General features: G+C 37.4%; 1 protein-coding gene across 3 annotated transcripts; it reads right to left on the bottom strand.

The window, feature by feature from the left end:
• Positions 1 to 13,409: 13,409 nt before the first annotated feature.
• On the bottom strand, positions 13,410 to 46,008 carry YTHDF3 (YTH N6-methyladenosine RNA binding protein F3). Of its 3 annotated transcripts, XM_080929507.1 has the most exons (6): positions 45,744 to 46,008; positions 45,311 to 45,335; positions 42,166 to 42,311; positions 39,740 to 39,825; positions 25,603 to 27,201; positions 13,410 to 16,495 (listed from the first exon to the last, which is right to left on the bottom strand). In XM_080929507.1, exons 3-6 carry the CDS (start codon positions 42,221 to 42,223, stop codon positions 16,472 to 16,474), a joined length of 1,767 nt encoding a protein of 588 aa, XP_080785633.1. In that variant the 5' UTR covers positions 42,224 to 42,311; positions 45,311 to 45,335; positions 45,744 to 46,008; the 3' UTR covers positions 13,410 to 16,471. The 3 variants fall into 3 exon arrangements, with proteins under 3 accessions (XP_080785633.1, XP_080785634.1, XP_080785635.1); XM_080929508.1 differs by lacking the exon at positions 42,166 to 42,311; XM_080929509.1 differs by lacking the exons at positions 42,166 to 42,311; positions 45,311 to 45,335.
• Between the last annotated feature and the right edge of the window lie 26,081 nt (positions 46,009 to 72,089).

Below are 72,089 nucleotides of genomic sequence, written 5' to 3'. Positions count from 1 at the left end.
CTAACAGGTAGTGAGATGACTCAGCAGGTAAAGGGCTTACTCTACAGACCTGATGTTTCATTTCTAGATCCCATGGGTGGGTTGGGGGGGGTGGCTTCTGAAAGCTGTCTTCTAACCTTCACTTGGGCAACATGACATATATGCCTATCTATAATCACATTATACACAGATACAAACACGAACACACACAGGTATTAATACAAACATACAATAACAATTATAATAAAATTTTAGTGATTAAAAAATAAGACCATATTATCTCAATATTCTCTTACCCATCTTAACAGCAGTTGAGAATGTCATCTACATGGCTTAGGACAGTGACTATGTAAAAATATTTTAACCTTGTACGTCTGGGTTTTTAAAAATGTGTGGTGCATGCACGTGTGCACATGTTTATGGATGCACTTGCCTGTGTGTGCATGTGAAGGCAAGGGGTCAATGCTGAGAATTGTTTTCTATCACTCTGACTTCTTTTCCCCCTTGGAAAACTTGGTCTCGCACTGAACTTGGAGATAACTATTTCACTTAGACTATTTAGACAGTGACTTCTAAGCACTGGGGTACAGATTTATAGCACTGTGCTGAGCTTTTAAGCAGGTTCTGAGAAATCTAATCTCAGGTCTTCATGTGTCTGCAAGAAGCACTTTTCCCCAAGACACTTCTCTAGCAGACTTCTTTAAAAGCATTTTATACATGTATCAAATCTAAGAAAAGTTTTCTTTCGCAAACAAACAAAAAGAGAATCTTTGTTGTCTTCTGAGTGGATAGATGCTAGGTTTCTAAAACAAAGATGCAATTTCTGAAATGCCTTTCTAAATCTAAGTATTTGTGACAACACTGAAGGGAAGACAAGCCAAAAACTAAAGGATATTAATTTATCAAAAACCAACCAAAAAAATCAAAGTAAAAGAATTCACTTCTGCAGCAGTTCAACAATCAATATTGAAATTAAAACTATCATCTTTCAAAGGTAATTATAATAGACAAATTTTAAATCTGTGCACATGGTGTCACCAAAGTACAATGGTTCTTTGCTGTTTCTATTAACACAAAGCATTATTTTAATAAATGTTATAATGCCAACCTAAAAAAAAAAAAAAAAAAAAAAAAAAAAAAAAAAAAAAAAAAAAAGAAGTACAAGTAACAGTGTTGTAAGGCTTAGAAAACACTAGAAGAGGCTCTTCCAGGCTACTTAGACCCCTGTAGCCATTACACTTTTCAAATTCAAATAGGAAAAGGCAACTTTGGGCTCACACATTTCTTTCTTTAGTACAGAATAGTTTATTTAGGTCATAGGTGGAGCTAAAAGGGTAGTAGAGGCAGAGAGAGAGGAGAGTAGAGAAGTAGAGGCTGGCCATGAGCACATGGAGGTGGGGGGAAGGAAATGGGGTGAGGAGGAGTGAGAAGGGGGCAAGAATGAAAGAAGAAAAAGAAGAAACACCTTTTTTTTTAAATAGGTTTTTTTAAAGATTTATTTACTTGTTTATTTATTATATCTAAGTACACTGTAGCTGTCTTCAGACACACCAAAAGAGGGCATCAGATCTCATTACAGATGGTTGTGAGCCACCATGTGGTTGCTGGGATTTGAACTCAAGACCTCTGGAAGAGCACTGGGTCATCTCTACAGCCCCAGACTCACACATTTCAATCATACATTTCAACAAGCTTCTCATTTTCTATACTCCCCATCCTCTCATAATTTCTAATGTAATTAGCACCATTTACTGCTCTGATAAAGATCCTCACTTCTTCACTTAGCCAACCACTTATCTGTAGGGCTTTTCTACCTATAACTTTGGTAGAAAATGTAATATTTACTTGGTATAATCTTAGAAAATTAAATAACATTTTTAGGGTCATGTGTTTCAAAGCTTACAAATTTTAATTCAACAACTGACTCAGGGACTTGGCTCCCAAACTATCGTACTTGTTGCAAATTCTGATCTTAAATGATTTTTCTATCCATTACAAATACAACTTCCTCTTCATAGCTGAAACATAAACATATTATTGCATTATTAAAATTATAAACAGCGCTCCACAACTATACAATGATAGACTCTCCAGAATCTCAGAAGCTCGTTGACATAGCTGCATTTGTGTACTCACAAATGCTTCTTGTTCCTCAGTGAAATCACTTCTGAGCTTTTGGGCCAAAGGAGAGCATATGTTCTACTTCCACTGTTAATTTAATGTCAAAATTAACATACCACATCCTTCAACCAAGGAAGACAGACTTATTCCAGGATATTCTTGCCAGAGTCTTCTGGGTTAGTTATATTTATGCAAAAACAAATAAAACATACATATTCTCTTGTAATATGTTGAAACTATTTAAGTGTAAATAGCACTATTTCATGGGCAAGAGCCCCCGACATCAGGAAAAGGGAAAAGTGAGTTGACCATCTTTCATCTCTCTGCTTCCTGACTACAGACACAATGTGACCAGACTCTTTAAGTTATGTAACTGTGCCTTCCCCAGGAGGAACCATGCCCTCAAACTGCAATCCAGTTCCGTTATGTACTTAACTTGCTCTTTTGTGGTACATTATCACAAAATCGAAAAAAAATAATTACTCAAATTGATAAAATATACTTGAATGCTGTCAATTGAATTGAACCAACATCCTCTGGAAAAGCAGTTAATCACTGATCATTTTTCCAGCCTCTGTATTGTTTCTTTAAATATCCATTAAAATTGTTTCAAATGTCAGATGAAATGTAAATACCAGACAGGTAAATAATGACATGTATCCATGTACATTTAGTTTAGGTAAAAAGCCTGTAACTGTGGAGGTTGTGGGTAGAAGTTAGGAAACTATTGTGGCTTGTAGTGGTTGTTACTTTAAACGGGATTTATTACATTGGTTTACCGTTGCTAAGAATCTGGTAACTGTCCAATGTATCATAAAGCTGTATGGTCTTAGCAATACAAATCTGGTATGGAAGATCTGAAGGATTGCTAACACTGGTCTTCAGTTCACATTGGAAAGCAAGCAGCAGCAGTGGAAATAACAGTGTAGCTGCTGTGATTAGCAAGGGACAAAAGCAATAAAGCAGCCCAGTGCTATTATTCAGCTAAATGGAAATGCTGTACCCCTCAAGATTGCCTTCTAAATTATTAATGCATGCCCATAGATTAGTGCTGTTCTCAGTTTTGGTCAAAGAAACACTGGACAGCAGTTACTGCAGAATCTTACAGCTCATCAAAATGCTAAAAGTAGGGGACTGCCCAACCTTAGACAGGCCATTTCGATCATTCAAAGTGCAGGGACTATCGTGAAACAGAGGCTGGAAAGAATTTTAGAGATAGATAGAAAGAGTATTGGAGGATGCTGTCATCTGGTAACCCATGTACCCACAGGTCCTATGATAACCTACATTCACAGACCCGCACAGGATTGGACCCATCATCATTCCCTCAAGAATTTAGGAGCAGTTTCTAAGCTGTTTCTCCTCTTTGGGAATTTATAGGCAGTTACTTGTTGCTAGCAAGAAGCGGCCCATGAGGGCCCAAACCTCCCTGAGAAGCTGCTGGCAATTAATTGGATATTGGGGAGGAGACATGATATTCTATGGTATAGCCATGATTATGTTGTCCATTCATGGTTTCATAAATATCCTCTCACCCATGCTCATACAAGCAACCCTAATCAAACTCATTGTTGTTCTTTGATGGTCTCCCCAAAATAAAGGACAATCTCTTTTCCCCTAATATCTTGCCCATGCAGATGAGGTCAATGAACCAAGCCCTCTGAAATCATGAGCTAAAGTAAATTATGCCTCTATATAGTAGTTCCTATCACAGTAACAGAGCCCACTCATACTTTTTGCTTTACTCTGAAATCCCCTCAGCTAGACTGTGATAAAATCTCGAGTTTGCAGCCTACCAGATATGATACTGGGAAAGAAACTTACGTTAGCTAACTTCTTAACAGAAATATTAACCCCACTCTTGTGAGGCTGTTGAGGAGAATGCAGTGTGCACATGCAGAGAAATTGCCATTTTATAAGGTACAGTTGTTGTTTTCTATTTGCCAACTTCTTGTCAAGTTTTCTGACTTTAGTCTCACTGAACACCTTTCTTTACACCTTATGCAATTCTCTCCCTGAGTTAAGTCTTCCTTAATAATTTCTTTAAGTTATTTCCTATTACTACTCACTCATCCCAAAGCCAAACCCATATTCCTTTTATTCGAGGAACAACCCACTTTAAAGAAATGTTTTCTGGTGGTCGCTAAACCACGACAAAATAGAAGAACCCAAGGAAACAATCATGCTCTATTCTCTCTCACCTTTATGCAGGTTGGGCAAATTCAACAGATATTCTGCTGGTTGGGGGAGGGGCACAGGGGTAACTTAAGCCATTGAAAGGTTTTCTTGGGTGCTGAGATGGGTCTGGCAGTCTGTATGCAGTATCATGTGAGTTCTCCAATAGGACAGCCAAATTTATATGCATTCACGTAGGTATCCCTAAACTACAAGATTGGAAGCTGACAATTTAACTCTTGGAGTCACTAGGTAAGATTGTCCCATCCACTATGTTCTTTTGCTTACACAGTCCCAAGAGGACTCAAAGGGAATATAAGCTCTATTTCTAAACATGAAGAACCAGGCATGACAAAGAAATTATGGGCATTTTTATCCATTCCAATGGTTTAATAAAAACACCACAAAAAATACCTATATTGGCATATTGACCTTGGCAGACTTTAGCCGTGGTGACTCAGAGATGTATACTGGGTTCCTCCACAAACTGTGTTTCAGATTTATTCAGACTCACTTTGACTCCATTTCCCAAAACAACTATCTTAGATATGAAGAAAATTGGACCTTTAATGTGCTCTTAGAGAGACAAGTAGGTAAAATTTAAAGCATAAGATAAGATACCAACTACTACCTTGCTGCTGATATAAAGCAAAGGGTAAGGGGTAGGGTGGGGTTAGACATCAACACCAAGCACATATCTAGCTCCTTACTGGAAGGAACTGTAGCAGCTGGCACTCAACTGTTACAACATCTGTTTCTTCCATGCATTTCACTCACCCTGTGATGGCAGCTTCTCACACTGTTGCAGAACCAGGTACGGAAGCAAGTCACAGAGAAGTGAAGTCTGCTGAGGATCTGTCTAGCTGTAGATCAAAGTACTTCTCAAGAAGCAGGAAGAACAGCCTGACTAGATCACTTTACATAAATGACAGCAATTAGATACTTGCAAGTATTATCAGGCTTGAATAAAAGCCATTTGTTGCTTCATTTATTGTTCATTCAAAAATGTGTTGAGAAGACTCTGATGTACAATAAAACATTGCTTACCATTTCAAAGCCTAAGCATGAGGAGGTAGCAGTGGGGAAACACACTATAAAGGGTGACTGTTAAAAGTGAAAGACCAAACATTGCTTGAACCAGCAGCACCACAGTGACTTCACTGCTTTCCTTCTGTAAAATAAATCCTCATGCCCCCAAGAGGCCTCATAAAAAATTAAAAATAAATAGATTTTCCTACACTAAGCCTGAATTCACTTCCCAAGACACAGTGGGAAATAACCAATCCTGGTAAGTTGTCCTCTGACTTCTGCATGTGCATCATGTTCTCATGCAACTAGACACACCTATACAAAACATAGAAATACAATTTTCAAAGTTTAAACATCTCATTTCCTGCTAGTTGGATTAAAAAACACAGTATAAATATAAACATCTAAACGGTCACTGTATATTCTTTAACTAACCAAGGGGTGTTTTATAAAAAGAGAGGAAAGAGTATATTTGGGGGAAGCACTGTAGGGTGTTGGGCCCATGCTGAGGCATCCCTTGCCGTCGGTACCAGCCACATGACTATAGTACAAAATATTCAGGACATATGGGGCGGGGGGCACAGAAAGACAGGCAGACAGAGATAGGCTAGCCATGAACATAGGGAGAGAGGAAGAGCGGGAGCAAGAGGAGAGCAAGGGCAAGAGACAGTGAGGAGTAGGTAAGCAGCACTCCCCACCCCCAGTGTCAGACACACTTGGATGTTGCTAGGTACCTTGGGGTGGAGCCTAGATGAAATGCCAGCCGTCAACAATTATAGTTTTTAGTGGTATCCATGTTAAAGGCAATGTTAAGGGGTGGAAGGATATGTACATTAGACCTATTGGAAGGTCCTTGAGTCACTGGACTGTTTCCTCATTCAGAGCTCTGTCCTATTATTTGACCCTTGCCACTGTGATTACTACCCCTTCAGAAGTACATCAATAGTATCAGCTCCTCACAATGCTGAGACAGAACAGCCTGAGCTGGGGCACTCGAGGGCAGCTTAGCTAAGATAAACTATCCCAAACAAACCAAAAACCAATTAGGAAAAACACCATATAGAAAGGCAGACATTGATAATCCAGATTTACACAATGGAATCATCTCTACAATTTGGATAAAACAATCATTACTTTTCTGTCACCAATTATGGTTATAAGAATGATGAGAATGATAATAGGATAGATGGGGAAGGCCTTGGTTTATCTTTTTGTTTTTGTAATCCCTCAATATGGCAGTATCCACTATGATAAAGCTTTTCCTAAATATTGATAATTGAGATGAGAAAGCTTAAATTGAAACACTGTATTTTGGAGATCTGGACATCCCCAGAACACAAGGAAAAACAACACAGTAGCATGTGGCTCCAATTCCACCACTTCAAATATAGCCAGATATCCTGAGCCACTTTGGCCAGCCAGCCTAGAAAGATGGGTGAGTGCCAGGCCAGTAACAGAACATGTCTCAAACGATCTGGTAGACAGCATTCAGTGCTTGAACATACCAAACAATGGCCAAGACTTCCACACACTTTAACTTCCATGGGTGCATACACATCCACACACACATATGTACACACAAACACAAAGTAAAATTTTTAAAATGCATAATTTGAAGAAAAAAAGAAAAATCCAACTGACAGAAAATGTAATCAAGTCTCAATAGCTCCCTCTGCTGTCCATTTCTGTAACTGCTTCTCTTTTCCTATTGTTTTTTGTTTGTTTGTTTTTTCTAAGACCTGAGGCTTCCACATTTTGGTATTTATTTTTTTTGAGCTTCAAATAGCCTGTGAGTTGTTTCTTGGGTGTTCAGAGCTATCTGGGGTTAGTATCCAATTATCAGTGACTGCATACTATGTCTATTCTTTTGTGACTGGGTTACCTCACTCAGGATGATATATATTCTCTAGATGCAACCTTTTTCCTAGGAATTTCATAAAGTCGTTGTTTCTAATAGCTGAGCAGTACTCCATTGTGTAAATGTACCACGATTTCTGTATCCATTCATCTACTGAAGGACATCTGGATTTTTTCCAGCTTCTGGCTATTATAACTGCTTATCTTTTTAAAACTGGATGCCAGGTTAAGATTTATAAAAAGACCCAATGCAATACCTGACAGCTTATCTGTAACTTAAAAACCTGCTTCTGCTTCATTTATTCAGCTTCTTTCCTGTATGCTAGAATACAAATAAAGAGTGATTAGGTCCCCGAAGAGAGCCTAAGCATAGATTACATTATGCTTAACTCCCAAATTTCACTTGTGTAAACAAATAAGGTCATAACAATGTTGAAAGGTCACTTGCTGTAAGGATTTGTGGGGTCTACATTTGGATATAGAGAAAAAAACAAGTAGCCAGATTATGAAAAACAAAAGTTCACAGAATATCCAGTACTATCTCAGATTGTCAAGATGTACTCTCATTTAATTCACTTGTCAATTTTTTAGTTGTTCTCTATTCTACAATACACATATGTCAACAACTGAAAAGCAGCCTTGATTATAAATGACTCTGAAGTGGGAATGAGAAAGTTTAGGCTTACAGCACCACTGTGGTCACTAGGAGAAATTAGGACTGAGGCAAATTCTGTACACAACTGAAAGGTTGTCATGTACTTAAAACCCTTGAGACAAAATTGCCAATCTAGTATCTAGTATTCCTTAACCTTGGAGTATCGGATTATAGAAAACTGTTGCCTTTGTCAAATCTAGCCCCTGATATGATTCCTGCTTAGAAATCTTTATCTATGAAATCCTAATTCAGAAAGACTTTTATTCTTTTGATCTTTGTACGACCATTTTGATTTTTATCAGAAGAAAACCAAGACTAAAATAATTTCTTTATTACCCTCACATACATTCCTCTCACTATATAAATCAGGACAAGAGGTATGCACCTGTAAGTCCCAGCTATTTTAAGAGGCAAAGCCGGAAAGATCATTTGAACTCAAGAGATCAAGGACAGTCTGGATAACATAGTAAACCATTTCAAAACATCCAAATCCAAAGTAGTTTTGCTGGTTAAATATATTGAATGTTGTCAAAATGATAGGTAATGAGATGATCAGAAGCTAAAGGAAAAACCAGCAATAAAAGCAGACTCTGCAAAAATCACTGAATGAACATGCCCAGTAAAAAGTGCACCTGACTTTGTGTAACAAGGTCAAGAAGGAATAAATGTTCCTGGTAATGGGGCCAGAGGTCCTGTGTATGATAGAGAAATGCCTTTAAGAAGAAAGGAAGAGAGAGAGGGAGGGAGGGAGGGAGGGAAAAAGGAAGGGAGGGAGGAAGAGGGGGAGGAAAGAGAGAAAAGAGAAGAAAAAAGAGAAGAGAAGAGCAGAGAAGAGAAGAGCAGAGAAGAGAAGAGCAGAGAAGAGAAGAAAAAAAGAAAAGAAAAGAAAAGAAAAGAAAAGAAAAGAAAAGAAAAGAAAAGAAAAGAAAAGAGCCATCTACAGTGAGGAGCATGGACACCAAGTACCTCACCAGTGCCAAAGGGATCAGAAAGGACACTGAGCTGTTTCACTTGTTTCTTTAACAAAAAATACTGTAACAGACTGAACACTGTAAGCAAGCTAAAACATTCTACTGTTCTCATCAATCAGTTGTAATATTTATTCTAATTTCCAGTACAATAAGTGTCAGTGCCTAACTCACATGAAAACATCCTGTAGTTTCCTCAATGAGCAGAGAAGTCTTGAAACAGAATAACTTCAGCAGAGATGCTGGATATCAACAGCCTGCTATTAAGAATATTCTTCAAATTCACATCACTATAAAATTATATAAACACTACAAATTTGACATACTGACATTACTACTAGCAAATTATATGGCAAATCAATTAAGAGCAGAGTCTAAGACAGTAACACAAATAGCAAAGTCACTCAGAAACCACCGGAAGAAAGACTGTGCTGAACTGGGCTAATATAACTGCTTAGACATGTGTGTCTTCTGAAACCTTAATCATCATAATGCTATCCAAAATAACTTTTGTAAAAACCTTTTTAATTTTGATTGCTGTTTGTTATTCTTAGTTGTCAGCTTAACTGCACCTGGAACTAATTAAAACCAAAATGACTAGGCACACCTGTTCTTAATCAAATCATTTTAAATGGGAAGACATCCTTCTAACCCAGATCAGGCAAGGTCAGAAGAGCCACCTTTAAAGTGACCCATACTTTCTGCTGACAACCTATTTAAAGGACATGAAAGAAAGCGGATGTTTGTTCTTTACCTGTTTACTCTTGTTCCCACTAGCAAGCTCATTCCTTCACTGGCTTTAAAGCCTACGTCTTCGGGATTCGAGGAGAGACCTGCAGCCTATGGACTGAACAAATACTGGGTTCTTGGCCCTCCCGTTGGTAGACAGCCATTGTTGGACTAGCCTGTCCACATCTTGTAAGCTATTCTAATAAGTTAGATAAATAAGATAGATATAGCCTGACAGATGATATAGCACTATTACATATGTATGTGTGTTAATATATAAAATATATTAATATTATGGTAAAACATTATATATATATATGCAGAGAAGGAAGCATCTATATATAAGTTCTGTTCCACTTGGGAACTCTAATTGTCTAAAACAAAGAGCAATAATCAAAATTAGCTATTTCTTCATTATTTATCCATTTGTTATTCATGACCCTAAAAATAGTACCTGGGAAACAAAAGGGCACTAAAAAAAAAAAAAAAAAAAAAAAAAAAAAACTTAGCTGAAAACTTGATGTCACATAATTCCACAACATGTATTTAACCACTAACTCCCTATTTACTTGGTCAATTGGTAGAAAGAGACAGATTTGTAATACAAATGTTCTGAGAAAGGACAGACAGAAAATGATTTAAATTCTTAAGGCCTGATATTACAGTGGCGTTAGACACCAGAAATGTTGCCAGATACATTTCTTCTCTCCAACTTTTCATATGGAAGATGTTATCAACATACCTGAAAAACGTATGGAAGGACCAGCATGTTGAACTGAGTGGCTGAAGTACTTTCCGTTTTCTTTCATTTGAAGAGGCATAAGAGCAGTCACATGCAAAAGAAGTCAACTTACTAACTACAAAGAAAAACTAAACCTGAACTTTAGTAAAATGTAATTTAGGTTAAAATTTAACAACAGACAATGTTAAAGGAAACGTGTTTGTTGAGAAATTAATTATAGTGATACATACAAACCTTAAACTGCTTAAGAATATACTTTAATTGTACTGGTTAACATGAGTTCATTATTTTCCTTTGAGTAAAGAATGCACTGAGTTGATTTCCCTAATATCTTTCCTCTGTAACCTCCAGTGTATCATCTAAGAGTTCTCAGTGAAGTGAGAACTCAAACTATTAGTTGCAAACACTAAGTGCAAATTTCTCCATTCTTACAATTTTCTCACCTATTTTACAGTTTCAAGTCCACTGACCTTTATCAGGTATATCCAAAGCCAAATTACTTTATAAACAGTTCTGTCAGACTTGTTCAATTTATATACTTACAATTTCTAGTGGCAACAAACATAATGGGAGAAAAGAGCTTTATGAAAAGCACAAATGACTTTGACATGGATAGAAAACGCTCTGAGTATCTGCAAGGGATGACACAAGGACTTCCGGATGCTCAAGTTCAGTATTAAGTCACTGCAGTATTCAAACACTTCCAACTACCTCTAGCTTCCTTTAATACCTGACACAATACAAATATTGGCAAACAGCTGCTGTCCTGTAGCTTGGGGAATAACAAAGAATATACAGGTTCTACAAATTATTCTGATTTCGAATCCATAGTTGGTCCTCAGACTCTAGAATTAAGTATATGGACAACAACTGTACAATCTCATGTCAAAGCACTTCCTGAACAACAAAAAGCAAATTAAACCAGTGAATCCAAGTAAAAGCACGCTTGTTGGAGCTAGTATGCCTAGTATTGCTATTCAAACGTTTTATAATGAAGATAACAATTTCATGTGCAAACAAATATTTTCCTTAGTGCTAGAATAAGGCAACATTTCACTGTGAGTACAGTAAATGCTTCATTCATTTAAAACTGCAGGATTCCTCAGGAATATTTGTCATATTCCAAATGACAATGTGCTTCTCAGTCCAAGCAAGCTGACATTCAGCACCACATCCTTGTCTCAGAAGACAGAGGAAAGCTTAAGTAGGTCAGCAGTAGAGTACTTGAATAGAATTTGCCAGCGTTTACATTTAACCTCAAGTACAGTAGTACACAAAAGTAACTTTGCATCTGACAAACACTATGTCAGACAGGTGCTAAGTGTAATATCAACAGTCATGTTACTGTATGCATCCTTGATATGTGACAGAAAAGAGGACTACACAAGTAGTCCTCCTCTCTAACATTTATAACCCAATAAACAAGAATCACCAGATTCCAAAAGAGGAATATTTTACATACCATCATCACCATCAAACAGAAGCCCAAAAACCCATTTCAACCAAGGAGACATGAAAGCTAGAAGTGCCCTGGTATTCTTGATGAGATCCTGACAAAGGGACATTAGGTAAATACAATATACAGTTATCGATGAAGAATCCATACGCATTAATTTCTAGATTATCAGGTGGATACAAAATAGGCAAGACGACTGGCCAGGCTCTTTCCAGATTCTCTGTAAAACTGATTAATTTCTAAGTTATCAAGAACTGTAAGAGGAGAGTAAAAGGTAGGTAAAACCTTTGGCTATTGTCTTTCCAGACTTTCTGTAAACAGTTCTAATCTGACTTATAAAGAATAAAATGATATTGTGAAATGGCAGAGGAAAAAAAAAATTGGATGTCTTCCGGACAGACATTTAATACTTCGGATACAACACAAAGAAAACCAAACTACTTTCAAAGAGAAAACATTTAACACTGCTACAATCACCACAGCCTACAGTATTAAGTATCTAAATTAACCATGTGACAAAATCTCAGAAATGAACTCTCTTAGTTGTGTCCTATTTGGTAGCAAAGAACAGAGACTGGTTCAGTTTCACCCCGTCAACTGGATGTAATTCAAGTGTCTTATTTCTACACCTCCTAGATGCAATTCTATTCTGTATCTTAAAATGTACAGAATGTTAAAGTCAAAGTTTAATATATAAAATTTTCAAATATACGTTCTTTGGAGGACCAAGTAAGATGGCAGTAATGTTTTCATGAACAGTTTTTCACTAACACATAGCTCTAATATTCCATAGATAACTAAAATTAAATGTATTCTGGTTTCCGAATAAGCTGTACTTAACATACCACCGCTATAAATAAGTATACAAGAATTGTTTATCATTTTAGCAAGAAGAAAAATTTCTACTGCTCTCCTGAGATTATGTTCTAGTAAGTACTGTATAAGTAGGAAATAAAGATTACCACCTAGAACTGTTAACTTCTAACTGTACAAATATCTTAGTTCCTAGAACAGAATCACAAAATCCAACACTAAGAAGCAAAATCAGTGAAGAGTAATCGAGTTCCAACTCTAGATGAATGATGACTGTTCTTAATTCTATGTACACTGATAAAATACAAATGTTCTCTTGGGGAGATCATAAAGAAGTGCCTGTTGCTACTGCAGCTACTGTGGGCATCTGACACAGGAGTGATTTTTGTATACACGCAACTAGTTTTGAGAACACAAAACTACATTTTTCGTTTTCTCATCTGAACAACTGCTTATAGTGAGCTAAGTTAATGACCAACATACCACTCAGAATTACCATGACCCTATCATATGATCCCATTAATTCTAAAAGATAATATAAAATTTGTTAGAAAAGCATTCCTTGGAACCAAGATAGGTTCTTAAACTGTTGGCACCACTACTTCCTCCTACTACATTAAAAAATAAAAATAAAATTAAAAAGCCTTCTCTATTTTAAGTATTAAGAACATGTAAGTAAACAGGCTGATTAGACAAAGGGATCTTATCCTCCCTGTCTTTAATTCACTTAAATTAAATGGGTGACTAAAATGAGGAACTTACATGCATTTGTCAACCAGGAAAATATTAGTAGGCAAAAGTTATTTTCTAGCAGGCAGCATACAATTGTAAAAATAGCTAAAAAGGAAAGAACACAAATTAGAGTGAACAATTTTTATTGAAACCCTCAAAGATTAAAGAGGACCAAATGATGAGTTCGGTACCATAACAAAAATTCTCACCTACTGTACCATCATTCACAGAAATGAACAAACCCAAACACGACAAAATTTAAATTCTCATGTAACCGCTACACGTGAATGTAAATGAACTAATCATTTCATCATACCCTTCCTTTAATCATAGGAAATGGGGAATTTACATGGCATAACAAAAAAAATACACAAAATTTAATGAAAACACAATTCTCTTAAAATCTCACAAACTTACTTTTAAAGGATGCAGAACGCACTTGAAATGATTGAATGGCTTAAGCTGATTGTTTTTTGTTTTGTTTTGTTTTTTTACTGCAAACTATTTCAACATCAGCTTAACTCCCACATGCATGGTACTCAAAAATAACACAGCTTTTCAATTAGAAAGATCACAGGTTAAAATGAGGAATTAAGCACTAAAAGGTTGAGGTTTTTTTTTTTTTTTTTTTTTTTTTTGTCGATTTTTTTTTTAAAGGAAGTTTCAAGTACCAATACGTATAGTGAAAGAATACTAATTTTGGTTACTTTCCCCCTTACTGTTAAATATACAAACTATAATACCATTAAAAATAAAATACCCACATAAAATAACTTTAGTAAGAATCATTCAAATGACAAATTGGAAAAACACTGAGCAAGAAATCACAGGACCAATAATGTCTTAATTTAATATTATTCAAACATTTTATTATATATATACTCTTGTAGAGCTCAGAGTCTCTCCCTTTTGGTCCCCGCAGTTAAACATTCTGTTGGTTGTACTTTAGAGACAACCTGTAACTATTTCATTTAATGGAAAATAATCTTACAATATACTGACTGACCAAGAAGGAAGAGAAAGTTGTTGCTTTGGGGAATACTTAAAGTGAGAAAAACAAATTACCACGTGGAAGCTTGTGTCCAAAGGAACGCTGCACCCATTTCACATAAGATTAGAAATTCAGGTTAAAGGCACTGGGATGTTCTCCTCACCACAAATAGACTCTCAGCTGAGATTCAGTGGCCCTGTCTGAGTCTACTGCAATCAGCCTGCTCATTGGGTATTTTGATGACATTTCTTACATAAAACCTAATGTAAATTAAACAAGACTGAATTAGTTTATAATGTAACTAGTTTTATAAAAATATCCAGAGTTGCTAATAAAGCACCAAGAAAAAGAGAACCTCAGGGGGAGGACTCAGCTCCTTCCTACAAGGTCACCCTTTTACAGTTTTCTCTAGTAGGAGCTCCAGAGTGACGTGTGTCATCTTTAAAATGTCCTACTTATACAATCTTAAGGATATAGAACATTGCTGTGCTGACTATACCCAAATGCCAACTTTCATTATAAATAGTTAAGAGACATATTATAAGATTTCATGGCTTAGTCTCAGAAAGGTAAAATAGGTGCAATTTTCCTTTAAGAAAGTTTTCATTCTGTAATATACCATTAATATTTTTGTGTTCCCTTCAGTAAACACTGGCATAACTACACTGGGACTAACAAGTAACTGTGAAGTGGCTATGGTCATCTACAAATACTGTATTTTCATTAAAAAATACAATATTTGTACATTCTAAAACATTGTATAAAAATTATATAAATCAAAGTTTCAAAAAAATATCAGTCACCAGGCTTTTGAAGTTAAGTGAGCGAAGACAAGAGCAAATGAAAATATCTCTAAACACGATGTAAACATAAATGAGCTAATGCAGATCATAAAGACATTCAAATCTACAGTATTGCTATTTTCACCCTTAACATATCATTCTACATAGCTTTCTCCTTTCAAAACAGTAATATCAGGGGCAGGACATTATTTTCATAACCTTATGCCATCAAATCAAATACAGATGCACAACACATTCAATTATACAAAATCAATTTGTTTCAAGATACAAAATTAATGTTGATATGTAATTAATGAAAAAAATAGGATGTTAAAAAGATTATCTATAAGAATACCCAGATATATACTGTATTCCCACGTATATAGATCTCATCAATAAAACATCAACACATTCACTTAGATACTGATTTAATTCATGGATCAAGGCCATATTTTCAAAGTATTTTAAAGATGCCAGTACACTGCAAAAGCTGGAGAAGAGTTGAGGAACAGTATATGCATACTAAACAAGAACTATATTTATCTAGTGAATACCTAGAGTAATAAATTTTTACTTCATGATAGCAATCAGGCTCGCAAACACCCAGAAATAGAATTTAAGGGTTTTAAATGTAGTTATAAAGGTCATAAAAAGTCTGATTAGACTGAGGTACATTTACTCAAAATGTTGAGATTCATTAAGTGGTAGAAATAAAATAATCCCTCAAACCAACGCATATTCTCAGTGTGCATATAACTGGAGAAGAGGGTGTGCATTAATTGGTGAAGTCCACCAAGCTGCATATCAATATCTGTTACATCAAGTAGTTTGAAGACAAGGGAAATGTTCTAATATATAATTTTAGATTATGTATTGTTTGGCTAAAATAGAGCATAAGGTTGCTTTGCCATATTAAAAGTTTGCTACAATAATTTTTCACATAAACATTCAGACTTGAACTCCAGGACTAAATATGGCATGATTATTTTGCTTTTAGTCTGTCAAATAGCTAAAAATTGACAATTTAAAAACTACAACAATGAAAAGATTTGAAGCAGTGAGACTCTTACATCATTGAACCACTTCTAATGGTTAACTGTTAGTACTTAACAAATTCAAAGAGTTAATGAATCCTTGCAATTCATTCAGTCTTCTGTGCCTTAGCTAGGATGCATAATTACAAAAGACAGCAGGTACTGGTAAAAGCTTCAGGACACAAAGTGCTTGATGAAGTTACAGTTCTCAAGTGTGTTTGGTGAGAGAATAAGGGCAGATGCGCTGATGAAAACCATTACAAGAGTCAATTTCGTGTTAAAGGGTTCAAAGATGTCACCTTAAGCAGAAAACAAAAAGCTTTAATAACGTCTTCTTTGACTTATTAGGCATTTCCAGAGTCTACATCATTAGTGTTGTCATTGTAATAGGACATCTCCACATGGTGGTTATTGCTTGTTTCTATTTCTTTCCTGAAAGAAAAATATAAATATTATAACAAAATACAATCACTATGTGGAGATTATAGACACATACAATGTAAATTATCTCTAGATACAACTCTTCAAATACCAGTTATTATGTCCATAGACCACAGTGAGATGATCACTACAAATCACTCAAATAAGTAACTCTAAACCCAAAGGCCTTAATTCAAGATAGTTTATATCCTTATTTTACTACATGGTGAGAACATTATGATGTTTTTGTGTTTTGTTTGAGTCCTTGCAGTAAAGTTTAGATGTGTGATATACCAAATTAAAGACTAAGATGAAGACTTAAATTGCAATAAAATAAAGGTACAATAAGTAACTAGTTCAGTATTAATTCTGGAATGACTTTGATTTAAAAAGTCTTCCACTTCAGTATATTATAACTTTCTTTTCATCTCAAGAATAAAGGGGGCTAAAACTGTCTCTCAAGAAGTTGTTAGTTATATTAGGGGGAAAAAAGGAAGAGAGGAGAGAAATTAGAGGGGCCTAAGACTATATTAGTCAGAAAGGTATGACAAGTGATCCGTTAGGATAACTTATTATTTTTAAAAATTTGGATGTTTCACTTTGCACTGTAATCAACTTTTATAGAATCACTAAATTAGATTATATAATTAGTGCCTCTCTTTATAAAGCATAACTTTCAATTAAAGGTACAAAAAAGAAGATAGCAAGAAAAACTATAAAAGAAAAAACTCATTAAGACTAAGAGATAAGAGTAAAAGATTTTAGAAAATACTAGTAAAACTAAATTATTTACATTTTTAAATATGTACATGCGTCAACATAAATGTACACTAATCCAGAAAAATAAAAACTAATAATTATTTAAATCTTGCATTACATGTTTATGGGAAATCCAAAGAACAAGGGCAAAGGAAAGTTAAAATAACAGAAACAAAACACAAAATAAATGATGTCAGACAAAATGGTCAACGGTCAGAGATGAAAGCTATTTCTACAGACAGAAGTGGCCATTTAAATGGTAAGTGGTACACTCAAGGTTTTAAAAGCAATTCTATACTAAGTCGATTTACAAGAAATAGCTAACATTCCTAATAGGAGAATGTAGCATGTTTTTCTTAGTAAAACAGATAAGCATATCAAACAAATATAAAAAGCACAGAAAACTTAAATTAGGTATATGATCACACATCAATCCAGGATGCAAGCCTCATAATGACACTTCAAAACAATCTGTGAGTCTGTGTTTGTGTATGTGTGAGAGACAGAGAGAGACAGAAAGATTGAGAGAGAGTGAATGTGGGAAGGGGGGAAGGAGTATTATGTAGATCAGAAAGAGTCTCTCCCAAAAACAGTGTAGAAAAGAAGACACTGACATCGACTTCTGGTGTCCACATGCGCACACACACACACACACACACACACACACACAAAACTAATGCATGAATTTGACAATATTGGTGGATTAAAAAACATAAGCTAACAGTAAACAATTAAAACAAACTGAACATTTAAATCCCATTTACAAAGGCATGCAAAAATATTTACAAATGAACTTAATAAGACAATGAAAACTAGAACACTCTCCTAATAGGACATAAATACTGTGTTCTCTATAAAGTAAACATATACTTAGGAGGTACTGCTAACCTTTTAGTCAATATTTACCTGATGAAAAAATGTGGCAAATACATGTTTAAGAACATCTAACATTAAAATGCAAGGCAAAGTTAGTTGACCTGAATATACTATATTATGCCTGTTAGTAGAATTCTAACGATCAACAAACAAATGTTCAAATGTATAAGAGAGTTGAGTGGAAATTTCTCTTAGTAAATTGAAAATTTCCTGCCAGGACCCAGGAAGTCGATATCAATCAGAAATTATGTTAAAGAACATTACAGTGTAAATTAGTAAAATTTGGTGGAGACATTTTCCCCCCTATAAGCATCTAGTAAATAATACTGAGTATGCATTATTATACATATTATATAGTATAATTATAACATATATTATTAAAATATAAAAATGTCAGATATTAAAAGAATTTTATTTATACTAGTAAAATGGAAAAACAGTAAAATGAAAGATTACAGTGTCATTTTAGAAAGATTGGGGCCATTGTGGATAGCCTCTCTTTATGTTGGGATCTCAGGTATGCGTCACTCCACACCATAGCTCTTGCATCCGTTAGAGGGGCTACAGCTAGACAACTGAGGACACAAGGCCGGTCTGATCTACAAAACAGGTCTGAAGCTGGTATCAGGTTCACTGCAAGCCTCAAAAGTAAACACACAAACACACACACACACACAAAATGGCTAGAATATTTCCAAAATGATACTTTAATACACCTTTATTACACTTTAGTATAGCAAAATGTAATCCTATGCTTAGATACTTAAAATTATTCAATGAAATTCTCTTAACTTGTTCTTTCTTAGTATCTAATAAACCATACCCTGTTCAACATTGTCTGCTGAAGATTTCTACAAATGTATGGACATATTTTTCAAACTTCATTCAATTTCTATACTACTACTCCCAACTCTTCCCAATTTTACCTACTGTAGACTACTTGAGCACCTGCTTCTATGTTCTATGTTCTGAACATCTCTCTTGCCACATCACCCAAAATCTGAGAAACTCACCTTGACTTTATAGTTTGAAACAAAAATGTTATTCACAAATTTATTTTACAAATATTGGTGTTTTATTTGCATGTGGTCTGCGTACCACATGGGTATCCAATAAACCCACAGAAGCTAGAAGAGGACATTGGACATCCTGTGTAGAAGATTAAAAGTAATTTCAAGTAGCTTTAGAAATGGCTCTCAGTGTTCTGTGTTAAAGAGTTTGTGCAATCAATTTCTCCCCTAAGTGTGGACCAGACCCAATGAATACTTCCTTTTAGTCAACAGAACAGGAAACAGAAATAAGGTGTGACTTCTATAAATAAGCTGCAGAAGCTTTAATCCCACCTAGATACACACTGCTTCCTTACGTTGCTACTGTCTACCTAACTGCTATCTTTTATTTGTTTAGGTTTAGTTTGGTTTCTTTCCTTTTCGTTTTTGTGTTTTTCCTTTTTTGAGACCAGGTCTTGTGTCTGCCAGACTGGCCTCAACACATTAGACAGCCAAAGACACACTGATTCTTCTTCCTTTGCCTTACTGGATGCCTCCTGAATATTGGGATTACAGGCTTATTACTATCAATCATTGTTTTATGAATTGTCTCTTGAATGCTGGCTGGCCTGGCACTCTACCAATAAAACTGCTTCTTCAGCCCAGAAGCAAGTATCTTATGGTCAGGACACAAAAAAAGGCCCTCAGTCCAGCACACCTTAAACTAAATTCTGCCAAAACTGGCATGATTCTGAAAGCAAATCTCTCACATTAAGTCTTCAGATGATAGTCTAGGATCAGCACAGATTACCACTTTGTAAGAAATTTTAAAACTAAAAATCCAGCCAACTCTGCCCTGATTTCTAAGAAAAGAACCTGCAAGATGTGTGTTAAGCCACTGAATTGTATATTAGGTACCCAGAGACAACTAATACAGTAAGTACTGTGATCCATCCGCAGCAAAATTCTGTGCATATAGTAGCATAAATTCAGAACTGCAAGGGAAAAGAAACTCCAGGCCTTTCCCCTAACTTTACCAGTATTCAATTCTGAGCTAAAATATTCCTCAGATGTAGAAGAAAAAAAAAAAGTACTACCCTAAAACCAAGAAGTTTGGTTAAGTACAAAGTCAATTTACAGGAGAAATGATTCATAAATAATTTTTTTAGGAAATATTTTCTGGGCCAGGCAATGGTCCCAGCACTTTGGAGGCAAAGACAGGTGAATCCCTTGAGTTTCAGGCCAGCTTGGTCTACAGATTGAATTCCGGGGCAACCTGGGTTACACAAAGAATCCCTGTGTTAAAGAAAGAACAAAGAAAGAAACGAATAAATAAATAAATGAAAAAAGGAAGGAAGGAAGGAAGGAAGGTAGGATAGGGGAGGGATGGAGAGGGGAGGGATGGAGAGGGGAGGGGTGGAGAGGGAGGTGGTTGAGAGGGAAAAAAATTTTAAAAAATTTTTTAAGAAGTTAGAAAATGTATAATCTTATATTTATAAAAATAAAAATATAAAGAATATAACCCCACACGAGACACAGAGGCAGAATTACAAAATCTAAGGTAACAAGCAACTTCAGTGAACCAGTGCTCAAAAAAAAAAAAAAAAACCACACAATACACTTGATCCTCAATTTGCTGAGAAAAACAATACACTTTTTAATTGAAATCCTCTTCAGTTTAGTAATATATATTCAAAATCAAAGCAGGAAGGAAATATCATCCCCATTATCAATGACTAATCTGATGAACTAGAGAGGTCATTCGTTTCCTGAAAGTTTTTTTTTATGAAGCACTAGAATGTAACACAACCACCACAAGCTGAAGGGGGTAGGTGGGGAGAGAAGAAAACAGAAGAGAGAGATATTAAGAAAAGTCACAAAATGTTAACCAAAAGATACTCTTATCACAGCAACAAAAAACAAAAATAGGCTAGCTATTAAGACTAACACCTAGGGCTGGAAAGATGGTTCAGGGGTTAAGAGCAGGAGCGCTTCTAAAAGTCCTGGGTTCAAATTCCAAGCACCTACATTGTGTCTCTCAAAACCATCTGAAATTCCAGACCCAGGGAATTTGATCCCTCTTCTGGCCACTACAGTAACTGTACAAATGTGAACAAGCATACACAAAAGCCAAACACTAGCACACAAAAAAATATAAAGGTTAAGTTAATAAATTCTAAAACTGCTGATATATTTAATTGGATTTATAAGAGTAAAATTAAAAAGGATATAAAATAGATGATTCATTCAACACTATGACAGAAAAATCTCTAAGAATTACCTAAATAGTCTATTACTATGAGAGTAACTAAAATGTATACTGGATGAATCCATTCAGATCTTCTTTATTTTCTTCTCATTTTTAAGGACTATATGAGGACTATATAAGGGACAATGCATAGAAATAATTCTTCTGGAAGCAAGTTAAGATAATAGAGATACTTGAGTAAACACTACCTACAATTCAATGCAGGGAAAAATCTCTCCTAACATTTCCATTTTAAATTCCTCTGCTATGCTGCCATTATAACTTTGTTACTACTAAAATTCTTGACTCATCAATTATATACTATAATTTCCTACTACATTTTATGACATATTTTTCAAAATTAGTGTTAAATCACAGGACTTTAAATAATAAGCCTAAGGAACTGTTCCTCAAATTACCATAAAAATTTAATAATAAACTGTTACCTTCAGAAATATAAAAATGTGTGTCCCACTGTATCTCGCTAATGATCTAGCTAAAACTGAACTTTTATAACTTACTATAAGCACCAATAGAGACATCAACAGGTAGCATTTATTATAAACACTGAACAACTAGTAAATAGAGATTAGACCAATAAAAAAGAATAATTCCAGGATATTAAAACTTGACAAAATTCTTTAAAGCAGTGGTTCTCAACCTGTGGGTCACCACCACTTTAGGTAGGGGTCACATATCAGATATCTTGCCTATCAGATGTTTGCCTTACAATTCATAACAGTAGGCCAATTATAATAGCAGAAAAATAATCTTATAGTTGGATCAGCACAAACTGCATTGAAGGATTACAGCATTAGGAAGACTGAGGCCCACTATTTTCGAACATTTACACACTTGGCAGTATTCACTAAAACCTATGTGACAGTCATTTTTCTAGACACTAAGAAATGAACATAGAGCAAACTCTCCTGTTCTCAATCACTAATACACCTGTGTCAACAAAGATTATCCACAGGTTTGTTTTTCCTCCCATATTCCTCCCTCTGCCAAGTCTTTCCCAATCAAGTGTTCATTTTGTTAGGCTTAAAGACTCCTTCTGCTCTTGAGTAGCAAACCTGTAATTGAAAATGTGTTCAGAGACCCTCTGAAGGGGGGGGAGAAGGGGGAGTAGGGTGATATTTATATTCCAATATAACCAATAGCTGCCAGGATTTATCTGCATTTCTTCAAAAGTTTTCTTTCTGTTGAAATGCTTCTTTCACCCTTTCTTTAAAAAGACAAAAACATAAAGAAGCAACAGCAAAAGCAAGAACAACAGAAACTATGAAAGCTGAGTTCTCAGAAGCCTCAATCTCACTTCTCATACCACAGAGCCAGGAGACATTTCTAATTACCCTGCTTACCTTTTCCATCTTTTGCTTAGTAAGATTTTCTCCTTTCATGTCTGTTCTTTTTTATTTTAAACTAACCTGATAACGATTTGGTAGGCCCATTCAATCTGAAAACATGTGACCCTGAAATGTTCCTATAATTATCCTTCCCGTTGATTTTTTTTCTTCCTGGTGCTTAAAAAAACTCATATCACTTCTCTTTCCACTACATTTTTTCTTTTATATTTTCATATCCATTACTCTGCATTTGGTTAACTTCTTCAATTTGAACTTCTAAATCATCAACAAGATCTAACAGAAAATTAAAGTATATTCCCATGAATCTGCTTGCTCACTTTTTTAAATCTGATAAACTTGTTTTAATTTTTCAGTAGCTTTTTGGTAGTCTGCTCTAATTATGTAGGAATAAAAATTCTTCCTACTAGACAAACTGTTTTATATGTGTGTCGTACGTATGTATGTATGTAGTTGTATGCTTTTGAAGGCTCTCTACAGTGCCACCTGTCCTGGAACTCACTATGTATGTAAATCAGATTGGTCTCAAACCCAGGTATCACCTGCCTCTTACTGAGTGCTGGAATTAAAAGCATGAACCATCACTATATGAGGCTTCTGTTTTATGTGTTATACTATCTTTTGATCCCTGAACTATCCTATTTTTATTAATCTTGGTCATTTATATTAAACTTCATTTTACTCATATATAATGAAAACTGTCTAATTAGATCTAAGAATGTGTCCAAGATAGTACCTACACAAATACTGACTGGCATTGATTTCTCTTGCGATTTCAAATTCCCTTGAAACCTCTCATTTTTAAATAAGAATTCCTAACATTCTTAACTTTATATGGCAGACAGGACATTCGATGTAGGCTCCTCCACAGAAATCTTGTTGCCTGGAAAAGCAAACTGGATAATTCCGATTGTCAGGAATAAAAAAAAAATAAAAAGGTAAATATAATAATTCAATAGCAACAAGAAGATGAACATAGGTTTTACCTCTTATAAAGGGTTCAAAATATTAAAGCAAAGACTGGGTTCAGTGGAGTACAACTGTAATCCCAGTTTTTGCAATACCTGGCACCACTACCAGGGCCAAGAACCTGTTCCTACATAGTCATAGACCCTAGAGGAGAACCCACAATTAGTACTGTGCTTAACAACAGACATAATATTAAACACATAGCCAACAAAACTGTTCATGTATGATGACTAAAAGAATACACTGACTTTTAATCAAGAAGGGCTTTAAGATAATGTATTTAAGACAATTCTTTCTAAAATACTGATAAATAAATTTAAAATAAATATGTAATTGTAGGAAACGATCAAACAATATAACTGTAAAAAAAATAAAGTTTCTCTCACTGTTCTAAAAAATTATAGTTTCTCTTACTGTTGTATATAATGCTAAATGTAGAGTATAGCACATCCGTCATAAAGCTCTATGAAGAAAAATATATTAAAATTATGTAAATAAATATCTAAATATTAATAAAATCAGAACTAAGTTTTCAGACTAAGTTAGAAAAATATTGGTGGTCATAAATAGGAAAAATATATTTTCTTGCCCTATCTTTTCTCCTAGAAAATCTTATCCCATTTCAACAGCTATGAAAGAACAAAAAAAAAAAAACAAACCCAATTCTGAGTCTCATGCCTCTCAACTATCTAAAACTCAAGGTTTCTCAAAAATGTTAAAATAAAGCATATTCCCCAACACATCTTTTCCTGCATCACACCATCCACATTCCAAACCATTCTCCTAATCCACTGTCTTATAACAATTACAACCTATTTAGTTGCTATGCTAAAGACTGGCAACTTCTGATCCTATTTTTCTCACTTCCCACATTTAACTTCGAGAAAACTCTATATTTAGGAACTCAGTTCAACAAGTCCACTGAGATGCAAATAGCAGTCTACAATCACTCCAAGCAGTTTCTGATAGTCCAGCATGGCAAAAACCTAGCACCAGAATTACCTAAGGTGCTTGTTAGAAATGTAACTAAAGTCCTTTACTAAATACATATAGAAGTGTGTTCCACAACATTCCAGTGAGCCCTAAGGTTTGGAAACTAATTACTAGAGATACTTAAACAGAATTCACCACAGTACTCAATGTTAAGTGAAGCAATTTCTTCTGCTGCATGTATATAAGAAGTCATTCAATATTTGAGTTCATAAAAAAAAAATCACTGCCAGTTTTTCATGAAGACGAGTGTGCACCTTAAGATTAATTTTCCCACAAATATTTCCATAGTAGGTGTTTATTTACTCTTGTCTGTTTTCAAAAGAAACATGTTTACTAAGTATGAAAAACCCTATCCATTTCCTACTCTCCCCATTCTTTTCATACAGGCCCCTAAATTAAAGTTGCAGTTCTGAAGAGAATAACTCAAGCCATTCTTATCTAGAGACCAAATTCTAATCTTACGCAAACATATATAAATTCAGAAAGTTTCTCCATGTCTCACAGAAGGCACTCTAACGTGAGACAACAAATGCTACAGATCTAACTCTAAAAAAGCCATGCCCTAACAAATAATGCCCCTTCCAAATGTCAAATTCTTGCTCTATTTTGTTACACCAGCTATGGTCCTATAAATCTAATGCTATAGTTTTGCAAAACACACACACACACACTCACATTCAGACTACCTTTCTCATAGAACAAAGCAACAAAAAAACATTTGAAAATAGTGCTTCAAATTTAAGTGCATTTTTTCATCAAGCTAACATTTAAGATCAGTAACTAGAAAGGGTAGAGAGGGAATTAGAGTTCTGTTTCTTACACTGTTGATTCCTTTCAGAATAAAGTTCAGACTGTAAAAAGTATAAAGGGATACCATGAGGAAGAATTCTCACACAAAAACTACTGCATTCTTCTTACCCTTCGCATGGCTTCCTCCTCCTCTTGACGCTTTTCATAATGTGCAAAGTCATCAAAGATTGAGGTGGTATGCTTGAAAGTAGCGATTATTTTAAGCACTTGCTTTGCTTTTTCTAGGGGTACTTCTTGAGTGTCTCTTGAATTGGTTACTGGTTTGTTGTCATTATTTTCTAAGCGAATATGTCGTAACTGGTTATTGGGAACATCTTTGACAAAGATCCATTTAACTTCAAATTTGCCCTTCCACTTATCCTGAGACCAGACACCAGCATAAGCATTATAGTCTACAACAGACTTCATTTCAGCCACTCCGCAAAAATGTCCACTGCCATTCACACTGAAGAGCAAATAGAGTGGGCCTTTCCCATTCAGGGAACGGTAAGCTGCATCCAAACGCTTATTACCATGCTCAGTACTACACCAGATAGAGTACTTGATGGAACGATGTATATCATCCTCAGAATAGCTCTTAATTATAAACACACGTCCATTCTTCAGGTTCCAGTCAAAGTCTTTGGGATTATAATTGTTTATGGCCTTTAGTTTTTCCAGCACTGGATGCACCTCTACACTAGAAGGTGAAGCACTAACAGGTACAACACCTAGACCAAAGTTTTCACTGCCTGTTCCATTGTTCTGGTTGAAGCCGGTTCCCCTATTCCGAGGAGCTACCCAACGATTCTGCAACTGTGGCTGTTGAGACTGCACTTGGTGAGGCTGGGCCTGTGGCTGAGGTCCTTGTTGCTGCTGTGGTTGTGGTGGCTGAGGCTGCTGTTGAGGCAGTTGGCTTTGCACCAATGGTGGTGGTTGAATTAATGGCTGAGGCTGCTGGATTATAGTTTGAGGAGGCAGAACTGGTTGGGTTGGTGGAGCCTTTACCACTGACCCCTTTTCGTCCCAAGTTCCAATATTCATGTTGTGTTTTATAGGAGGTGGTGGCACAGCAGAACCCCCAATTCCCACATTGCCCTTGGGTTTAAGTTTCGGTTGAGGTTTTGCAGGCTTTCTGGCAATAGCAGCCCAAGAAGTTGGTTTAGGTGCTGCACTACTAACAGGGGGCACATTATTGGTTGCAATACTAGTCATGCCACTGCTGCTCAAGGCTGTACCTACAGTTTTTGTCACGGCAGCTGTCAGGTCACCACCAATTTTCAGTCCAGTCATGCCTTGCTCAATACTACTAATGCCAGGCACCTTACTCAAAGTATCATTGCCAAATCCGGCCTGTCCATCAGTAATAGCTCTCCCAAGAGAACTAGGTGGATAGCCGTAACTGCTACTATAAGCAGAATTTTGTGTTGATTGTCCCTGAGATCCACTTGTTCCCCATGTAGAGAAATCAGCATTACCAGGAAAAAAGTTAAATCCATGTTGACCAAGAAATGGAGGGGTATTTCCTAATGCCCCTGGTTGACTAAAAACACCATCTGGTATATAATGATGTTCTCCATTACTCATTTGTCCATAGGTTGTCAGATATGGCATAGGCTGATCTCCAGCCGTGGACCATGCTGCTTCCCCAAGAGAATATGGAAATCCAATGGATGGAGCATAGTAACTAGGCATATATGGATCTGACATTGGTGGATAGCTGTTATTCTGCAAAACAGAAGATCACAATCAGTAGTGAAATGTTCTCTTAAAGGGAAAAGAGAAAAAGGTTATCTAAAAGACTGAAAGCAGTGTTAAGTGAATGAAAAAAGAAATGTGTGCCTGTTCTATATAAAATTAAAATTTCAAATCAATGTTATAAGCAGAAATATTTACAAGTACTATAGCCCTATAGTCAGTCTTGCTGCCTTGCTGGTCTCAATGATCTCAATGACAGTGAAATGATCTCAATCTCACAATCCCCCTGTTTCTGCCTAAATGCTATGATTATAAACATTGACATTATGTCAAACTATGGCTGAGAAACTTTAAAAATATAAATTACAACATCTTTAGGCTGAAAGTATAAAAGAAAAATGAAGATTATGTTTCTGTCCCAATTTTAAAATACTAAAATTTCTACCAAGTGCAAATAAGGATTACAGGCACAAAATTCTAATTACATACAAAATTTAAACAAATCTAGAATGTATGTCAAATAAAGGAATTAAATTGCAGTCTTTATGATGGAATCAATTCAGCCACTTTCTGTACTTTAAGACAAAAAATGTATAATTGCTATATATTCTAAGGGGAAAAAAAATCAAGATTATGCTTACACAATGAAACAACTGTTCCTGTCTTATATTTTTTAAAGGAAATACAATGAAATGCATTATTTATTTTATTGCTGATCCTAGAATCCCAGTTCCACTAAAGGAGACCCTAGAGGCCCTCAAAACAATACAAGCTATTGCTGGAGTTCTTTGGTTGCCCACTGGAGGCAGATGCTAAGACCCCCATTACTGAAGACACATTTTTGGTTGTGAAACACAAAGAAATCAAGAGGGAAATACATTAGACCTTTCCTCTCTACCTTTCTAATGGCTTGCTTTCACAGTGTCAAAACACACTAGATCTTATGGGAGAAACGGCATCAACTGTGGACCCAGCTGTAGACCCTGCAAGCCACAATACCAATGTCAGGCAAGACGTACTCCACAGTACAATACTGGCATAACTGTTTTGAGAGGTAACCAATTGCTTTCTGCTTAGATGTTAGGTCTGCAGAATTTATATGAAGTACTTTACAGTTGCTCAAAAGACCATGGCTAGAAAAGAAAAAGTCATAGGCCCTAAAAAATAACCTACTACTGTTCCTTTTCTAAATGGATATGGTTTCAAAAATTATTATATTCATAAACTAATAATGCTTTCAACAATGGCCAGAGAAGCTTGTTTGTAGCAGGAAGTAATCAGGAAATCATAACTGATCCAAGTGCTAAGAAGTGACTTGAATGCTTAGCCCTAATTAGAATATGTCTATCATCTTCTCTTAGGCTCTCCATGAAGGAAGAAGGCAAAGAGTCTAAGAACCAGAGGATAGACAGTACTATGAAAAATCTATGTTCTGGACATGGCACAGCTATTGTATACCTAGGAACTCTCAGGAACTGTGGCTATGCAAACAATACCCATACAAGATTGGATCCAAAGCATATTATGGATGGAAAGAATCTATTCATAACCCATAATTCTCATAAGTTATAGGGAGATAATGACTTCTGGGGTGGAGAGGGTTCTAACCAGGTTCATGCACACAACTGTAAATGTAGTAGACTCCACATACACAAAACTGTGAAAGCAGAGTTGGAGATTGGGTAAGAGAGGAAAGGATAAGAAAATAACAAAAGGAAATATTATAAAAGTACTATATAAGTAAGTACACTCATGTGTATGAGTACATCCATGCTCTGTGTGTGTGTGTGTGTGTGAGAGAGAGAGAGAGAGAGAGAGAGAAAGAGAGAGAGAGAGAGAGAGAGAGAGACAGATTGTGAAAGAGTAAATAATTTTTAAAATTTTTGTATTTTGCCTTAGGATAAGATACTAAGGGAACCCATTTTCTTTATGCTGTCCACTACTTTCCACATTTTATATTACACACTTACAACTTTTGTTGTTGTTGTTTTGTTGAGACAAGGTCTTGCCACACTGGCTTCTAACTCTTCATGTTCTCAGACTGGTCTCAATACTATTATTTCTGTGTCCTACACCCTAAGTACTGAGATAATAGCTATCAACCACCATGCTTTTAACTTTCTAAATCAGAATATTTTTCATTTTAGAAATAGTAATTTTTAATTAAAATAAGAATAAAATTTCAGTTTGCATATCAAATAACTATACATTTCAATTTTTCCCAAATTCAATATAACAAGTTCTACTAATGAAAATAAAACACCCCAATTGTTATAAGTAAATATAAAATAATACTTTGAAGATTTCTCTGAAAATAAAAATAAGATATTTTCTCTTGAAAATGTCCTTGAGGCACATTTTTTTTTCTTACAACTTTATTTATAAAAAGAGAAACATGTACAGATTTTTAAAAGCATTTTGGTATAAAACTATATGAATATATTTTTGTCAGTACTTGATTTTTTTAAAGGTTTGATAGTACGCATTGAAATCTTACTAGTTACAATACTTGAGGCAGATTTTTGCTTCTTAATATGTTTGTCAAGACCCAATTCCTAGTACCAGACCCAACTCTGCAACAAAACACCTATGTATCGTTCCTTTCCTTTCCCCTCAGCTAGATCCTACAAATCTTCCCCTTCTAACCTCCCTCTCTGAACTCTTTATACCACCAACCCCAGCAGGTACCTCTTGCTAATCCAAAGGCCACTACTGCCAGGGATGTAGAAAGACTGAATATGTAACTTTACCCCTCTTTTTGCTCCTCCAGATTTAATCCCCCCCAGTCTCATTTTCAGCTCTATAGAAGAATACCAGCCACAGTCTGCCTTTCCTCTCTTGCTGCTCTACTGCCAAGTGATCACAAAACAGCTACTCTTCCAAACTCATCCTATTATCTTAGCCTCCAACAACCAAAAAGCATCCCCTGGCAACACACCAGCTGAAAAGCAACATACCACATAAACACTCTTCTAAAATCCAGAGAAGAAACAGAAACCAAGAAACAAAACACCTACTCAACAAAGAAAACCAGGTATCAGCACTTAGAGCTATAATCATTGTAATCACAGATGCCTAAACACCAAGTGTAAAAATTCAATCAACAACAGCCAAAAAGTGTCTCCACTAGACCCTAACAACCCTACCACAGCAGACTCTAATATTCCAACATAACAGAAGCCCAAAAAAAAGACCTTATAATGATCAGAGAAACCGATGGAAGATTGCCGAACTTATTTTATGAGGACAGCTACCCTGACACCCGAGCCACATGAACACCCAACCAAAAGAAGAAGAAAAAAAAAAAAAAAAAAAAAAAACAGAGAGAAAGAGAGAGAGAGATCAAGAATTTCAGCCCAATTTCCCTTTTAAACACAGATGCACAGATGTTTTTAAGCAGACTTCATCCTGCAGATGCAGGGATAGTTCAATACACAAGAATCAATTAATGTAATCCACCACATAAGTAAACTGAAAAGACAAAAACCACATGTGATCATCACTCTATCATTAGCTACAGAAAAGGCCTTTAACAATATTTAACACCCTTCAGAGGCCTTGGAGAGAGAAGTTACACAAGGGATATAACTCAACATAAAAAAAGGCAATTTATAGATAAGCCCATAGCCAATACCAACATTAAAGGAGGGAAACTCAAAGCAATTCCACTAATAGTAGGTGTAAGACAAGGTTGTCCACTCTCTCCACACCTATTCAATACTAGAAAATTCTTTACTAGAGCAAGAAGAAAACTGAAAGTGATCAAAGAAATACAAGCTGGAAAAGAAGGAAAGTAGCTTAATGTGCAGATCATGATATAATAGATAAGTGACACAAAAAATTCCACTATTTCTACAGCTGATAGAGATATTTTCAAAAAGTAGTTGGCTACAAGATTAACTCAAAAAAAGCCAGTAGCCTACCTATATACAAATGAAAAGCAGACTGAAAAAGAAATCAGTGAAACAACAATTTCACAATAACTTTAAATAATATAAAATACCTTAAGGTAACTCTAATCAAAAAAGTAAAAGACCTATATGACAAATATTTCAAGCCTTTGAAGAAAGAAATTGAGGAAGATATCAAATGACGAACAAATTCTCCTATGCTCATAACAGTTTACCAAAAGCAATTGAATGCAATGCCATCAAAATTCCAACAGAATTCTTCAGATCTGGAAAGGACAATTTTCAGCTTCATATGGAAAAACAACAAACCCAGGAGAGCTAAAACAGTCCAGAGACTGCCTCAACTGGTGATCCATCCCATATGCAGCCACTAAACCACACACTATTATTGCTGATGCCAAAAAGTGCTTACTGGCAGGAGCCTGATATATACGCCTCCTTAGAGGCTTTGCTAGAGCCATACTGATACAGATGAGGGTGCTTACAGCAAACCATCAGACTGAACACAGGGAACCCAATGAAAGAGCTAGAGAAAGGACTGAAGAAACTGGAAAGGTTGCAATCTCATAGGAAGAACAACATTATCAGCCAACCAAACCCTCCACAACTCCCAGGGACTAAAACACCAACCAACGAGTACACAAAGAGAGAGGCCCTTCAGTTGCATATATAGCTGAGGATAGCATTGTCTGGCATCAATGGGAGGAGAAGCCTTTGGTACAGTGAAGGCTCGTTTTACCAATTAGGAAACACCAAGGTGCTGAGGTAGTAGAGGGTGGTTAGGAGAGGAAGCACCTTCATGAAGGCAAGGGGAGGGGAGGGGGGATGGCAATGGAGGGAAAGGGGATAACATTTGAAATGTAAATACAGAGAATATCCAATTTAAAAAGGGAAAAAATTATGAACAATCAAAGAATTACTGGAAGTCTCACTATTTCTGATTTCAAGTTGTACTGCAAAGCTTTAGTAATAAAAACAGCATGGTTGATCAATACACTCTAACTGAAGCCCCAGACACAAATCCACACACCTACGTACATCTGATTTTTGATAAATAGGCCAGAAACACACTGGAAAAAAATACACTGTCTTCAAAAAATGATGCTGGTCATACTGGATGGCTGCATACAGAAGAATGCAAATACATCCATATTTATTATCTGAACCAAACTGCGGTCCAAATGGATCAACGACCTCAACACAAAGTCAGATACTCTAAATATAAAAAGAATAAATGTGAGAACAGCCTTGAACTCATTGAAAAGTATTTTTTTAACAAAAATCCCATTAGCAAAGACACAAAGATCAAGAATTTAAAAATGAGGTCATGAAACTGAACAGTTTCTGCACAGCAAAGGACTGTCATTCAGACATAGTAGCAGCCTATGAAGTGAGAATATTTTCACCAAATATTTTCTACCAAGATATAGATCTTAAAGAGGACTAAAAGCCATGAAATTATGTAAATAACTCAAGAAAACAGATACAAGAAAATCTAAGTCTTCCAAATTTAAAAATGGAAAACAGAATTGAACATAGAATTCTCAGTAGAGAAATCTCAAATGGCTAAATGGCATCTGAGTAACCATCCAATATCTGATTACTCCCTAAAATGGAACCCATATCCAACACTGCTTGCGTGACCAAGAACCAAAAATTAGACAGCCTAGAGACCTAGGATAAAATCAAATACTACTGCTCCAAACACTAACAAAGTAACAAGAAAATAACTAATAATATTCTGCTAAACTCATAGGTTGGTGCCTTACTGAGCCATCAATAGGGACGCTTTCTCCTGAAGCGGATGGGAACAAATACAAGGACCCAGGCCAGATACACTGCAGAGGAAAAGAGAAATACAAAGCTCTAAATCTAAATGGACTGTGTCCATCAATGCTGACTTCAGACCTCTGGGAACAGCATGAAAGGAGATAGAAGGAGCATGAGGAGGGCCAGAGGGGATGGAGGCCAGCAGCAGAGCCAGGCTCCTACAAACTCACAGAGACTGAAGCAGCAAGCACGGGTTCCATACACGTCTGCACCAGGTCCTCTTGTGCACATATTACATGTAAGTTTAGTATTTTTATGGGACTTCTGGATGTATGAATCGGTGGGTCTCTGATTCTTGAGACCTCTTGGAGCTCTTTTCCTTTTATACTGCCTTGTTTAATAATGTGATGGTTTTGATTTTATCTTGTTATGTTTCACTTTGATTAAAAACTTAAATGTTTTCTTTAAAAAGAAAAGTAGATTAATAAAAAGGCAATGGCTCTGAAATAATTCTCCGATTGTCTAAAATTAAAAACCAATCTCTACTGATGAAAAATAAAATTAACTCTAATGACAAATTTCTCATTCTTTGTTTTATGCTTGATTTCTAATACCCAGGACACAGCTTTCAGATTTGTAAAATGAAAGGTAGGCAAAAACCTAACTAGAGACAGTCAGAACTTCTAACAGGGATCAGTACCACTTAGGGCTTCCTCTTCACTTATATAGATAGATATTAAGTTCCTTGTAATAAACTGCTTAGCTCATATTTGGTTTTGCTTTTTCCCCCCAAATTCATGAGACTATTCTGTAGAGAGCCACCACCATCACCAAGATTATTTATCAAAATCTGGGGTCATTCATTCAATGACATAGCACTTACTAGACCACAAGAAGCCATGGTAGTAAAGTCCCAGTGCCACAAAAAGAAATGTCAATATAAATGTGACTGTAACATCCCACATACTATCTGGAACTAATTTCCAGTTTTTAAAAGGACTTTTTGGGCTACAGAGATGGCTCAGTGGTTAAAAGTCCTGATTGTTCTTCCAGGGGTCCTTCCTGGGTTCAATTCCTACCATCCTAGCAACCACACAGTGGCTCACAACCATGTGTAATGAGATCTGATTCCCTCTTCTGGTGTCTGAAGACAGCTACTTATATACATAAAATAAGTAATTCAAAAAACAAAAGATATTTACATTTACTATGTTGGTCTCTCTTCCTCCCCTCACCCCCTCTCTCTCATATACAGGCATGCTTATGGTAAACTGGATGGTCAGGAGGAAGAAAAGACTGACCAACCTCATCTCAAAATACAAAACAATGAGAACAAAAAGATTAATTAACAGAAGTAGGAAATAGAAGAGATAAAGGAAATGTATGTAAATAGCAAAGCAGAACAGAAAGTTCCCAGGGAAAGGAGGGAAAAACATAACAATGAAGACAAAATATTATGTCATGAATATATAAAGGTTCCAAATGTATAAAGGGATATACAGTTAACATCTAGTTCATTCCAAAATGAACTAGAGTAACGGTTTCAACTGTTCACAGCATAAAAAATTGTTAAAACTATGTACGTGGATAGTCTAACTACCGTGACAAATATAAAAGAATCCCATATTGTATATTCATAAATCATAACCTTAAAATATCTGAACTCTAAACATTTAATTCATAAAAGAAAAAGAAATTATAAAACTGACCATGGAGATCAATAAAAAAAAATGAAACTCAAAAACGAAAATTTACATGAAAGATGGTCTATTTGAACAGGCTTTGTTTACATGGATGGACTCAGATTTTGCACATCACATGCAAATTTTATTTATAAAGAAAATTAAAATAATTAAGACTATAACTGTTAATGCTGACCCACTTAGAAAAAACTGATCCACTTATGGAGAATTATAAAAGTTCTGTAACATTTTAAAATTAATAAAAATAAGTTTTATAAATGAGATAAAATGAAAGGTAGAAAAAAGAGTTAAATCTATGAGTTGAGGGATAGGCTTGAAAATAACCAAAACAAATCCTATAATAAACATTAAGAACTAAATATAAATGAAATATCAATGGCAGATTCTAAGTATGCAAATGCTCATGATAATATTTTGCTATTTTATATAATTTCAAATAGGAAATATGGTGTCATATATATTCAGTTGTATTCATTACCAGAACTTAACTTTTTGAAATGTAAACTACCAAGTGGGATAATCTCAAAGCTAGTGCAGAACTACTATAAAGAAGGTAAGGACTCAGCTCTTTACCTTGTCATTTTAAATGTCCATGATCCTAACAGTCATTTCATTTCTTTCTATTTATAAAATAAAAATGACTTTTGCTCTACGTGTTATGAAAATGTGGGAGAGAGATAAAGACATTATCATATCCAAGGCCTTATGCATGCTAAGTACACATTAAGAAACCTGAACTGTACTTCAAGCCTATAAGGAATATCAAAGCTATTAAACAATTTGGAGGGTTTTCTCTCAATATAAACATTAACAGTCACTAAGAATTATCAAAAGTTCTTCTTTGCAATTTAAAATAATTTATAGTCATGATTCTTTATTTGTTATTGATAGAGGTTAGTTTAATTTTGTATTAACTATGAGAAAACCTGAACAATTAAAAGTCCAATGTTTACTTTTCTCACGGCATATTAACAAAGGTCAATTTTAATTTGAGCTTTCTCAGTTATAACATTTTTATTCATATTCATTCAAATACATAAAATTAAATATTAGATACTAGGTATTTTTAGAAGAGTGATGAAAAGTGTTGTTACTCACCAGTAACAGTACTTTTACAACAAGTCAAATGAAAACTACCTCTACTAAGAACCTGGGGTACAGCTGGGTGCAGTGGTGCACTCCTGGAATACCAGTACTCCAGAAGCAGAGACAGGTATGCTTCAAAGCCAGCCTGGCCTACCTACATATTAAGTTCCAGTACAGCCAGAGCTACATGGTAAGACCCTGCCTGTCTCAGAAACAAACAACACACAAACCTGAGGTACTTCAAAGACTCCAGACTTCCAAGCCCAAAATGGTAGGAGGCATCTATGAACCTAGTACATGTGGAAACTGATGGGGTTAATATTGGCTACATACAGAACCACACCCAATCTCAAACAAAAATCTCTCTAGTTTTCTACAGCAATGGGTTAGTGACTTTCAGTGTATATTTAATTATTATATTTACTTTCTTCTACTGTTCATCTCGAAAACAGATTTATTGCAAAAACACAATCAAGGCAACGATTTAAGTACCTGGGAGGCTAAGGCAGCTGAGTCTTAAGTTTGAAACTAGCCGGGGTTATACAATGAGACTGTCAAAGCACAAGCATAGAAAAAGTGAATTAAAATTATTAAATATAATAAAAGTCTGTATGTTTCATCATCTGTAATTCTTCATTATATAATTCTACCAAATTTCATCCACTTAACATGTTTCATGAATCCTTCATCCCTCCCCTGGATGGCCATGACAGGGAATAGAAAGATAAAGAATTCATTCCTTGTATTGGAGCATTCCACAATACTGCAGCAAGACTGACCCTCCAACTTAACTGGTATTAGATCCGTGTATAAAAAGACAAAAATCAGGTGATGAGTTTGAGGCTTTACATAAAACAGAAAAATATATGATACAAAGATTAAGGCAATTTTTTAAAGAAATAGAGAAAATATTTATATTCTCAGAAATTAATGGTCAAGCCTTATTTCCCAAGGACAGGTAATGCTGACTAAGATGAGATAAAGTATGTAAACCATTTAAAATGCTCTCTTATGATAAACGTATCCACTTCTCTGGAACTGTGGTAGTGGTTTTATGTGTGCTTTACTTTTTGTCTTGATTTTTGTGAGAAACAGTATTGCCATCTCAACTGTACCCAGTCTGGCCTTAATCTAACATCCTCTTGCATCTTCCAAAGTGCTAGGACCATGCCACCATATCTGGCAGGTATTTTTTATTAGTATTGAGAACTACATAATCAGATTTGGATTTTAGGACTGTGGAATACTGGTTACTGTAATGCCAGTGGAAATATCACATTAATAGCCAGTCATAGTTAAACTATAAAGCATGTGATGCCAAACTGAATAAAACTTAAATTATTTTCCCAAGCCTCCACAGGAAAAGCATAGGAACTGCTTTAGTGATCTGGGATTCCACTTAGTTTGTGATAAGTACATAATCCTCTCCTAATAATGCACTTCTGCCTATCAGTACTAAGCATTCATTCCTCTCTGATCAATGCACTAGCAACCTCTGAGGGTCACTCCCATAAGCCTACATGAAAATAACTTCTCTGAACAAGTGGGAGAAAGTTTTTACTCTTCTGGCAACAATCAAACTTTGAAAACTTTCTGTTCAAAAGTAGTCTCAATACAGTCTCAATCAGAGGGCAGATCCAGCCAGGGATGGTTCTGGGTTACATGAACAGTAAAACAAAACTGTATCCTTTGAGGTTATTTATCACTTTATTCCTATATATATATTCAGAGAGAGAGAAAGAGAGATATGAATAAAAGATGCATTATGGGAAGAAATACACACTTCCCATTTGTTCAAAGAAACAAATGACTGCATGAGCTAATCTATCCATTAAAATAGAGAACCATACAAACTACCTTAGCAATTGGCCCTTCCTTTTTTTCTTTAGAGCTCATAAAAAGAAAACCCAGACAGCAACCTGAGATCTTGAATATTTACAGCATGTGACTGGCTGCACCCTTGCAATATATGCTGAGGTGTTCTATTGCTTTGGTTTAAATAAAATTTTCTTGCTACATTTGCAAATTTGTGTGGGTTTTAATTTCAATTCTGTGAATATTTGAATAAATGGCCAAGAATCTGTAAACAAAAAATGCCAGTTCTGACCAATACTGACCACAGGTAACATCAATATTCCAATTTCCTCTTTAAATGTATTTGCAAGTTCCATGGCATATTTTTAAAAAAGGCAACTAAGACATAAAACCTGAACTCAATGGCCACCGTACTCCAAAAATATACAGGGAATCAACGATCTCTTTCCTTTCTCCTTTAAAAATAAAACACTATAAAATGGAAAAAGTATGCTGCCATAAATAAGGCCAACAACTTATTTTTAACACAAACCTAAGGTAAACAGATATGAATCAGATCCAAGTGTATAAAACAATTTAAATCAGTCAAAGGTATTAAAACACCTTTCCATGAAATAATTCATCTTTGTCATTTTACTTTTTGAAATTACCTGAAGAGATTTTAAAGGTTCATACATGGAGCTGGAGAGCTGTCTCAGCAGTTAAGAGCCTTCCTACTCGGTTGGAAAACCCAAATTCTGTTCCCAGGTCCCCAGGTTGGGTACCTCACAACTTTTAATTCCTAAATCACATACACATACAGCATATACTAACACACATACACATAAAAATAAATCTTTAAAAGAACCTCATAGTTATCCAGTTGAATTTTAACTGAATACTTTAAGACAGCATTCAAGGAACTAACCACTAAATAAGTGAATAACTGTACAACTTTAAAGTTTGCCAATCATGATTATTTGACATATTCCAGCAATAAACTTAATTTCCACTAAACTGATACTCTTGAATTACTTCAGTTTTATAGTTCAGCTAAGAAGTTGTAAATTACTTAAAGTTTTATATAACTTACCTTCAGACAATTTTCTACTTTTTTTCTATACAAGCCTAATTTTCAACATTCTATACTATTGTTGCTCTTAACATACATACTGTCAGGCACTGTGGAAAGACGACTCCTGACATCTTTTCTCAGTGGTAGCAGGAACGGGTACAATACCCTTTCTGCCCAGCATTCACACAGTCTACCATCTGTTTTCATTTCTCCTCATTTATTCATTCCTCTCTAATGAGTGCTAGGAATCTAAGCCAGCACACCGAGGAAAGTTGATAAAAAGAAATGACCAAGAGGTAGACGAGAACAAGCAAAACCATCACTTCTCTAAGATACAAATGAAACCTATATTCCTCAAAACAGAAAATTTCTGTTCAAATTTTTTAATTCCATTCCCACTGCTCAGTTCTATGGAAATAATAAGTGTCTTTTCCTTTCATGCTTTTAAAAGTCTAACGTTCCACAGTACATATTTCATGAATCTTTTTACAAGTGACAGAACCAACAGTAAAAACTTCATTCCAGAATATTCTAATGAAGTAGTGAAGGCTACAATTATATTTTCAAAATTTGATTCTAGCAGTGACACAAAGCTGACAATAAACATGACAGCAAAAATTACATCTAAATATTAAATAACATTTTACTGTTTCTTAACACTTACTACCTTTATAAACAAAAGCTACTAAAGGCTAGGCATATAGTTCAATTGTGGCACATGGCTTAGCATATACAATATCATGGGTTCAAATCCCAGAATTGAGATATGTCCTACAGTCTATGTCCATAATAAGGAAGTATTTAAAGTCCTTAATTCTATTCACTAATACTTAGATACTGTAACTGTCAATAGAATTCAAATTTAAATACCTTAAAATAAAATACAATTAACTAAAAATTGTTAAGACACAAAGTAGTCATGACCCCATAAACGTTTCCGCTGATTAAGTCTAATTTGCTGTAGTTAAAAATGCATGGCTGCACCAGGAAGAAGTTAAACTACCTTAACAGTCAACAATTCTAAGCATAATATATAAAATTAATGTTAATCTTTAAATATTTTAGAACCCACGTTACCTACCGTCTCTAACGTAGTCTCCAATGCCATAGCCTGCAAGTACTACTCAGCATATGTAGGAACACTAATTCAATTAGGTGTCTACTTGGAAAAACCAGTTCAAACTAAAGAAAGTTTAACTTGCTAAAATCTGATTCTGTAGACAACTTACCTGATTTGTCTGGCTACTTAAGTATGGCTCAAAATCATCATCATTTACAGCATCTTTTTGATGAATCGAACCATTTTGTACTGAAACTAAAAAAAACATTTGTATTAGAAGCGTTGTAATTATCCTTATGAAATTCACAGAAAAACTTACATTTAACATCAGAAAAAATTTTCAGGCCAACTCAGGAAAAAATAATCCTGAGTTCCTTCACGTTTTGGTTTAAGAGCAATCGTAAACATAACCTATAGGGAAAAAAAGCAATGAGTGCCACAGAAGACTTGGCAACCCTGTGACCCATAAAGTCAACACTAAAGCAGCCATATGTATGGAGTCCCACTTACTAAAGTTTTAAATGTCCCAACCTCAACACTGTAGTGAGCAAACACACAAAAATATAGGAAAGGGCTCCCTCACTGTCTGGATTTAAAATAAGTAAGTAATGCTGTAGAAAATACATTTAAGTATGTCACCTAACTTTATAGAAGTCTATTAATCTGACAATGGTGAGAACTTATTTCTTCTGTAACCTAGGCTAGCCTTGAATTCTCAATCCTCCTACTTCACCTTGTAAAGCAATGGAAATACAACACCAGACTCCAACCTTCAAGTAACTATTTGTGACTAATGTTCCAGTATGAAAAATCTACAAAGGGCTGAGTATGATGCCCCAATTAGTCTTGAGAGCACAGCACTTGAGAGACAGATGCAAAAGTATCGCAATGTCAAACCAATATGGACAACACAAACAGTTAACCAGCAGATTGGGCCATGTATAAAGATGCTGTTATTGAATAAGTGAAATTTAAAAAAGGTCTTATGTTGTTCTGGTTTGTTTTTCTGGCAGTCCTGGGAGTACAAATCCAGGTCCCGGTATATACTATATAAGCAGTCATAGTTAAAAATCTGTAAAACTTTAATACACAGGTGTGTGCACACACCTTGATTCTCAAAAGCTGAGAATCACTGGTAAAGTATGTGTTTAGCATGCACTGAGATTTTGAGTTCAAATTCAAACAACAATAAATAAGACTTTCACATGAAAGTAAAACTACAATTATAGACACCATAGAAGATGATTACTCATAAAAAACATGAAAAAACAAATTACAAGATAAATTAGAAAGTTCAAAAATTATCTCATAAACACTGTAAAATTTATGATACTTGGATTCAAGAAAAACTAAAGTAGACCCTGTCTCAGTCATGCCTGAGTACAGCATATAAAAACACCTGCTATATTTGATCTCGGGTCTACCACCAAGGAGGTTGGTCATCTCCAGTAGCAATCTGAGCTCACTAATCTACTAATGATTATTTACGTTATTCAGTGTCTTCTCATCTTAGTATTAAATGGGCATGTTCAATAATCTTTATAATACTAAATATTATAATATCCCAAATAAAACTAGAAATTATTCTGAACTAGAAAAACAAAGGTTAGTAGAATAATATTTGAGGTGATATCAATATAAAAATGCTATTGAAACATGAAATGAAAAAAAAGACAATTTCTGAATAATGTCAATCTTTGAACTATTACTGTACAAGCTATAATGTCACAAAGTACTGCCAACTAATATGGGGTTAAGTTTATCAACATCAAGTCTTAAATTTGCCCTGATTGTACATCACCTAAAATGTAATATTGTTAGAAAGAAGTGGCTTATAAGCAAAGAACTGTGAAGTCTCTTGGTTCTTTTTCATTTAATAAGTAGCAGGGAAGGCTCAACAGTAAAGCTACTCTGAGCATGAAGCCTTCAAAGCTGACATCTATGATGCCGTAACCATCAAAGGTAACACAAAAATAAGAGAATTTTGACTCTACTTCCAAGATTTAATTGTACTATAGACTTCATCAGAGCTAGGCTTGAGTTAAATGTTCCCACGAATTAAAATATGAAACAGTTACCACAAACAAAATAAAGAGGAGGGTGTCACATGCTATTATCCAACACCATCTGAGTGCTGAGGTAACCAAAGCAGTCCCAGCAGTTCAAATGAACCAATGTTCTTTTCTCATTGGTTTGATTCTTCCTTCACCAACAATGGTAATACAAGGTCCTTTACTTCTTGGGGGGTAAAATGTTTCCTATGAGTGGACTGCTACTCTATTATGTATACCGCCAATATTTAAACAGCCCATCATTTCTGTAACTTTTGTCAATTAGTTCTTGGTTATCTAGTCTATACTGCCAATATATTCAAAAAACTATCCATTTAAAGGCTCCTAATAAGATATTAACTAGCCCTTTAATTTGAGAAGCATGCTTTTTTTAAAACAACTGTTTTATAAAAATTTAGTTGTTGAACACTGTTTAATGACAATCTTATGTCTCAGAGACTGAAAGTCAGTGACAGTAATGAAATCTAACCCACATCTATATTGTGTAAAAGTTCTTCAGGGGAAAAAAGAACAGATGACTTACATGATTCTTCGCCTGTTTCCTCTGCCCTATGAAGCAAAGTCAAATCAAGATAGAACATGGGCCTTAGAAGCCAGGTGGTTCTCTGCTCTGGTCCTGACTACATCAAGTTAGGAAAGTCAACAGATGTGTGCATCATGTTTTCCCACCTACAAAAACAGCGACAATACCATATACCCTCTATCTCCTTACAGGAATGTTGTGAGGATTAATAATAATATGAAGCCAAAATAATGATAGTATGGTTCTTTGAAATCATTTCTTGGGGGGACAGAGAAGATACAACATTTTGCCAAATATACTACCTTTCTGAAACATTCAAACAAACGACTTCTACCTAATTCTTTTAAACTCCAGTTATATAAAAGGTGTGTGTCCCTCCAACAGAAGGAAAAAGGAGGAGGAAAAAGAAAACTGCAATCTATGTGCTGCTTACTTATATAAACTTAGAGAACAAAAGGACAGAGGAAAGCCCAAGAGAACATCCGACATACAAATGAAGACACAGCAAAAGTTCTTCTTCATAAAAAATTATTGACCAACAAATAATTATCCTTGCTTATTTTACCTATCCTTACTTATTAACTTTAACTACTATCCTTTCATACTATCTTTCCAAGAAAAACAAGCAGTTCTGACATGTCACATAGAAAAAAGTCTTTGATTTAAAAAAAAAAAATTAAATATGTTACCAAAACTCAAAAAGTATACTTCAGAAGCATGTTTGTGTTTACAAATAGACTGACAGAACTCCTCATTCCTTTATTGCAATAAGCCATAGGAAATGCTTGAAAATACTTTGCAGCATAAAAAGACACTAAAGCACGGTGTTAAGCTAGCAATGTCAACTAGTAATTCAGACAAGAAACACAGCGTCTCAGAAGTCATATTCAGTCAACTAGTTTCAAAAATTTAACTGATACCATAAAGTTCTTCAGTTCTAAATTCAAAATTACTGTTGTAAAGCAAAAAGGGGAAAAAAACACTATATTTTCTGCCTGTTTCAGTATACAAACTGACAATAAGATAATTTCACTAACTTAAAATTAAGTAAGTTAGCTAAGGCAGAAGTCTTTCAAAAACAGAAAAGTTCATACCAGCCACTTGCTAGTAGCTGTGATTTGGCTTGTAATGTATGTGTAAGGTTATTATTGTTTCTATCATTTTAAACCAACTTAAATAACTTTAAGTATACCAATACTTTTGTGCCAGTAGCTTTCCTTCTCCTCACAAGAGGATGAGAAGTAATTGAAAAAAATAGCAACTAGAGCAAAAAGCTATTGCAATTTTAATAATCTTCGTATTAACAAAATTTAGCTATTTTTTGTTTAAAGAAAAGGAACTGTAACAGAAATGTTAATGTATTAATAGACTTAATAAATCAGTAGCTATATGTGGTATTGGAACCCAGGACTATAAAAAAATCCTGGTCTCCAACCTTCATCTTCAGATAAAATAAAAATAGAAAAGTAGAGTTATAAAAGAGTAAAAGAAAATTTGCAGGAATAACTATTCAAAAACACAATTTGTATGGTATCTAAATATTAAATCAGAAGTGATACTAACAATTAAAAATCCTCTCATAAAAAATTCAAGTAGAGGGTGATGCAGTCTATGGCTAGCCTGCTTCTATCAGGTCATTTATAAGTATATCAGCAGAGATCACTAGATAGCACCAAGATGAAGTGATTCTCAAGTAACACAAACTGTGGTAATAGGGAACTAGTTTATAATACCCAATCTAGATGATCTATTTTGTTTTATTCAAAAAGAACTTCACAGAAGTCACTTACTTACCTTAAAACAGGTAACATAAAACACTTAGCACTTCAAACAGCCTTGCAAAGTGCCATAGTTCTAGAATAAAATAGTTTGTACTTGGCAATAATGACCAGATATTCCAGATGGCCTGATTAGCCACAAAAGAAAAAGTAAAAAATTCCTTTTAAACTTACAAATTTTAACAATTTTAAATTAACCTCTAATTCTAAAGTTTATAGTCATAACTAAAATAGACTGGAATTCTATGATTTAAAACTTCCTATATGTTCATATGCTGAAAGAAAACATCATTAATTAAGAAAAAGTTTGTTAGCTAACACAGTACAATGTTATCTGGCATATATTAATTCTTATAGAAAATGTAGCACAACATGAAAAAAATTATTCTGGGCCGAGCACTATTATTTCTAATTAACCAGCCTTACCACAGAAAACCCAGAAAAAAAAAAGAAGCATTAAAAGCATCAATAGAAACACGAAGCCTACACCAAAAGGGCTATTACAGAGCTTATTTTTAAGAAGTACTTGGTTACTGGGGAAGGAAAAAGAAAACAGGAAGTGTAATTGTATTTAGTGTCATTTCCGGCACTAAAAGAGAAATATATAGCTCACTGTAATGTTCTTTAACTGTCACCACCTCAAGAAAGGAGTTATTGTTCTACACTAATATCACATGTTAATGCCATGTTTCAATCAGCTGACTACTTTGTTCCACAAATACATACAAACGGCATTCATGTTTTAACTGCCTTACTGCTAATGGTAGTTTTTAAGTAGCAAATCATATACTAGCAGTAACTGCACAAATACTTTTTCTTTTTCAGGCTTTTGTAAGGTACTAGATTGAGACACGCCTTCCAATCAGAGTTATACAGTAAGATTACATACTTGTTGTTATGAGTTCTATACTGTGGTTGCCTGCCTCCTTGCAAGCAACTTCTATGCAATCAGTGATTAAGGGCATGATCTTCACCAATGCGACACAGAACGCCATGTGGTTTACCAAGTTTAAATGTAATCCAGACATTTCAGTCAGAATGTTCACTTTTAAAACTTATCCAACTATACATAAATGTAGAAAAAAGTATGACCTAAGTTATGTAACAAACATAAAATGGTAAGCTAAAGAAGTAACATTACGTTCATTGAAATACAACCAAGACAGCTGTTTCTTCTTAGTACTTCGGTTTCTACAACCGTAGCTTCAAACCCAGGAACTATGTAAATGTTGGCTGTTAGCTGCGATGTTTTTCTAACCTTTACATTTAGAAAGAAATGCAAAAACAAAAAAGAAACCGCTTACAGTTTAAAAATAACATCAAGGATACACCTGAGGGGGATTTAAAAAAAAAAAAAAAAAGCTCACCTTTATTTCCTTGCCCTTTAGGTCTCTGAAGCAAGACGAAAGATGTGGTAAAGAGGGGGAGGGGGGAAGAAAAGTGTGTTAAACAAGAGACATTATTGGAAACAAGTTATTCAGAACAATCCGCGTAGGTGCGAACCCCACCAGATCCTCCGCAACCTCTCCGCCCGTCCGCCTCCCACCGCCCCTGCTCCTCGCCTCCAGCACCCGCCAGCTCCCGGCCCCGCGGCGGCCGCCAGGACATCCGGCCCTCCGTGGTCACGGGCGCCGGCCACCGGCTCGGACGCCCGCGCTCAGGCCGGCCTGGGCGGCAGCCCGGACAACCAGCACCCACGGCGCCGTTACGGAGCTAGCGGCGGCTAGAGGAGCCGCGCCGCACGCGAGGGTGGAGCTCTGAGGCTCCGGCCTTCGCCGAGCCGGGGCCCTGCTCCCTCACCTGATCCACGCTAGTGGCTGACATTCTTCACCGTAACCCGAGAGGAACCGCCGCCGCCGCCGCCGCCTGGGCCTCTCGAGAGAGCACTCACAGCAGTCGACTGCCGCCCTCGCGAAGCTCAGCTCCAGCCTCGGCCGCCGCCGCTCTGGTAGGCTCCAGGAAGCGGGCTCGCGCTCGGGAGTCGCGGAAGGGGCCCGAGCTCGCCGCCTGCACACTGCCCGTCCCCGCTCGTCCTCCGATCCTCGGGCCCACAATGGCGGACAAGCTCCTGAGCCCCACTTCCGCTCCGGGCCGCCCTGACCTTCCGCTATCCAGTCTGACGTCCACACACACCTCGCAGTTCCTCCCCCACTCCCGCCACAGCCTCGGGCTCCGCCCCCGCACTGCACGTCACCGGAGACGGGCGAGGGGTAGAGACCGGGAGGCGCAACTGTACTTTAGACGCATGCGCGGGACGCTGAGCGTCGGGACCCGGCGCTGTGGGCTTTGAGGCTCCAGAGGCAGTCTGGCGACACAAGGGGTCTCAGCCACCCTAGGGCACAGATGCGACAAAGCCGGTGCCCGGTGTAGGGGCACGCTCCTAGTTGCTGGCTCCTACCTCTCTGCTGGGGATGGTTTGCTTCTTATTGAACTTCGGAGAGTGAAACAGTTGACCCCCCAGCCCTGAAAAAAGAAAATAATGTTGAATGTCACTAGAAACTGGTAAGGCTACTTTCTTACCTGTTGGCAAAAACAAAGGAAGTCAGTCCAGTTGTGTTTTTGACATCCTTATTGAACTTCCTTCCCAAGAAAGATTTCTTTACAGGTGTACTGTAGTGTGGACTCCTAATTAGACCAACCCTTTCAAAACCATCCAGTTTAAGTGCTAACCTGTGAAGCAGGAAATTAGGAAAATCAGTGTTCGGTACATAGTACCACAGTATTTTACAATTGCTGGGTCAAGACTGCTTCTCATGCAAATCCTCAAAAAGTAGTTTTAGGTGTGATCAGCCCAAATCTCTTTCTCTTGAGTTTCTTCTGTTCAGATTCCAAGCTGCAAGTCCATCCTTTTCCCAAGGTTTCCCCTTATTCTACACTGTTCTGCCTAGGCCCCACTCCCAAAAATATTATTTGTTTTCAGGAAGTTTGTTGGTAGAAGAATTGAGGCTGGGAAAGTGAGAGAACACAAGAGAAAAACAATAGAGAAAGGCTTGTAGGCCTTGCCTTTACTCCTGTCTGAGAAGTTTGGCTTTGAATCTCAGTTTGAATTCCTCCCTGGCAATGGTTAGTTCATAAGCTTGGAAAAGTCACTGAACCTAAACTTGGCGTCATGAGTAAACTAAGACCTGGCATATATAGTCAGTGGCAAGAGTAGGCTTCCCACAATCGTGGCTGTGTACACAGTTCTCATTTCTTTTGCTGAGTGAGTCCCAGCATAAAAACTGTAACTTAGTGAGTACGCATGAAATGTCAGGGACTGTAATTGATTAAATGTTCACAGTATCTTGTATGTTGACTGCTGTTATAAAAATTGAAGGCTGGGTGAGGAGGGCACGTGCCTTTAAACTCAACACTTGGGGGTGGATCTCTGTGAGTTTAAGGATAACTTAGTGAGTTAGTGATCAACTTAGTGAGTTCTAGGACAGCCAAGGCTATGTAGAGAGGACCTGTCTCAAAAAAGGAAAAAAAAAAAAAAAACACCATAAGTTTAAGGAATAAAGGCCAGCAAGATGGGTGGGCAGCTAAGGGCACTTATAACAAAACACTGACAATGTGAGTTCTATACCTGGAACCCACATGGTAGGAGAGAGCCACTCCTTATAATTCCTTTTCTGATCTCCACATGCGTGCTTATGGGTTTCACCTCTAAAGTAGTCCACCAGCGCCCCAGATGGCTGCCTCCAGTCACCATCATCACGCTCCCACCACACAAAAGTGAAAGAGGAAAGAGCCTGGTAGGCAGGGAGAGCAGAGCGCTCTCTGAGGATATTACTGGCGATTTTATTTCCACAACTGTCTACCCCCTACTAACTACAACACTGCTCTCTGAAAGTTCTTGGTTGCATGCAAACTGAAACATAGATTCTGAAATGCATGCTCAACTGAGGATCGAGAGAGTTACCGCCCTGGAAGAATAATAGATGACAAGAGAGAGAGGCATAATAAGGAATGAACTGTGTGCATAATTCTTTCCCAAATCCACTCTGCTAGCTAGTGGTATTCAAATTTTTCCTTGAAGCTTTTTCCAGTGTTTAAAAATGTGAAGATCCTTCATTACCTTCAAATAACCGTGAGTGAAACAAGCACTGATAAAGGTATAGGACAGACTGCTGCATTTTAAATGTAAGATTTCTAAATACAGTATATGATAAGGCAAAAGTGATAGTTAACAATTGAATACGGTGAAACACTTTGGTAAATACTATTTTGAAAGAGACCTCTTCACATTAAACCAGATACACTGAAACTATTAGATGAGAAAGTAGGGAAAACCTTAGAACACATAGGCACAGGAGAAAATATTCTGAACAAAACACCAATGGCTCAAGCTCTAAGGTCAAAGATTAACAAATGGGACTTAATGAGATTGCAAAGTTTCTGTAAGGCTAAGGACATTGTCAAGAAAACAAAATGGCAGCCAACAGAATGGGAAAAGATCTTTACCAACTCCACATCAGATAGAGGCCTAATATCCAAGGTATACAAAGAACTCAAAAAGCTAGACACCAGAGAATCAAACAACCCTATTAAAAAATGGGGTACAGAGCTAAACAAAACGTTCTCAATTGCGGAATATCGAATGGCTGAGAAACATCTAAGGAAATGCTCAACATCCTTAGCCATCAGGGAAATGCAAATCAAAACAACCCTGAGATTCCACCTCACACCAGTCAGATTGGCCAAGATCCAAAACTCAGATGACAGTAGATGCTGGCAAGGTTGCGGAGAAAGAGGAACACTTCTCCACTGTTGGTGGAGTTGTAAACTGATACAACCACTCTGAAAATCAGTCTGGTGATTCCTCAGAAAATTGGACATAGTACTACCTGAAGATCCAGCTATTCCACTTCTGGGCATATACCCCAGAGATACTTCAACATACAACAAAGATATATGCACCACAATGTTCATAGCAGCTCTATTTATAATAGCCAGAAACTGGAAAGAACCCAGATGTCCTTCAGTAGATGAATGGATACAAAAATTGTGGTACATTTACACAATGGAGTACTACTCAGCTATCAGAAACAATGACTTAACCAAATTCTTAAGAAAATGGTTGCATCTAGAGAATATCATCCTGAGTGAGATAACCCAGTCACAAAAGAACAGACATAATATGCAGTCACTGATAGTGGGATGCTAAGCCCAGAGACTCGGACTGCCCCAAAAACAACTCACAGACTGTGTGAAGTTCAAGAAAAAAAGAAAAGAAAACAAAACAAAACAAAAAACACCATGCTCAATCCTTACACACCAAGAAATCGTTGACTAATTCCAGGTTACACCCTGTTTTACATGTACTTTTTGCTCATTGTAACTGGTAAGACCTTAATGCAGAGTATCAAACCTTAAAAAAAAAAAAAAAAAAGCCAAGCACTGACACAATTGTATTTGTATACATTTATGCAAAAATGTTTAAAATTTTTTTCTTTTATCTTTGTTTTTTAAAATAAAGTTTATTAAAAAAAAAAAGAAAGAAAGAAAGAGACCTCTTTCCCAAACACTGTTGTAGTTGTTTGAAAGAAAATTTACAAAGGCAACAAAAAGACAGAAAAAAACATGTACCCTCGGGTTTCCTTTAAATGGTATCTCTTAAGTGTGATTCTTGTCTCTTAGGAAAACTACAGCTTTTCCCAAAAATTTGTTATAAAACAGTCTCTAGACCTAGGCTAATTTTACTAAATTAGAACATATCACGTTTGGAACATGGTATATATATTTTAGAAAGAAAAAAGCATGTTTATTTTGAAGTAATTTTACATTTGCGAAGATGTTATCTATAGTTCCTACACATCTCTTGCTCATCTTCCCCTAATTTTCTTGTCTTACACAACTACCCTACAACAAAAACAACAAGGAAATTGCCTTCAAGTTGATGGCCTCCAGCTCCACCCTGCTGAAATTTTCACACTCATGTTTCTTTTTCTCTCCCAGAATACCATGTTTCACGTCAGTATCAAGTTTTAGTTGTAAAATCGCTGAATGAAGACCCTAGACTCAGATAGTACGCAAAGACAAAGAATGTTTATTCTGCAGAAACATCTAGCATGCAAGCGTTACCATGGTTTCCAAATGGCAATACCCACGGAGACATTCGAATTCCTTTTAGAAACAGGACTGCTTATTTGCTTCTGAGATAACAGTAGACTTCTAAACCTTAGAGCACATTCCAAGGGGTTACAGACACCATTAACCAAAGGTCATAAAGAAGATACACATCACAGGACTTCGGGTCCAAAAGCTGGAGATAAGATATTGACTAGGTTTGTCTAAACAAAACTTCAAGAACAGCTTAGCTATAGTTTTAAACTTTTCTATAGCCCTGCAACATAGTAACAAATGGTCAAAGTTAGGAGAGATAATTGATATGCATGTAAGCAATGTAAGCATTCTCTGTTTTAACCTTATTCAATGACTAAATTAATGTGCAGAACTGCACTGAGTTTTTTTTTTTTTCCCACCATGTGAACATGTGAGAGTCTTACAAGTACTGGGAACAAAGGGCAGAGATAAGTCCCCCTTGCCTGAGACTTCAATTTAAAGAAACACAATTCCTTGGCCAGACTTTACCTAGCTTCCCGTGGTGTCACTTTGAGGTGCTAACCCAAGGCTACAGAAGCCAGCCTTAAAGCAACTCTGTCAGGCAGACCAGCTGCCGATCTACAGAAGCAGAGCACCTTTCACCTAGGACAGATAGCAAATGATCCCTGGCCTAGTTTCTGAACAGGATATGAAAAATGAACTCCTCACCTTCACCTTGTGAAATCCATCTATCATTACATCCAAAAGGGCCTCACTGAGACCACCACTCACACATGCAATAGGCAGGAATGCTTTTATTTTGAGATAGCAAGAAGCCTGCATACAAGGGTTGACCACTTACTAACATGGTGACCCCAGACAAAGGATCACAAGTCTTTTGGGAGAGATTACAGGAATTTTAGCGAAGGTTAGGCAATCTAAAACTTTGTTGGTAGGTGCTGGGGAAGTTACCTGGGTCAGTTTCTGATTGGCTGATATGGTAGTTTTACTATATTTGGTGAGGCCTTGAGGAAATTCCAGGAACTCAGCTCTGAGCTCATCCTCCCTTTGTCCATAATCAATGATTAACAGCCCATTACCACCAGCTCCTTCTGAGGAGCCCAATCTGCTTCCCTTGGAAACTGAAGCCTTTTTATATCCAAGGTTTTTTAATTTTTTAGGTGATCCCTCACCCTGACAGTCTCCATCTCGCCTAGTTTTTGGGTAATGAATACAAAGTATAAGTTAGCATTGAGCAATGCTTCTTCACAAGACCCAAAAATCATCCTAAACATGCAAATGGACCTATGGATACTTTACTTTCCTCACTACCAAATGGTTTTTCTTACTTTCTGGATATCATGATTAAAGAAAGCAAAATTCCACAGTCTAGTTTAATTAACATAAAAAACAGAAATTTCCAGAGCTTTAATTCTTACAGGTACGGAACCGTGCAACATGACGCTAACCAGAATTTCTTTCCATTTTCTTCTTTGCTTTGAAATACGGTCTCATTCAGGCTGGCATCCTCCAAGCTATGATCCACTGGCAGCCTGCTAAATGCTAGAATTAAAAGTGTACAGTCTCTGACCCCTCCTCTTAGCTGGCCTTAGTTCTTACTTCTATCAAATGTTGTATAACTAAACATAGATGTGGGTAGATGACAGTGATTGTTTCCAAGCAAACCAATCAGTCATATATTTCTCCCTGCCCTGAGGTGAATAACTTTAACTTCCCAATATAGAAGCATCTTTTCCTTTCCTATCCCGAAGTCACAGGACATAATTTCCAAAATGAGCACAAAATGTAAACAGATCAGAGCTAGGTAAATGCTTTAGTTCTTCCTGGGGCAAAGCAAAACTACCCAGCTAGGAATCCCACCTCCAGACAACACCAGTGTCCCTCTTTCATAACAGTCCCAACTGAGGCTTGCCCACTTCCCACAGAGTCTTAAAAGCCAACATTCACTTCACAATACCCTCCTCCTCAGGGCAGCCACTGGTTTGATGCTTGCAACTGTGACTGTCACACAACAAATGTGGCCTTTGTCTAGTCCTCACATTATTGTATCTGACTTCACAGCAGGAGTTCATCTCTGTTTCCCACTGTGTGGTGTGGAAAGGCCAGAATGAGCAACCAAATGAAATCCAGCATGGGGTTGATGCTAGGACTCTGTGGTGAAAGGGTCACTCATGGTCTGTGTTGGCTATTTTTATGACAACTTGACACAAGCTGGAGTCATCTGAGAAGAGGGAACTTTAATTAAAATATCTAAAAGATCATACTGTAGGCAAGGCTGTAGGGCATTTTCTTTATTATTTATTGATGTGAAAAGACCAAGACCATTGTAGGTGGGGTCACCTCTGGGCTGGTGGTTCTAGGTTCTACAAGAATGTAGGCTGAACAAGCCATGGGGAACAAGCCAGAAAGCAGCATTTCTACATTAAATACCTCTTCATTAGCTCCTGCCTCCAGACTCCTGCCCTGTTTGAGTTCTTGCCTCAACTTCCTTTGATTAATTGTGATGTGGAAGAATAAACCAAATAAATCCTTTCCTCCCAAAGTTACCTTGGTAATGATGTTTCATCACAACAATAATAACTGTAACAGAAAAAGGTCCATGATAGGACCTTGAACCTCAGCAACCCATTTGCTATGAATTCATCTAGGGTGATTCCTACTCAAGAAAGCAGTAGAGGCAAATGCCACCCCATAGGCTTTGACATAGCCTGGAACCTTCTCCAGTCTGCTTTCCAATCCCAACTCCAATGTCCAGCCCAAAGTCCCACCCCTAGCTTTTTAAGTGTGACACCACACAGGTGCTTTCAGATGTTTCATTTTCTAAAATCTGGGGATTCTTTTCACTAGTCAACCACCCTGGGTGGGAGCACATAGTCCTGACTACAAAAGCCATAGGGATTGTGACGCAGAGAACTTAGGAATGTACCAAAGCCCAAAGCACAGGCCGTGTAATATCTATGGAGCCTAATCCACAAGTTTCCTCCTACTAAACAGGTTTCATGCTGCCACTGGGGTTACTAACATTACTTTTCTATTATTTTGCCTCCCTAGTACTTCCTTCCAAGGAAAGCTAAATTCCCAGAAAAGAAGAGCTTAGGGGAATTAGAGAGGAACTGATATTGGTATGATTTAATTATTGTTGAACCCAGGGAAAAGATTACTGAAAGATGAATTATGCTATTCTGCTATTTATTGCAAATAATAAATTCTAGTTTATCTATTGCAAATTCTCCAAATAAAAGTATTTTAAAAATAATTGGGTTATAAAAATAAGACTAACATTCTGATGTTGCAAGTCACTGGTTAGAGTCTATATATAAAGTCAACTCAAATGCTAAATTAACTATTATGGGACCAAAGCTCCCAAGTGTAACACAGGGTTATATTCCCTCAAGCCTTGGGTCACATTTTCATCAACAGATCAATTATGTAGCCTTGTTTTGACAATACTTGTGCTTAAAGACACTTTGTTTAGTATAAACTGTTGATTCATTAACCTCAAACTCAAAGACAACAGCACAGTGACACCTCTCTGAGTAAGGTTAATCTAGTACACTTTCCTTTTCTGTAAGGCATAACACAGTCTCTTGCATGGGGTACACTGAATTTCAGCACTAAGTGTGGCAGCCATTTTAAACAACAAAATCAGCAGGGAAAGTTTGGATGTGTAAAATATACTGTTAAAAAGAAGCTTGTTTACAGTGTAAGCTCTGAAACAGGAGGGCAGAATATAACTTGGTTTACATCTTCTGGGACAAAACCGTTCTGCTAACAATACAAATCCTTTTTCAGTCCTGCATATCCATATGGCCATGACCAAGAAGGTGGATTTAGAGCTTATAAGTACCTTATTAGTAGGCATATTTATAGATACAATGACAGCAAACTCAGAAAATAATTAAACAAGTGTTTCTTCTTGTTCATTCAGACAATACAAAATTATGTGGGAGTGACTAAAGAATTATTTACTATCACTTGACAGTTTTACACATATATAGTGAATTTTGGTGGTGTCGATCCTCCATTATCCTGATTTCTCTCTCACTCCTGCTGAACCCTTTCTTTATCTTGACAATCCCCACTTATTTTGATTGTTGTCTTTTGATTATTGGTTTGTATTTATGAAACACTGAATTTAATTATTGTTGCTAAGAACATGGGGGGCGGGGTAGAGCTAAAGCCATATCATACCCAGTAGACCACAGCACTTTATCGTACTTTCCCATCCTCTACAGCTTACATTCTTTCTGATACTTTCTGAATTTTAAAGGGTATGATATGGATGACGTATTTAGGGATAAGAATTCAAAGACCACTTCTTTATAGCGTGTTGAATAGTTACATGTTTTAGCATTGGCTGTCACACACTGCAAAGAGAAACTTCTCTAGCTAAGGCTGGAAATAGTACTACTCTGTAAATTAAAGCAAACTTGTAGTAAATAATTTGGCATCATATCTCCTGGGGTCTGGAAATTGCCAGTCAAACCCCACTTACACCAATCTCAGTTAAGCAAGAATAGTTTACTGAATGCACACCATAATGTTGGATGTCCAGGACCACAAGAAAGAAAAACCTAATTGTGGAATCAGTTTGTCCTCAGAACAGGCTTTTGACATGAAAAACCCAGGTTCAACCTTCGAAGACAAGCAGTGAAGTGGTACAGTTTTGGCTAGTTAAAGAAAGTATTATCGGCTAACCTTTAAGCTCATTGGTCCTGAGTGGGTAAGAAAGGTGGTGGACGGGTGGTGAACAGGGGAATTTCAGAACATTGAGACAACAGGATACAAGTAATTCAACCATAACTTCTTGGCTTATTAAAAGCGTTTTTTTTTCCTGTGTCAGTTATGGATAATTACTTCTAGAAAGTAGAGAGTTAGAACCTGACCTTAATTTCACCTTAGGAGTAAAGTGTAGACTGAATACAGAATGACCACAGTCATATTAAAACAAGCAGGACTCAGCATCCCTCTACTGAGCCTGTACTTAAAAGTCAGGTCATTGACTTCATGTCATTCTTTAAAGAATCATAATGAGTTCTTAAAACTGAGTTTCACTGTAGAGATCCTTTTCCAGAGGAGTCATGAGGGCATTGATAAGACAAGGCCCACAGATGGGAAGTAGGAGTAATATACACAGAGGGCCGACCAAGGCAGTAATCAGGGATGTTAACCAAGGAAACCAACTAAATAACCTTCCAAACCATTTCATATCTTTTTGTCTTTCTTGTTCCCTGCTGAGAAGGTTAGTTTTAACTACAGCTAAAAATTTCCTAATTGCTCCAGAATGATTGCCATTGAATCAACATTGCTCCCTTAGACCCATATGTAATCCTTCTTTCTTGAGGAACAGGGAGTGTAATGCTCAATGGTTTTTTAGGACCGCCTCAGCTAAACAGTCCACCTGTTGTTCAGAAATGACCTAGCTGAATGTGATTGAGCCAGATCTTTGTCCACCTGCTCATTTAACAGCCTGAAATTCTGTTGCCTGTAACTAGAGCACCCTATTGCTGCTGATCCTAATACCCATCCCAATCAACACTGGCATTAAAATGGGTACAGCTCTCCATAGACCAAGGGCTAGGATACAGGCCCTTGTGATTCTGCTCTACTGCCTCTCCATATTATGCTACTACATGGATAAGCACATATAGTTCAGGCTTCTGCTTGTTTGTGAAATGAGCTAATGATAAATAAAGAGAAAGACTAAGTGCTTTTAGGTGCTGCTAGGAGGTTAGTCTTTTATAGTGTTGACTAATGGATGTTACCCTAGGTAACAAAATAGACCACACAAAGAGGGACCACAATCTGACAATATGGCATAAAGAAACACCTGGGGTGGGGGGCTGGTATTTGACCCTACACACTAGGAGGTTACAATACTTATTTTTGTCACAGAACTAGGTTTTGAGATTTGTGACACAGGTCCCACTAGGTGTGGGACCTCAGGTTTTGCAAATTGCTGGATCGTAAATATTCCAGGGTCTGGTCCCATCACATAAGCTCTAAATTCCTGGGTATATCTAACCTCCTAATCAGCATAGGGAGAAAAAGGGTCTCAAGATTTGAGAGTTCTACTTCCCATCCTGGGGTCCAGGATTCACATCCCCAAGGGCATCTCCTGTTTCTCAGAGAAAAAGATGAACTCTTAGGATAGAGGGGGAGTTGACCAGCATTAGGGAAAGGCTTGTCAGTTGTGTAAGTTCAGATACATATCCGTTGATACTGTGCCTTCTAACACTTTACTGGGACTAATGATGTTTAAGACCCTGTTACTGATGCCCTGAAATCTATGGATGGTGAACATCATTCTAGGGTCCTTCCTGGTGCATAAAGGCTGAGCCCCCAAGTCTTCCTTGTATCCCACACAATGGAAACAAGAAGAATGTAGCATTGATATGCCCACCACCTAGACTCAGGCTGACAGTGTCAGTCTCTAACAGAGATTGTACTGTGCAGGAATGGTAGAGGCAGGGGTGATGGTACCCAGAATGGGATATGGTGGCCAGTGATGTAACTAAGCCCATATCTGGCAAATGAGGGTTGGCTTTCCTTTTATGTGCCAATGAGTACCTCTTTCTGGTGCTCTCAGACCAAAAATTTTTATTATGTCATTTGTCCTTTGCCTAAGTGAAGATAGGACTCTCTTCTTTCTTTTCCTGGTAGTTGTAATGACCATTCCCACAGGGCCTATAATTGATTTCAACAGATGGCACTATTCAAAACACATCCTTTGTTTTCTTGTTTTATTCCCCAGTTTATTTATCTTAATTTGAATGGGGTTGATTTTTCTGGTTTTTTTGTTGTTGTTGTTTTGTTTTGTTTTTTTTAGAATACCTCTCAGTTCTTTGTAACTAAATATCATTAACCTTCTCAGTTATCCATGGTGCTAATGTTTTATAGCCCCATATAACATAAAAGCACATATCTTATCCCCCACAATCCAGGTCTCCATTTGAGGGACAGGTATATCAAATGTGAGGGTGGGAGAACCATAGGCAGTGATATTTGTAAATAGGGTTCTGTCTGTAGTTCTAGTCAAAGTCCATACATGTTGTATTGGAGCATGTGCCTCAGTATCCCAAGGCAACATAAATAGGAAATTAGTGTCTAGAGTCTTTTACCAGTCTGATGTTTAGCGGGTCCTGTGGGTGTTGTCTGACAACCCATTGTTTGTCTGGATCCTGATGTTCTCATCCATTTCATGGCTGTCTGGGTGGTCAAGATCACAAAGAGGGTCCCTTTTTTAGCATAGGCCCAAGGGCTTTCCTTTCGACCTAGCATTTCAGCCTGTAAGATGGGACAATGGACATCATACCTTTCTTCTGTAACTGATGTCTGCTGACATTAGGACATTGTCAAAGGGTCCCAGGAAGGCAGAAATATTTAAGAACTGGCTAGTGTATTTATCTGCAGTCAATGTAATCTGTGGCAGCTGGAGCCAAATCTTAATGAATTTTTGATTCCGTAAAACTTGGGTGAACTTCAGTTTACAAGAGGATGGACATTAGTTTTACCATGACATTGAAATCTATATTTTGGAAAACGTATCTAAGAGTTGTCTATAAGACAAGAGTAGACACGCCTTTGAGACCAGCAATAATTATAGGTTTGGGTTAAAAGGCACAGAACACTTTTTTCTTCAGTCCAAAGGACTATATATACAGATGGGACAAGAATGATTTTTATCATGATCAGGTGCACCTGTAAGTGAATATTCAGAAGATAACCATTGTAAACAGTCAGTGTTCCATCAGTTTATCAAAATTTCATTGACTAAAATGTTGAGCTTCAAAATATATAATTTATAATTTCTTATAGCTCTATAATTTGTATTCATATACTTTATATTCCTAGACCCTCCAATTTTAGACGTCCTTTTAGATCCTCAGACCTTAAATAAACGTTTTCTATCTAATTCTTTACCATGAGACATAGGCGGCCCAGTATTGATAACAGTAATTTAATAGAAAGACTGTGGGCAGAGCAAACCTGTTTGCCCTTCCTAGTAAGAAACCTGGTAGTTTTAATTAACTAATGAATTGACTAATGAACTAGCACAGTGGCGGATTTTCTTGAGAAAGTCAGTTATTTGTTGGTTTCTTTCTGTCAAGTTATAATTAGTTTAGCCATCAATATCATCAGGGAGATAAAGAAGGATAAGCCAAAACGACAGAGACTGGTCCATATTTTGTTACCCAGACAGTTATCCCCCCGGGTTGCTGTATCTCCATGGCACCAAGAGCAGAGGCTGTCCTTGGCGATCAGGCCCGGAAGATGAAGAGGTGTTTTCCTGTGGCGGAAACATGGAAGAGACGGACCTCACCTTGTCTTGGCAACGTATAGCAATCAATGCCCCAGTTGTCCTCTGTTGTCCACAGCTCAGGCTGGGTCCTGGCAGAAGTTAGGCATTGGGGCAGTTGTGGCCCAGTGGTTATTGTACCATAATTCAGGTGGTGCACTTTTTCATTGTGCCCATATCTTCTTGGAGACCTTTGAGGGGTCATTCAGGAGTTTCTGACAGTCATGGTAAGTTTAGCTGTATTAAATGCCATAGTCAGCAGATCTCTGGTTACTCTGAAGGCTGACTGTACTACCTACCTGCATATCTGAGTTAAACAACCTTTGTCTGTTCTTAGTTATCTGCTCTAAACTGTACCTTTTGAACATAAAACAGGAGACTAAAAGCTTTAATCTTAAAATTAACTGCACCCGTACTTGGCATGACTTTAAATATATTTCTGAACTTACTGAAAGATTTGATCATTTACAAGGTTATTGACTACCAATCCCTGTTAGGCTTGTACCCTAAAAGTTATAGTTTTGAAGGTATTTCATATCAAAATAAAACTTTTTAGGCCATAAACACACTCCATAAAGAGACTGGAAACTTTTTTGATCTTTATCTGACAGAACATAACAGAACACACCAGTTTCCTGTATGATTTAGTTTAAGCTGAAACCAGCGTCAGGACAGGAAAACATTAATAAGTTGGAAGAATGGCAAGCCTCTTGTTTGAGAGAGCCCTTACCTGCTCCTTGGGCACACCAGAGAATTGCTGGAGGGCAGGCAAACTGAATAGCCAGTGATCCTTAACGTTTTTAATGCTGCAAACCTTTAAAATTTTTAAATTAAGAAATTTCTTTCAGTTTCTAAAAGATTTAATTATTTTTATTTATCTGAGTACACTGCGGCTGTCTTCAAACACACCAGAAGAGGGCAATGGATCACATTACAGATGGTTGTGAGCCTCTGGAAGATCAGTCAGTGCTTTTAAGCGCTGAGCCATCTCTCCAGCCTAACTAACAAATTTCTTCATTTTTATTCCTGACATCATTATTATAATTTAGAGAGCAATGTATACCTGATGTAAGAAAAAGAAAAAGACAAAGCTTCAACAGACTGAAAAAAAAAAAAAAAAAAACCCTCAGGAATGTATACCTAATTGACAGCATACTGCATTAATCAATGGCTGTAGTTTTGCAAACCACGCTGTGACAGTCCTAAACAAGAATGATTTCCGTCTTAAGGTCCAATAACTTTTATGAGTATGGATCACCACTACTTCTGTGGCAGATTTTTATAGTCTCTCTAATGCGTTTGGAATGACTGTCTCAACGTAATATGCAGCTTTCCTGAAAACTCCTCACTCTCTCTCCCGCAAGGTGGTAGCCCATCTCTGTTTTATTTTAGAAACCTTCTGCTACCGTATCCATCATTTCCGTTATCAGATCCACAGCCATCACCATGGGGACTGCCTGAGCTTCTTCCACCAAGACTGCCCCCCTTTCTAGGTCCCCAGTTTGATTGTTCTTGTCCATTATAGCTTTCTAAAGGCATTGTGGTTTCCATCATCATTACATTTGTTTTCATTTAAACCAACATACATCAATAAAAAACATTCCAATGGAACATTCTAAAATGTTTTAAGTGTTCCACAGCTTTCATATTTAACTATAATAATTAAAAGTTCCTTTTTTTTGTAATATCAAAATAAAGTATCTTTTCATGAGTGAAGCCATAGCTCATAATCATAATTTTTAGAAGACAAAACCAAGTTTTTAGCAGTTTAAACAAACCGCTGTCTCCAGAATCAATAATCAGTGCATTATCTTCATGTTTCAAAGTTTGGCTGTCAGGTTTTGTACACCAGGGCATTACTGTGAAGCTTTGATGCCTCACTAAAAAGAAATTTTTACATCCTATCTTTTTAAGTCTGGTTTCTAGGACAGGAATTACTTAAAATATTATCCCAATTTAACAGTTGCTTTAGAGACATGTTTCCCTGGATTGGCTCATGCCCTATATTGTTGTTCAGGATGGCTTTAACCCTGAGATACTTGTCTTTAAGCCAACTTTCTACTACCGATGTTACAGATTTTTAACAATTGACCAGAGACCTGCCTGGCCTTGGAATAAGCAGAGGTGGGACACCGAGTTGGACAAAGGCGAAAAGACTGATAACCTCTGGCCTTGAAACTCTAAACAGTCCTAGGGGCTTCTGGCAACTAACACTCTCTTGCTTATTTTGTGGCTGAAAACTGCTGGCTTCGACCATCAACATATTCAATATAGTAGTGGGGAATTAGGTAAAGGATTTCTTGCTAGCATTCCCTTCTCTGGCGAGCCAGCCAGAATCTGCTCACTGCACAGGTTCCCTAAATCTTTGTAAACCAGAGAAGAAAGAATCATTCACACAGAAAACACACACACCAGATGAAATAGAAAATGACGACATACCTCAAAAATTATAAACCAATATTTTATAATCAAGACATACAGAACAATACAGTTAAGACGAGTTAGAAACAAACATGTAGCAGCCATATACATTTATTCATTTAAAAGAGACAGACAAAATTTTAATTTCAGGGGAGGAGCACCTTGCTACCTGTTGAATCCAATTCTCATGGGCCCAGAGTTTTTGTATTAACATTAGTTTTCTTTTTACTATCATTGTTATTGTTATTATTATTATTAATTTTCTTTTTTACACTCCAGATTTTACTCCCCTCCCAGTTCACACTCCAACTGTCCCACATCCCATACCTCCTCCTCCCCATCCCATCTCCATGAGCATGTCCCCACTCCACCCACTCCACCAGACCTCTAAACCCCCTGGGACCTCCCTAGTAAAGTGCATCTTCTCTGACTAAACCTAGACCTCTCTGCTATGTAGGTGTTGAGAGCCTCATATCAGCTGGTGTATGCTGCCTGGTTGGTGACTTAGTGTCTGAGAGATCTCAGGGGTCCAGGTTAATTTAGACTCCTGGTCCTCCTATAGCATCAACCTCGTCCTCAGCTTCTTCCAGCTTTCCCCTAATTCAACTGCAGGACTCAGCAGCTTCTGTCCATTGGTTGGGTGCAAATATCTGCATCTGACTCTGTCAGCTGCTTGTTGGGTCTTTCAGAGGGCAGACAATGATAGGCCCCTTTGGACGCTATTTCATCTAGGATCCCCTCCTGCTTTGAGTCCTGAGAGTCTCTCACCTCCCAGGTCTCTGGTGCATTCTGGAGGTTCCCCCACCTCCTATCTCCTGAGGTTGCCTGTTTCCATTCTTTTCCCCCACTAATACCAAATCATGTTCCCCTCTTCTCACCCTCCCCTATCCCATTTCCTTCCCAGGTCTCTTCCCCCCTCCCACCTTGTGGTTGTTTTCTTCTTCCCAAGTATGATTGAGGCATCCTCACTTGGGCCCTTCAGCTTGTTGAACTTTTTGAGTTGGACTGTATCTTGGGTATTCTGTAATTTCCTCTGCTAATATCCACTTATTAGTCAGTACATACCATGCATGTCCTTTTGGGTCTGAGTTACCTCAGGATGATATTCTCCAGTTTCATCCATTTGCCTGCAAAACTCGGGATCTCATCATTCTTAATAGCTGAGTAGTATTCCATTGTGTAAATGAACCATATTTTCTGTGTCCATTGTTCTGCCTGGGTTGTTTCCAGCTTTTGAGTATCACAAATAAGGCCGCTGTACACATAGTGGAAGCCTGTGGTATGGTGGGGAATCTTTTAGGTATATTCCCAAGAGTGGTATTGCTAGGTCTTCAGGTAGATTTATACCCAATTTTCTGAGGAAGCTCCAAATTGATTTTCAGAGTACTTGTACCAGTTTGCAATCCCACCAGCAATGGAGGAGTGCTTTCTCCACATCCTCGCCAGCTGAAACACTGCTGTTGTCCCTGGCCTGTTGTCAGGCAGGAGGCAGAGCTTCTTCAGCACCACTAGACTCCTAGCATCAGGTGGATGCCAGTTGGTCTCAATTCAGCTTCTTTTTCTGGAAAAAAAAAAACTTGAAATAAATTAAAACTAAGTTGAGGAGTAAATGGCCAGCAGATGACATTTTAACCATTTGTTTTTCTCTAAATATGAAACACGGAGCAATAATCAAGTAACACAAGGAAACTACAGACGTAACCAGACAGACCTGGACAGACCAGATGTCCCACCAAAGGAACTCAGCACCAGAACGAGGAGTTCGTTCCCCTAGTGAGAAACAGAGAGGAAGCAGGGTGTCTCCTGACCTCCTCTTGACCCCAGGAGATTTCGCTTCGTCTATCCCTCCTCCTTTGGGTTTTCAAAAGTTGAGACCAACCAGAAACAAAACCAAAACAAGAAAAAGAAATGTGCAAGTACAAGAAACTTACCTCCTCACAGAGGGAGTGGGCTTGGTGGTGTTTATTAGCAATAACTGAGGGGTACTCAAGTGTAAGGAACATTCCTGGCCAACGCACCAAATGTTGGGGTCTGGGAATTGCCACTCAAACCATACATATATCTATCTCAACTAAGCAAGAATAGTTTATTGAACATATACCACAGTACTAGATATTAAGGACCACAAGAAGAAAAAAACTTAATGGTGGCACCAGCTTGTCCTCAGGGCAGGTTTTTTTCACATGAAACACCAGGTTCAACCTTCGAAGACAAGCAGTGAATTGGTACATTTTTGGCTAACTAGAGAAAGTATCATCAGCTAACCTTTAACCTCATTGGTCCTGATTGAGGGAAGAAAGGTAGGTAGTGGACAGGTAATGAACAAGAAAATATCAGAATATTGCTAACAGGGTACAAATAATTCAACCATAAGGTCTTGGCTTATCAGTGGCGTCTTTCAGTGTCAACTCTGGGAAAGTAAGAGTCAGAGAACCTGAACTTAATTTCACCTTATGAGCAAAATGGAGACTGAATAGAAAATGGCTACAGTTATGTTAAAAGGAGCAGGCCTCAACAATACCTATTTTGCAAAACTACAGTAAATTACCCCCTGGGACCTATAACATGCCCAGTCAGCAGCTTTGACTAAGTTTACTATACCAAACAGGAATTCTCTGTCATAGAACAAGCATCAGATTCAACCATAAAGATGGTGGCTACCTCTGAAACCATCATACCAATGGCACTCCTGCCTTGTATCACTCACAAGGTCCCGAAATGGCTAAAACCACTGATGATTTCTCCTTCTCATCAACCTGCATAGCATCTTCTGGCCCTACAAAAGCTAGCCTATTTTCAGGGGCCTCCCTCACAAATAAACGACAAGCAGACACTGGTATTTTCATTTAGTAACCTATGGCTTTCTAGGAGCAGCATTAAATATATACACACAGGATAGCTACAGCAGAACTTTTTTTAAAAAATAAATAGTATTTCTTATTAAACTTACAACCTAGTAGTTTTCTATATGACTTTTCATTCATCCTTGTGATAAAAAATACCACAACCAGTACGACTTATGGAAAGAAGGCTTTATAGTTCCTAAGGGATAGGAGTCTATCAGCATCATGGTGAGGAACATGGGAGCAGGCAGACATGGCACCAGAGCAGCAGCTAAGAGCTTCTCTATCCAAACACAGGAATCAGAGAGATACACTAATGCCACATCTGGCATGACTGTGGGAGGGATGGTATGACTCGGTTCCTGTCTTTCTGGTGCAGAACTAACAGGGCATGAGTCTCCTCAAGTACCAGTGGTTGCTATGGGTGTAAAGTCTTGAATACTGCTACACCTGGACCTAAGCTTTTCTTCACGTAAAACAAGCTCTGTCCCAGGCTGGCTTGAACTAAGAAATCTGCTTGCCTTTGTCTCCTGGGATTAAAAGTGCATACCCCAATGCCTGGGTCTAAGCTTTTCAAAACCACAATTTTTCAAGATCTACATCAAAAGGCTGTTCCTTCCAGCCTCAAGATCTGGATCACAAGTGTACCCTGCATTTCTGGATTATAGTTCATTCCAGATTAAAAGTCCAAAAGATGCCTTGTTCAACTACAAATATAAACAGTAATCTTAGGTGGCTAGGCTGATGACCTGAGATCACCATTCCCTAAATCTCTTTATACTCTTGAACACAGGATTCAGCTCTATTTCATTTCCTGATGTCCCTTTATTATTTGAACCTTACATTTTTGTATTTAGTTTAGCTAGCTCTTGTTGTTTTAATTATTCATTTCCCTTTCATGATTTAGGTTTTTTCCTCTATTAACCAAATCATGTCTCTGTATCTATGTTGGCTGGTTAGTACAGCTGTCTCTGTTCTTTCAGAACCATGAAGCCCCTTATTCAATTCATATTGCATCCTTATATTTTGCATAGTTGAGAAATCCTGTAAAGAACAGTTCTTACACTGATTTATATATTCTTGAACTCATGTTTTCAGAGTTCTTTCCCATAGCCTTATGGGCTGGTGTGAAGGTCACAGTGTAATCATTTTTCTGAGGAACCAGACTCATTCTTGTTTACTGGAATATAGCTCTTTCTGACTATCATGGAATCATTAACCTTGGCAGAGAGAACATTGTCTGAAGGAGGAACATAAAGTAAAATATGTATATTATTACATAAACAAGGCTTATCCTACAACAGCTGTTGGCACTCAAGAAGACCCGTGCACTGCTGGCTTTGCTCCAGGGGTAAAAACTGTGTCACAGTGTCCCTACCACTGCCTTGCAAGACCCAGTATGCATTCAAACTTAGATTGTAACAGCCCATGACAGAATTATAGACCTAGAATTAAACCAAATTTTCATGTTGTTATGTAAGTTTTCTGAGCAAACTATAGGCAATGTTTTTGGAAAGTCATTTCCCTCTCAACTCCTAAAATGATAGATAACCTGTATGTAGTAAATGTCACAGGACTATAAGCATCACTTTGGAAGTGAACATTTTAAAATACGTGAATGTTATTATATGGATATTGAAGGGAGAAAGTTGATAGTAGAACATAGCAGATATGTGAGTACAGACCCAGCAGTTTTGCGCTAGGGAGAGGGAAGAATCAGAAATCCTGATATTTGAGTTACCTTAAAACATTGTATGAGAGAGGTTCATTTGCATATTTGGACCTTTTTCCTCAGGAAAAAAAAATCAAATACTGAGTAAGAAAACTTTATTTCTGGCCTATGGAGTATGGCAAGGACAGTCATCACCCATTGCACTCCAAGTGAAGCTGTAAGGTACCTGCTGTCCCCACAGCTCCAAACAGCAGTACTACTCTCTTCAAGCTGTAGCCAGAGTGGTCCATGGCTTCAGGCATGGGAGTCCTTGGAGATACATAGAAGACCGGGATCCAGAGAGACCATTTAATGGAATATATGGTAGCACGGGAGTGGCAGTGTTTTAGTAAAGAGGACAGTAGATGACGGATAACGGGCAGTGTTCCACACATGGCAGCAGAGACCTAAAAATTGATGATGACTATAAAAGGGCCTTTAAAATCTCCTTAGCAATGTTAGTAGAAATGGACTTGGGGACCACATTTGCCAAAACTGCATAAAGAGTGATCAATATTGATCCTATCACTTCTTCTGGGTAGTGGCAGCATTCATGGATTTATTGATGTGCACAGACTTTTGCTACATCAGTTCCCTGTTTTTACCTATTCACATCTTCCCAATTCTTCCAGTCCCATTTTTTGTAATGCCTTCTCTGATTTTATTCATCAAGGTTATCTTGTCTTCCCACCCTCTGAATACTCTTCAAATATGACTTATAAATATGATTAATGAGTGCTTGTCATGTGACTGATGTGGACCAAAGCCAATCACATATGTTAGCTTGTTTAGGGATAGTGCAAGTATATTTTCATTTAAACATGAGGTAACAGACATTTGGAAATATTTAGAACCATGAGAGAAAACCTGGTAAGGTTGAGCTAGTGAAGGCAGGGCCATTATCAGTTTCTATGAGTTGAGGAATGCCCATGGCGGCAAAGGTGGAGAGCATATGGTGAATTAGCCTTTTCAGGATTTTACTAGTTTGAACTTTAACCCTTATAAAATGCAAGTATGTATCTATTATAATAAAGACATATATCTGGGCTGGAGAGATTGCTCAGTGGTTAAGAGCACTGATTGCTTTTCCAGAGGTCCTGAGTTCAAATCCCAGCAACTACATGGTGGCTCACAACCATCTGTAATGGGATCAAATGCCCTTTTCTGGTGTGTCTGAGAGCAACAGTGTACTCATATATAATAAATAAATAAATCTTAAAAAACATATTTCTGTCTACCGAATCAACACAATCTACCATATTAAAATTGAATTAAAAAAAAACACATGATCATCTCAGATACAGAAAAAAGTTTGACTAAATCCAATACCTCTTCATGTTAAAAATATTGAAGAGAGGAATACAAGTACATACCTAAACACAGTAAAGACAGTATAAAGCAAGCCAATAGCCAACTGTACTGGCTGGCTCTGTCAACCTGACACAAAGTGGAGTTTTCACAGAGAAAGGAGCCTCAGTTGAGAAAATGTCTCCATTAGGTCCAGCTATAAGGCATTTTTTTTTCAACTAGTGATCAAGGGGGCCCAGCCCATTGTGGGTGGCGCCATTTCTGGGCTGGTGGTTTTGGGTTCTATAATAAAGCAAGCTGAGCAAGCCAGGGGAAGCAAGCCAGTAAATGACATCCCTCTGTGGCTTCTGCATCAGCTTCTGCTTCTTCACTTGCTTGAGTTCCAGTCCTGCTTCTCTTGGTGATGCGTAGCAAGGTGGAAGTGTAAGCTGAATAAACCTTTTCCTCCCCAACTTGCTTCTTGGTCATGATGTTTTGTGCAGGAATTGAAACTCTGACTAAAACAATTTGGTACCAGCAAAGAAGGATATTCCTGTGACAACCTGACCATGTTTTGGAGAGGACTGTAGAAGGACTTTGGAACTTAGAGCTAGAAGAGCCATTGGGATGTTAGGAGCCCAGTGGGATGTTCTATAGAAGCTTGGAAGATAATATTAAGAACAGTGCAGAAGATGGAGGCCTGGCTTGTGAAACTTCAGAGGGAAGATTAAAGACCCTTATCAGGGTTATTGCTATTTTGATTGTGAATATTCTGTGGCTTTGGTTTGCTGGGGCTGAAAAGTCAGCTGTGATTAGCAAGATGCCGGGACTACTAAACTGAAACCTTTGCATTACTGGGACTATAGATGCTCGTTAGCTAGAGCTAAGAAATTAGTGGTGATTAAGAAGAGACCAGCATCATTTAGGTGAAATCTTCTGGAAAGTGTTTTCTGAAAGCACAAAAAAGCTGTTTTCCAGAGATAGCCAAGGTTGTACCTCCTGCTGTGGCTGGACTTGATAATGTGTAAGAGTCACCCAGATGGTACTGGTTTTGAAGGCCTTAAGGAGTCATGGAGAACAACTGAGGCTTGGGACTGTGAGAGGCCATGAACGCCATCTGCAATAGTGCAGCCTCAGTTGCAACTGATGGCCCACAACTGAAGGGGTCATGCAAAAGGCCTGGTACCATGAAGAAAGCCTTGGTACCACGAGAAGCTACTGGTAAAGCCTTGTTGCAGCAGAAGACAGCAGTATTTTGGAGATGCCAGTAACAGAAATGACCACCAAGTACAGCAGCAGCGGTGGAGAACAGGCAGCTGGAGCCTAGAAGACAAGGTGTGTGCTACAGAGGGCAGAGCTGGAGAAGTGACTCAAGCCGTTAGAGGAGCCCAGAAGTTTGTGAGTGGATCCCAGACATTGAATTGAGTCTGATTTTGATTTTGATTATGACTGTTTCCTGATATTTTTCCCTCTTTAAGGGAGAAGTGGAGCCCACAGTTAAGAGAGTTTAATTGAAAAAAGACTGAATTTCAAGAGATTGGATATTTTAAAGGGATTGAAATTTTAATATGTAAGATTTTGTAAAGACTGTGGGGCCTCTTAAGGTTATTTGGTTCTTGGAAATAAATAAGAAAATAAGGGTTGAGGCTTAACAGTGATGTGTTTTTGTGTCAAGTTGACAAGGGGTCAATTGTGCTGGCTGGTTTTCTGTCAACTTGACACAAGCTCGAGTTATCACAGAGAAAGGAGCCCCAGTTGAACAAATGCTTCCGTGAGGTCCAGCTATCAGGCATTTTCTCAACTAGTGATCAGGGAAGGGGAGGGCCCAGCCCATTGTGGTTGGTGCTATCCCTGGGCTGGTAGACCTGAGTTCTATAAGAAAGCAAGCTGAGCAAGCCAGGGGAAGTAAGCCAGTTAGTAACATCCCTCAATGGGCTCTGCATTCTCTCCTGCTTCCTGACCTGCTTGAGTTCCAGTCCTGATTCTCTTTGGTGATGAACAGCAGTATGGAAGTATAAGTTGAACAAGCCCTTTCATCTCCAACTTGCTTCTTGGCCATGATGTTTGGTGCAGGAATAGAAACCCTGACTAAGACACCAACATCACATTAAATGGAGAGATACTTAGGACATTTCCATTAGAATAAGGTACAAGAAGAGGCTTCCACTCTCCCCCTATCTTTTTAGCATAGTATTTGAAACTCTAGCTAAAGCAATAAGACAACTAAAGGAGATCTAGGGGATACAAATTGGAAAGGAAGAAGTCAGAGTATTGCTGTTTGTAGATTATAAGATAATATACATAAGTGGCCCCCAAAATTTTACTAGGAAACTTCTACAGTTCATAAACACCTTTAGCAAAGTGACTGGATAAAAAAGTAACTCAAAGAAGCCAGTAGCCCTCCTCTACATGAGCAATAAATCAGAGAAATAACTTAGGGAAACAGTGCCCTTTACAATAGCAACAAATAATATTACAATACTGTGGTGTAACTGTAACAAGCAAGTAAATGACCTGTTTCTGAAGACAGAAACTGAGGAAGGTATCAGAAGATGAAAAGCTCTCCCATGGTCATAGAGTGTTAGGATTACCAGTGAAAATGGCCGTGTCACTTATTCTTACAATCCTCATTAAAATTCCAACACGATTTTTCACAAACCTTAAAATAACAACTCTCAACTTCATACGAAAAAACAAAAACCCAGAAGGGCTAAAACAATGTTGAATAACAAAAAAACTTCTGAGATTCCCAGATCTCATGCTGTAGTACTAATGAATAGTAATGGAAACTGCATGGTATTGGTAATAAAAATAGATAAGGTGATTAATGAAATATAATGAAAGAACAAGAAACAAATCCACACACCAATGGATTCTTGATCTTTTCTTTTAAAGATTTATTAATTTATGTTATTTATATGAGTAGTCTGTAGCTGTCTTCAGACACAAAAGAGGACATCAGATGGTTGTGAGCCACCATGTGGTTGCTGGAAATTGAACTCAGGACCTCTGGAAGAGCAGTCAGTGCTCTTGCCCATTGAGCCATCTCTCCAGCTGGATACTTAATCTTTGATGAAGAAGTCAAAACCATAAATGGAGAAGAAAACGCATCTTCAACAAATAGTTTCGGTTTAATTGGATGACTCCATGTAGAAGCATGAAAATATATTTATATTTAATACCCTGTATAAAGCACAAATTCAAATGGATTAAAGACCTCAGTGTAAAACCAGATATACTAAAGCTAATAAAACAGAAAGTAGGGAATAGCCTTGAACTAGTCAGTAGATGAGACAACTTCATGAACAGATACCAATGGGTCAGGCACTAAGGTTAAGAATTAGTAAATAGAGCCTCATGAAACTGAAAAGTTTGTATAAGTTAAAAGACACCGTCATTAGGACAAAATAACAGCCTACAGATTGGGAAAGATCTTCACTAACCCTACATCTGACAGAGAGCTAATATCTGAAATACAGAAAGAACTCAAGACGTTAGACACCAACAATCCAAAAAGCTAAATTTAAAAAATGAGGTACAGAGCTAAATAATGAATTCTCAACAGATGAGTTATGAATAGTTTAAAAGCATCTAAGGAAAGGTCCAATGTCCTTAGTAATCAGGGAAATGCAAATCATAATGATTCTGAGATTATACCTTACATATACCAGAATAGCTAAGATCAAAAAACATCAAAGAACAGCATATGCTGGCAAGTTGTAGAGCAAAGAAAACCCTCCTCCATTGCTGGGGATAGTTGTGCAAACTTATACATCCACTCTGGATATCCTTTTGGTGGTTTCTCAGATGCCTGGGAATAGTTCTACCTCAAGACCCAGCTACACCACTCCTGAGCATATACCCAAATAATGTTCCACCATCCCACAAGGATACTTGTTCACAGCAGCTTTATTTCTAATAGCCAGAATCTGGAAACAAAAACCTAGATGTCCTTCAACTGAGTGGTTATAATTCAGAAAATGTGGTTGTTTTATACAATGGACTATGACTCAGCCATTAAAAACAGGACATCATGAATTTTGCAGGCAAATGGATGGAATTAGAAAATATCCCAGATTAGGTAAAACAGAACCAAATAGGCAGGCATAGTATGTACTCGTTTATGCAGGGATATGAGCCATAAGGTACAAGATACCATGCAATAATCAACAGGCCTAAGGAAGCCAAATATCAAGGAGGGCATAAGGGAGGATGGTTAAATCTGTCACAGAAGGGAAAACAAAATAGATATTAGAGGTTGGTGGAAGAAGGACTGGATGAAAAGGGGGATGAGGAGGGGAGTGGGCTGGGGGAAATCGTATGTAGGGAGACTAGAGGATAAAAATGATCAGCAGGGGTGGGGAGGCAATCTCTGGAATATTCCAGAGACCTGGGATGGTGGAGGCTCCAGAGAGTCTATGTGGGTGACTCTATTTGAGACTCAGTGGGAGAAATGGAGCCTGAAGTGACCACTTCCTGTAGCCAGGCAGCCTTGCCAGGGGAAGAATAACGACAGCAACCTACCCACAAAACCTTTGGTCAAAATGTATTCTGCTTACAAGATGTGACAAGGATAGAGCAGAGTCTGAGGGAACAGACTGCACCTAGCTGAGACCCATCCCATTGGCAAGAGCCAGTCCCTGGCACTATTAATGATACTCTAGCATGGCTGTCTTCTGAGAGGCTCCACCCAGCACCCAATAGAGATGCAGAGACTCACATGAAAACATTAGATGGATCCTTGGGAGTATTATGGAAGAGTTGGGAGAAATTTTGAGAAACCTGAAGAGGACAGAAACTCCACAGGACGACCAACACAGACAACAAACCTGGGTCCTTGGGGGACTCCCTGACAAGGAATCACCAGCCAAAGAGTGAGTATGTATTGGACTTAAGCCCCTGCACATATGTAGCAGATGAACAGCTTGGTCTTCATGCAGGTCCTCCAACAACTGAAGCATGGGTTGTCCCCAAACCTGTTGCCTGCCTGCCTGCCTGCCTGCCTGTAGATCCCATACTGCCTTGTCTGGCCTCAGTGGAAGAAGATATGCCTAATCCTGCAGGGCCTTGATGTGCCTATGGGGCAGAGTGGTCTTTTATAGGGGGGTGCCACCCAGAAGGTGGCTTGTGGAATGGAAGAAAGACTTGTTTGAGGGGGTTCTGGGATGATAGGCAGCAATAATATTAGGGTATAAACTGAATAAATAAAAAAAAAATAGGTGAAGCTTGGGGGAATCTTGTGGAAGAGGGACAAGAAGACGTGAAGGAGCCACAGAGGTCAAGGATACTATAAGAACACTGACAGAATCGACTAACCCAGCCCCAGAGGGACTCACAGAACCCAAATCACCATCAGAAAGCATGCATGGGATTGACCTAGGTCCTTTGCAAATATGTAAGAGTTGTGCACTGTCATCTTCATGCTGGACTCCTAATAGCAGAACCAGTTGCTGTCCCTAATCTACTGCCTGCATTTGGGTAGCTTTTCTCTAAATGGGCTACTTTATTTAATCCCAATAGTACGACATGCACCTAGTCTT

Source organism: Micromys minutus (assembly GCF_963924665.1).
Source record: "Micromys minutus genome assembly, chromosome: 15".
Classification (NCBI taxonomy): domain Eukaryota; kingdom Metazoa; phylum Chordata; class Mammalia; order Rodentia; family Muridae; genus Micromys; species Micromys minutus.
This window is presented reverse-complemented; position numbering and strand designations above follow the sequence as displayed.

What these genes read in the sequence shown, in the direction of transcription:
- YTHDF3 (XM_080929507.1), bottom strand. Translation starts at nt 42,223, where the DNA reads ATGTTCTATCTTGATTTGACTTTGCTTCATAGGGCAGAGGAAACAGGC. An exon ending in GGAAACAGGCGAAGAATCAT is followed by an intron (nt 39,826 to 42,165) that starts GTAAGTCATCTG and finishes TGTTTTTTTTAG; the next exon opens with TTTCAGTACAAAATGGTTCG. An exon ending in TAAGTAGCCAGACAAATCAG is followed by an intron (nt 27,202 to 39,739) that starts GTAAGTTGTCTA and finishes TCTGTTTTGCAG; the next exon opens with AATAACAGCTATCCACCAAT.